Here is a 72089-nt window from a genome sequence, read left to right as displayed (position 1 = left end):
AAGATACTTTATATTGTTTGTGGCTATTTTGAAGGGTGTCATTTCCCTAACTTCATTCTCAGCCTGCTTATCCTTTGAGTATAGGAAGGCAACTGATTTGCTTGAGTTGACTTTTATAACCTGCCACTTTGCAGAAGTTGTTTGTCAGATGTAGGAGTTCTCTGGTGGAGTTTTTTGGGTCATTTAAGTATACTATCATGTCATCTGCAAATAGTGATAATTTGACTTCTTCCTTTCCAATTTGTATCCCTTTGACCTCCTTATGTTGTCTAATTGCTCTATCTAGGACCTCAAGTACTATATTGAAAAGATATGGAGAGAGAGGGCAACCTTGCCTAGTTCCTGATTTTAGTGGGATTGCTTCAAGTTTCTCTCCATTTAGTTTGATGTTGGCTACCAGTTTGCTGTATATTGATTTAATTATGTTTAGGTATGGGCCTTGAATTCCTTTTATTCCAAGACTTTTAGCATGAAAGGATGCTAAATTTTGTCAAACGCCTTTTCAGCATCTAATGAAATGATCATATGGTTTTTTTCATTGAGTTTGTTTATGTAGCGGATTGAATTGATGGATTTCCCTATATTGAATCATCCCTGCATCCCTGGGATGAAGCCCACTTGATCATGGTGGATGATCGTTTTGATGTGTTCATGGATTCAGTTGGCAAGAATTTTATTGAGTATTTTTGCATCGATATTCACAAGGGAAATTGGCCTGAAGTTCTCTTTCTTTGTTGGATCTTTGTGTGGTTTTGGTATCAGTGTAACTGTGGCTTCGTAGAACGAGTTGGATAGTGTTCCTTATGTTTCTATTTTGTGAATCAGTTTGAAGAGTATTGGTGTTAGGTCTTCTATGAAAGTCTGATAGAATTCTGCACTGAAGCCATCTGGTCCCGTGCTTTTTTTTTGGTTGGGAGACTTTCTATGACCCCTTTTATTTCTTTAGGGGTTATAAGACTGTTTAGATGATCTATTTGATCCTGATTTAATTTTGGTGTTTGGTATCTGTCTAGGAAATTGTCCATTTCCTCCAGATTCTCCAGTTGTGTTGAGTATAGGCTTTGGTAGTAAGATCTCATGATTTTTTGAATTTCCTCAGTTTCTGTTGTTATACCTCCCTTTTCATTTCTAATTTTGTTAATCTGGATACTGTCTCTGTGCCCTTTGGTTAGTCTGGCTAAGGGTTTATCTATCTTGTTGATTTTCTCAAAGAACCAGCTCCTGGTTTCGTTGATTCTTTGTATGGTTCTCTTAGTTTTAACTTGATTGATTTCAGCCCTGAGTTTGATGACTTCCCGCCTTCTACTCCTCCTGGGTGAATTCGCTTCTTTTTGCTCCAGGACTTTCAGGTGTGTCAATAAGCTGCTAGTGTATGCTCTCTCCATTTTCTTTTTTGAGGCACTCGGGGCTATGAGTTTTCCTCTTAGCACTGCTTTCATTGTGTCCCATAGATTTGGGTATGTTGTGTCTTCATTTTCATTAAATTCTAAAAAGTCTTTAATTTCTTTATTTCTTCCTTGACCAAGGTATAATTGAGTAGAGTATTGTTCAGTTTCCATGTGTATGTGGGCTTTCTGTTGTTTTTGTTGCTATTGAAGACCACTTTTACTCCATAGTGATCTGATAGGAGGAATGGAATTATTTCAATCTTCTTATATTTGTTGAGGTCTGTCTTGTGACCAATTATATGGTCGATTTTGGAAAAGGTACTATGAGGTGCTAAGAAAAAGGTATATTATTTTGCTTTAGGGTGAAATGTTCTATATATATCTGTTAACTCTAATTGGTGCAAAGCTTCAATTAGTTTCACTGTGTCCCTGTTCAGTTTCTGTTTTCCTGATCGGTCCATTGAGGAAAGTGCAGGGTTGAAGTCACCCACAATTATTGTGTTAGGTGCAATGTGTGCTTTGAGCTTTAGTAAAGTTTCTTTTATGAATGAGGGTGCCCTTGCATTTGGAGTATAGATGTTCAGGATTGAGAGTTCTTCTTGGTGTGTTTTTCCTTTGACCAGCAAGAAGTGTCCCTCAGTGTCTCTTTTGATGACTTTAGGTTGAAAGTCCAATTTTATCTGATATTAGAATGGCTATTCTGGCTTGTTTCCTGAGACCATTTGCCTGTAAAATTGTCTTCCAGCCTTTTACTCTAAGGTAGTGTTTGTCTTTGACACTGAGGTGTGTTTCCTGTAATCAGCAAAATGAAGGATCCTGTTTATGTATCCAGTCTGTTAGTCTATGTCTTTTTATTTGGGAATTGAGTCCATTGATGTTAAGAGATATTAAGGAATAGTGATTATTACTTCCTGTCATTTTTGATGTTATCTTTTATATTTGATTGGTTATCTTCTTTTGGGTTTGATTAAACCCATATTCATGGGCATCTCTGTCTTTAGATTAGGGAAGTTTTCTTTTTTTCTTCTTTAATAATTTTATTAAAGATATTTGCTGGCCCTTTAAGTTGTAAATCTTCGCTCTCATCTATGCCTATAATCCTTAGGTTTGGCCTTCTCAATGTGTCCTGGATCTCCTGGATGTTTTGGGTTACAAGCTTTTTGCATTTTGCATTTCCTTTGACCATTGAGTTCATGGTTTCTATGGTATCTTTGGCATCTGAGATTCTTTCTTCTATCTCTTGTATTCTGTTGTTGATATTTGCATCTATGGTCCCTGATTTCTTCCCAAGGTTTTCTATCTCCAAAATTGTCTCCCTTTGTGATTTCTTAGTTGTTTCTACTTCTGATTTTAGATCCTGGATGTTTTTGCTCAGTTCCTTCACTTGCTTGTTTGTGTTTTCCTGTAATTCTTTGAGAGATTTTTGTGTTTCTTCTTTCATGACTTCTGCCTGTTGATCAAATTTCTCCTGTACTTTTTTAGGTGATTTTTGCATTTCCTCCTTATTGGCTACTATCATTTGACCCATATTCTCCTGAATTTCTTTAAATGATTTTTGTGTTTCCCTTGTAAGGGCTTCTAACTTTTGATCATTTTTCTCCTGAATTTCCTTAAGAGATTTATTTATGTCCTTCATGTGTTCTTGTAACAGCAGCACGACCATGATGTGATTTTACATCCAAATCTTGCTTTTCTGGTGTGTTAGGGTATCCAGGTCTTGCTATTAACAGAGAATTTGGTTCAGATGCTGCCATATTGCTTTGATTTCTGTTAGTAATGTTCCTATGTTTGCTTTTTGCCATCTAGATCTCACTTGTGTTAGTTGGTCTTGTTGTCAATGCAGGACTCACCCTTGCAAGATTCCTCCCTGAAGCCAGCCTCCAGATGCACTGCTGGCCCTCTGCACTGCTTGGGGATGGGGTGCGTGGCCCAGGCTGCTTCTGATCTAGAGGTGGCGACCAGAAGGCTCCTGCCAGAGGCCTCCAGATGAATCCTCCACTCTGCCAGGTCAGATGGACTCACCTGAGCAAGCAGCCTCCCTGTGGTCGGCCTTCAGATGCACTGCTGGCCCTCTGCACTGCTTGGGGACAGGGCTCGTGACCCAAGCTGCTTCCGAGCCAGAGGTGGTGACCAGAAGGCTCCTGCCAGAGGCCTCCAAATGGATCCTCTGCTTTGCCGGGTCAGATAAACTCATATGAGCAAGGTGCCTCCCCGTGGCCGGCCTCTAGATACACCGCTGGCCCTTTGCACTGCTCGGGGATCCAGATGGTGATTTCTTATAGTTTAAGATGTGGAGGAAAAATGGCCAATATCAAATAAGAGAGTGTAAATTTAAAGTCACTTATGTTTCAGATAGAAGTCATGTTTTAGTTTATTGTCCTTTGTTTTGATATTTGAGGGATTAAAAATAACCCATGATTCTTCCCTTGCAATTTGCAGGACACTCACAGTACAGATCTCTTAAATGGAGAGAAACTCAAATAAATTTCATTAAAAAGACAGAATTGACCACTCTCTCCAGAGGTTTTCAATGTACTATTGGCAGTCTTAGCAAGAACAGTAAGACAACTATAGGAGACAGAGGGGAGAAAATAGGAATGGAAGAAGTCAGTTTCATTTATCTTTCTTTCTCTCTTATTTATTTATTTTTTATTTTTGAGCCAGTATTTCTCTGCATAGCCCTGGCTGTCCTGGAACTCACTCTGTAGACCAGGCTGGCCTCGAACTCAGAAATCCACCAGCTTCTGCCTCCCTAATGCTGGGATTATAGGCTTGTGCCACCACTGCCCAGCATTTCTATATGTATAGATAATTATGATTGCATATACAAGTGACCCTAAAAGTATCACCAGGGAACTCTTACAGCTGATAAACATTTTTAGCAAAGAAGAAGGGAACAAAACTAACACATAAAGATAAGTAGCCTATATATAAAAGAAAAATGGACTAAGATAAATATATTATGATTTTCCCTTTCCCAAAGCCTGTAAGTAACTTCTTATTTCGCTTCCAATCCAGTTCCACAATCTGTCTCTCATTAGAACAAAACACCAGACATCTAAATAACAATAATAAAAATAGTATAAAATAAAACCAAAAAAATTGGAAAGGACACAAACGCACGCACGCGCGCACACACACACACACACAGAGAGAGAGAGAGAGTAAATCAGAAGAAATACAAAGAAAACTCACATGAAGCACAAGTAAATGCAGACATACACATGCTCAAGAACAGCACCATAGGATTCCACAAAAAAAATCAAAACCAGAAGCCATAATACATATGCAAAGGACCTGTAAGGTTAAGAAAAATGCCCTGACAAAACATGAGACATACAAACTCAAAGATGTCATTGAGTTTTTCCCCCTTTATATTAATATATTCATTTTACATCCTGATCGCAGTCCCCATCCCTTCTCTCTTTCCAGGTCCATGCTCCAACTCCCCTTTTCCTAATCCATCCACCCCTTCTCTTCAAGAAAGTGGAAGTGCCACCACCCACCCCCATGGTACCCATTTTAGCATACTAGGTTGCCTCAGGACTAAGTGCATCCTTTCCCGCTATGCCAGACAAAGCAGTCCAGCCAGGGGAATGGAATTCAACAGAGTCTGAGTCAGAAATAGGCCCTGCTACAGTCTTAAGGGACCACTATAAAGACCCAAGCTACACATGTGTAGGGGGGCTAGGACTAGTCCTTGGATGCTCTTTGGTTGGTGGTACAGACTCTTTGAGCTTCCATGGCCCCAGGCTTTGTAGGTCTTCTTGAGATGACCCCACTGGTTCCCTCAATCCTTCTCCCTAGGCTTCCACCAGACTCCGTGAGCCCTGCCAAATGTTTGGCTGTGGGTCTCTACATCAGTTTCCATCAGCTGCTGGATGAAGTTTCTCATATAACAGATATGTTAGGTTCCTACCAGCAACCATAGCTGATTATCATTAATAGTGTCAATGGATTTCTTTGTTTGATATTTTTGTTTATTTTTGTTGTTGTTGATTTTGTTTACAGAGTGAGACTCTGCTGGGGGGAAACTAACTTTCCATTCACATTTTTATTTCTGGACTATGTTGGTATTCTGTGTAAGCTCCACCCAACACCTCCCTGGCAATAGCCAGGAATGCCTGCCCCATAGATCTGGCCCACTATAAAAGGGGCTACTTGCCCCTCCTCTCTCTCTTTGCTCTCTCTCTGCTCCCCCACATACTCTCACCTCTCTGCCCCTTAGGTTCTCCTCCCCCCCCCTCTACGTGGTCATGGCTGGCCTCCACTCCACTTCTCTCCTCTCTTCTCTCTCTCTCTCTCTCTCTCTCTCTCTCTCTCTCTCTCTCTCTCTCTGCCTTTCTGTACCACTAACTCCCATCCTATACCCTGAATAAACTCTATTCTGTACCATGCCTGTCTGTGTGTGGTAGTAGCTCAGGGAAAAGAAGTCCCTGGACAAGGGCCTGCCTGGGCACCCCCTTCCCACACACCACCGTGCCACACTCCCTTAACCCCCAATCCTCTCTTTTTAAGCCCCTTCATTTGGTTCCCCTTCATTGGTGCTGAAATCTGGAACAAGAAAACACCATGGGTATACTTGCTTAAGCTTTATCTTCATTTGGCCTTTCAGACTAGAGATGAGAACTCTGTCTGCTTCTCAGTAATGGGACCCCATTTGGTGCACCTGTGCAGGCCCTGTGCATCCTACCACAATCTCTGGGTGTTCACAAGTGCTTTAGTACTCCTATGTTTAGAAGGCCTCACTTCCTTAGTGACCTCCATCCCCTCTGGCTCTTATACTTTTTCATCTCCTCTAACTCTTACCTTCTTTTTGACTCCTCGTTTGTAGGATTTTTGGAGCTCTGCCAGGAAAAAAATTAATAGAGATACTCCATTTAGGAGTGAGTGCTTCTAAGGTTTTCATTCTCTGTACACTGTTCAGTTGTGAATCTCTCTCTGTCTTTGTTCCCATATATTGGATGTGGAAGCTTCTCTGAAGATGTTGAGCAAGGCACTTTTCTACAGATATTGCAAAATGCTCCAAGGAATAAATTTATACCTATATCTCCTTAGCCATACTGAGTTATCTACATCACTATATGTGTTGGTCCAAGGCAGTGTTTGTGAATGTTCATGTTCTCTGCATAAAAATCTTCACTTGAACCTAATAAATCTTTAAGAAAAAAATAAACAGATAATAAGGTATCCAAAAATAATTAACAAGAACAAAAACTTATGAATTATTGATTCCTGCAATTTCTGATTCTTGATTTTTGCTCCAGTATAGGGTACATGGGCTGATTTGGATGGAGGAAAGGAAATGTAGAAAAAGTGAAACTATATTTTAAGATCAAATTTTAAATAAATAATTAGAAAGTGAGGAAAAAGTGAAACCACGTAAGAGGCAGAGTTGCCTTCTGCCTCACTTGTTTATACTCTAACTAGCTTCTGTGTATGGGAACAATCCAGCCTGGAGAAAATGTAATGCTTTCATCTCACTTTTACAGATCAAGTGGGTGTTCAAAATAGTAATATTTTAAGTTTGTGGAAGTGATGTAACAAATATGTTTCAATGAAGAAGTGAGAAAGGATACAGAGGGAACTAAGGGAAGTAATATTATTTAAAATAAATTGAAAAAACATTTCATTTCTTTTTCGAAGTATGAGTCTGAGAAACTATAATGTAACATGTTGAAAAATAAATATAAGACATCCCATTGAAACTCAGGCTTTTTCTAGCTCCCTTTGGCCGTTAACTCTATCACCAAACCCTGAAATTATTAGGTTATAAATATTATATATTAGACAAGATTAGTCATCTATCTTTTGTGTTTGTATCAAATTTGGAGATATGTCTTATTGTTTTGTTTTTTTTTCAAATTGTTCAAGGAATTTCTTCATATAAATAGAAAAGTTATTCATAAGGACAATAAAGCGATTATTTGATCTGAGCTTTCTTTGGGGAGCAAAACGGATATGGGATTTAAAAAGCTGATGACCTGATTATTTAACTTCTATACACCCTATTTTTCTTTTTCTCACTTTATTAATTAGGATTTCAAAAGCATACTGGGTATGTTACCAGATCTCTTTGGAAAGCAGGTAACCAAGTTTGGAATAGATAAAGCCAGGGCTACGAATGGCCAGGGCTACGAATGGCCCAACACAGACCAGTGCTGACAACTTGACTCAGATAATGATTGCCAGACTATTGATTTACTGATTTATAGATTGGACTCTGAACTCCAGAACACTGCTTTCTAAAGCTGAGCCCCTAACCCACCAACTTTGGTAGAAATGGCTCCTGCTTAGCTTCTGCTTTCTGTTTTTCTCTAAGCTGGTGTCTCCAGCTGGAGCACCCAATGTAATAACTTAGGTCTTCTTTTTACATTCTAGATATAGGAAAATCAGAAGAGGAAGTGTTTTGCCACTTGGAAGAAAATGGTAGTAATGTTTAATGTTTATGGAATTCACAGGTGATTGCTTGTTCATCACAGAGTTACTATTAATAGAAAGTAAATTATATGTAAATGAACCACACAAATGCAAATACATAACAAGCATTGAGAAATGTATTCTTTTTTAAAAGAATTACACATGTTTTTTTGTTTGGGGTCTGCAACAAAGCTTTTGCTACTATGCAGATATTAGCCTAGAAGCTTGGAATACCCAGACACAATCCACATATCTAATGATGTCCAAGAAGAAGGAAGGAGTGGCCCCTGGTTCTGGAAAGGTTCAGTGTAGCAGTGTAGGGGAATACAGGACAGGAAGGTGGGAAGGGGTGGAAGTGGGAACAGGGGGAGGGAGGAGGACTTATGGGACTTTCAGGGAGGAGGGATCTAGGAAAGGGAAAATCATTTGAAATGTAAATAAAGAATATATTGAATAAAAAAAAGAAAAAGAAAAAAGGCAAACTATTTAATGTCAAAGAACACAACATTCCCAAAATTGTTTTATGTATTTGAAAGATCAATAACTTAAAAGAAAGTAACTTTATTACTAAAATGAAGACATTCAACATATCTAGGACAAAAGACAACAAAATACTTATAAACCAAATATTAGCTACTTACCCATATCATTTGGTAATAATAAGCCAATATGCTGACAACCAAAATTTATAAATGAATGCTCATGTAAATAAATCTAAAATATAAAGGTAGGAAATGGAATTGATTTGCTTATGTTGTAATTCAGACAATTAATAAAATAACAGGCTAGCACAAGTATTTCTGAAAATATGCAACTCAAAAGGAATCAAATGGAATTCACATGCCTCTGAAGATGGAAATAACAGGCCAATGTCTGAGCAGGTAAAAGGCCTGACGAAAAGTCATTTGTGGTTGTATCTTGAAAATCTAGACTGACCAACTTTTGTTCTTACAGGTAATCTAAGACTACATATACTATATACAACATCTGGATAGAAAAAATGTCCTGAATAACAGAAATAGGGACTGAAGAGTTGTTTTACTACGTTAAAATGAGGGATTATCATTCTTATGAAGCTTCTTACAAAAAGAAAAGAAATATATAAGATTTTAGTAATATGAAAACTAACAAGTATTATTATTGTGCTTGATCTGTTGAGCTAACACACATTTGAAGAAATTTTGCAAAGGTAGATTAGAATTATTACTAAAATGCAAATCTTATCAGATTCCAGTGCTATTTACCACCATGTGACAGACATCTGGCAGGATTTCATCCACCTCTGAGTTTCTGGCTATATCCATAGTTGTTCATGAACAAGTAAAATCATGAGAGCTTTAGAAGTGCTTAGGACCTACATCTTTTTTTTATTGATATATTTTTATTTACATTTCAAATGATTTCCCCTTTTCTGGGTCCCCACTCCCCGCAAATCCCATTAGCCCTCTTCTGTCCCCCTGTTCTTCCATCCACCCCTTCCCACTTCCCTGTTCTGGAATTCCAGGACCTACATCTTTAATTGCCACATAAATGACCAATTGTACAAACCCTATTGGTCACATCAGTTAAGAAAGTTGAATATGTTGTATACTTAATCCAATAAACCTATTCTTTAGAATTATACAGACAAAGCTTGGTAATTACAAGTGCATGTATCAAATGACTTAACAATAATTAACTGTTGAAGATATTTTATATAGGAAAAATGAGGGAATATATACTGACAAATTTTAATATAAATGAAAACTATAGTTCAGGAAAATATCAACTGTAAGACTATGCAAATTCATCTACTGATATCATATACATTTAAACCAAATGTATACTACTAGACAAAAATAATTTTAAAATAAAAATTGGAAAATAAATTATTGACTTAAATTTATAACCTGGTAGTGGACCTAGGACTATTAGTATTATGTTTGTGTTTTACTTTTTGTAATTTTGCCTCTGCAAAAGTGTTAGAAATATATTGAAGTTGTCAGTATGACTGCATGTTTATGTGTTAGAAAGTAAAAACTAGTGAATCTATATTACAAGGCTATTAAAATGTTTTATCAATTTGAAGAAACAACACATTTCATGCAAAACTGCAAAGAAATAAAACAATATACTTCCATAAGTACGTGATTTTATAACATAGTTTATGTATAGGAAAATAAAACAAAACATTCCTCTTCATTAGAGTTTGAAGAAAACCCAGTGACTAAAATCATTCATGGGTATAATTAAACAGTCATAAACAATGGGCCTAATGATTCCAACCAGAGAATTTTGTATTAAACAATAACTTCCTTGCAACACTCTTTAGGGTCGTATTTCTCAGACTGTAAATAACAGGGTTGAGAGTTGGAGGTAGTACTGTGTAAAAGATAGAGAATAAAAACTCTAAAGCAGTTGGAGAGTCTGAGGTTGGATTTAGATATGCAAAAGTTCCTGTAGAAAGAAACAACGAGACAACAAAGAGATGGGGAAGGCAAGTAGAGAAGACCTTGGATCTGCTTTCAGCAGAGGGCATCCTGAGAACTGTGGAGAATATGTGGACATAAGAGATGAAAATCCCAACAAAGCAGACAAAGGCCATTACAGCCACGAAATTAACCACTCCCATTATTGCAAGGTAATCATTAGAGCAGGAGAGCTTGAGCAACTGGGGGACATCACAGAAGAATTGGTGAATTATTCTGTCACCACAGAATCTGATAGAGAGTACACCTGTTGCAAATAAAGTTCCAGAGATGCTTCCACTTAACCACACAGCTCCCACAGCCCAAGTGCACTTTCTGGGACTCATGATGACCTCATAGTGCAGTGGAAGGCAGATGGCCACATAGCGGTCATAAGACATCACTGTAAGAATGGCCATCTCACTCCAGGCCAAAGCTGTGAAGAAAAAAACCTGAATCATGCACTGTCCATATGAAATATAGCCACTTCGTGCCAGTGAACTGTCAACATACTGGGGAACTGTGACAGAAAGAGATGAGAGGTCCAGAATGGAAAGGTGCTTCAGAAAGTAATACATTGGAGACTGGAGCTGTGGGTCCAGTGTTGTGATGGTGATAATGATGAAGTTCCCTGCTGAGCCAAATAGGTATGTCACCAAGAAGAGCAAAGCATGCAAGATCTGCAGGTCATGGTTGTCAGACAAACCCATGAGGAGAAATCCACTCACTGTAGTTATATTTTTCATAATTGTTTTGAAAACAAAATTTGTGATGGCAGCTGGAAAATAAAGCAGTATGTTAAATTTAGCAGAAAGACATTTAGGCAATAGTTATGTGTTCATTAATATTTATTTCAATAATTAGTCTCTACATACTATCTATCATCTACTATCTATACATTTTTCTATTTATCTATCTCTATCATCTATCTACACTTGTTGAGAAATTTAAGTGAGAACACATTTTTTTCCTCATCTCCATAGAACTCACACTATCCATTCATATACCTACAGGTGTAGATGTGATCCATCACTGGTCCTCTCCAGGAATGTGTTTTTGTTTGCCCCCTTTAAAAGCACTGTTTCACTGCCACAATTTAAACCCATTCCTTTTCTTTAAGTCCTCAATAGCCAGTCAGTGATGGAAGGACTGTGGAATGGGTTTTTAAACATAGATAGGACTGGTTATGTATAGCTCAAACAAGGTACCATGTTACCAGTTGAAATAGGCATTTTTAGAAAATATACCAGGAATTAAAATATGGTTTGCTTGTCCACTGGAAACAGCTAGTCTCTCTTAGAAAACAATAATGTCATTATAGCAAGAAAATATTAGTTATTGTTGAATGAAGTATAAAATGCTTTTGAATACTATGCAGGAGTTATTGAAATCAAAAGAAAAATGTTTGTGTAAAGGGAATGCTCACATGGTGCACTCAAATTAGATAACTTATTTCATTTATGGGGTATTTTGGGGACAAGCAGCTTCCATTTGAATTTAACTACTATCACTAGTACTTGCCTTCAGATGTAGCTACCAAAGAGTTCTTAGCTCTTACCAAAACAAAAGACAATTGCAAGGACAGATAGTGATTTCTTGAAATGGTTTAAGATGAGAGGAAAATGGCCAATATCCAATAAGATACTGCAAATTTAATGTCATTGGTGATTCCAATAGAACTCTTGCTTTAGTTTATGGTCCTTTTCTTATTTGAGGGATTGAAAATAACCCATCATTCTCTTCTTGCAAGTTGCACGTTGGTGTTCGGGAGATGATGAGCATAAAATGAATTATCACCTTTCTGCATGGTTTTCTTGTTGTTGTTGTTGTTGTTGTTGTTGTTGTTGTTGTTCCATTAGTGAACTCTAGGCAACAAAATAAAATCAAATTTCATCACATAGTTTCACATTTTCTTAAAATTGTGTGCTTACAAAAGCAATTGCAGAAGAAAATTTGAGAGCACTATTTTCAATCTTGAGGCATTTTTCATTTAATAGCATCTCTTGTAACAAGAAAAACTCAGTCCAGCATGCTCACACCTCTTTCTCAAAGAATGAACCTATATCCAAATACCTGACAGGATGTTGGAGTTTGATTGTAATTAAAGTGATCTTATAGCCAAACATGATATTAGAAACTAAGACCCTAGACCTGTGGCAGCATGAGGCTGAATTCAAACCAGTGTGTGCTCCACAGAAAGATCTACCACCTATGAGAAAATAAAACACTGTTAAATAAATTAGATAAATTTGTATTATCTGGTTCAGCTTTTATATTTGAAAGCCTCTTGTCTCCTACCCTGTGTACCTCAATCATAACTTGAATCATTCTAGAATATCCTCATACTGTTTGATTTCTTAAATACTTCATATATAGAATAGAGATCAGTGCAAATCAAAGATCTCCCAAATATTTCTCAGTTTTCATCCTTTCAAATTCTTTTCTTTGGTAGTATATTTCTTTGAGGTTGGTAAAATGATAAACATACCTATAATTACTGTTCATAATAAATTTTATATTGGTTCATTTAAATTAACAATTCTATCTGATAAATCAAACTCATTCATTTAATATTAATATTTTAGTCTGACAAATCAAATCAATACACTGTGAGTTGAGAAAGCTCAGTAATATTGACCATTCATAGAAATCAGTCAGGAGACATGTTTGAGTCCTTCCTAAAATAGGTGTTCATTGATCCACACCAATAGTTTCATCATTTGCAGTTATGCATTTAAACAGAAAAAAACATTACCTGTTAATAGCTTAAGTAACAATATTGACATCGAGTTATAATAATTTATACAAACCAAAAAACACACAGGGAGAGGGTAATAATCACATTGAACATGGCTATTTGGACTGTCTGTAATGTTGATATCTGAGAGCTGTTGAAGAAGTGCTTTAACTGTCTACAGATGTGTAACATGTGAAGAACATAACATGCTAACTTTTCTCATTCAGCAGTCTTCTCTCATTATGTTTATGTGAATTTTTTAAAATTGGTTTATTTTCAGTAAATTGCCCTTGCTTCCTTGTTATAGTGATAACCTTGCTTTTCCAAACTAAAGTTTTAAGGTTGTATTAGAATTTCCATTAAATACTTATCTTTCTTCATCCAAGTTCCAGAAACTCTCTCCAGGATGACTTGTGTATGTGGCTCTCCAAGCTGATCAAAAATTTCTCATATTTTTTGTGCATGATTGCAGACTTTTAAATCATATTACGTCCCTAGAGAACAATTGTGGTGAGCTGTATTCTTGCAGAGAAGGGATGGACTTGGAGGTGTGCTGTCTTTTGAAATGGAAATTTGGATTTAGACAAAGTTACTTCATTTACTTTACTTCAGTTACTCCCAGGTGACATGGAGTCACTACAGTTTCCACACAGCTGTTAAAGGATTTTGTGAGCTTGAGGTTTGGTTGTTCCATTTCAATGGCTTTTAGTCCTTATTAGACCTGTGAATCTCCCAGAGATCTGATTAGAGATCAGAACCCTTGGCACCACATTGAGTGTTTCTGATTTAGCCATTGAAGGAGGGGCAGAGGTTAGTATGAATACCATAGTAGAGGGCTACTGTGTAGTAAAACTGTGCATTTCTGACAGGCCAGAAATAATATATAAATTACAATAGGAAAATAACGTTGGAATTTATACATTTGTCCATCACTGTTTATTCTAACAGTTAATATCAAAGGATTTATAATTTATCAGTTAGATCCATGATAGAAATCTACATAAATATTTTTGTATGTGAGGTTTTGAGTATGTGTTAAGGAATCATCAGATGAGTACTGAGCCAGTGCACAGGTGCTGCTATAGAAAAATTGGCTCACTTCTTAAAAATTAATTATTCCTTTATACAGAACACAAAGCATTACTTTGTTTTGCTACAAATAAAATTTCGTGATTTCTTAAAAATTATCATAGAAATGCAATTATGTAATTTTGCCAAAACATTTCTGCACATTGGATGGGTTGCTTTGTGTAGAGATTTTGAAGCATCAGTTAGTTCTAGATAGATAATATCTATATGCTTTCCTGAAAACAATAGAATTGAGGGACAAAATGGATCCTAATATTGCTTTTTCTATTACTGTTGTTTTCCATTGCTAAAGAATAAGTCCAGCTGTACTACCAAGCTATATCTCTACGGGTATTTATATTGGTATTTCTATACTGATAAATGAACCAAGTATGTGATCTTCACTGTCATTCCAGACCTCCATTTCCAATTTTCCAATCTCATTTCCATTGTGCAGGAGTCAGCTTAAGAGACCTGTCTACCCTCTTTCCTTCCCCTGTGGACTCCACAGACACTTGGGGCAGACCCAGTTTTCCCCCACTCCTGTGGATTTTTCACCCCCACTCTCCTAGCCTATCCACATTCATTTTTATCACCTCATAACACGTGGAAAAACATTCTCTCTGGCAATCCACAGTGTCCTCACCTGGCAGGGACACAAAAAAACTCTGTATCAGGCAACCCACAGCTATCACATGCTCCTAAGATACAGTGAAGGCAGCAGGATCCAAGGAGTGGAAAACACACTCTACCAAAACAAGACAAGATATAAACACCTAGAATCACAATCACCACAAATCTAGTTTCTTAGATAACAGAATGAAAACATGATCAAACAGACAGCACCACATTTTCTCACCAGAACCCAGGAACCCTACCACCACAGGTCCTGAGAAATGGAATATAGTTAAATCATAATAAAGGCAATTTACAGGACACCCACAGTCAAGTTCAACTTAAATGGAGAAAAACTCAAAGAAATTTCACTAAAAAGACAAAACTGATCAATCTTTCCAGATATTTTCAATATAGTATTGGCAGTGTTATCAAGAACAGTAAGACAATTATAGGAGACTAAGGGGAGAAAATAGTAAGGGAAGATGTCCCTGGTCCTGGAAAGGCTTGATGCAGCAGTGTAGGGGAATACCAGGTCAGGGAAAGCAGGAGGGGGTTGATTGGGTAACAGGAGTAGGGGATAGGGCTTATGGGACTTTTGGGAAAGGGGGCACCAGGAAAGGGGAAATCATTTATAATGTAAATAAAGAATATATCTAATAAAAAGAAGAAGAAAAAAGAATGGAAGAAGTCAAAGTTTCTTTATTTTCAGATGATATAATGGCATATACAAGTGATCCTAAAAGTTTCACCAGGGAGCTCTTACAGCTGATAAACATTTTCCACAAAGAAGCAAGGAACAAAACTATCACATAAAGACTAGTAGTCTATATAAAAAAGAAAAATGCAATAAGACAAAATATAATATAATATTATGATATCCTCTTTCCGAATGCTTCCAAGTTCCATCTTATTTTGCCTACAATCCAGTTCCACAATTTTCTCTCATTGGACCATACTGCCAGACATCTAAATAATAATAATAAAATATAAAATAAAATAAAACCAAAAAATTAGAACAGGACAGATACACACGCACTCTCTCTCTCTCTCTTTCCCTCTCTTTCCCTCTCTTTCCCTCTCTTTCCCTCTCTTTCCCTCTCTTTCCTTCTCTCTCTCTCTCTCTCTCTCACACACACACACACACACACACACACACAGAGACACAGACATAGACACACACACACACATACACACACACACACACACACACACACACACACACACACACACACACAGAGTAAAGCAGAGAAATACAGCCAAGGAAAAATCATGTGAAATGCAAGTAAATGCAGGCATACACAGGTTCACTCACAGCACCCATGGATTCCACAAAAAAATCAAAACCAGAAGCCACAATACATATAAAAAGGTCCTGTAAGGTTAAGAAAAATGCCCTGACAAATCATGAGACATACAACCTCCAAAGATGACATTGTGGGCTTTTTTTTCTCTTTTACAATAAATATGTTCACTTTACATTCTGATCATGGTCCCCCTACCTCATTTCTTTCCAGTCCCATGCTCCAACTCCCTTCCTTATTCCATCCTCCCACTTTCTTTAGAAAAGTGGAAGCCTCCTATGATAAGCACTTTAGCATACCAGCTTAACTCAGGATTAAGTGCATTCTTTTCCGTTGAGGCCAGACAAGGCAACCCAGCTAGGGGAATGAAATCCAAAGACATCCAACAGAATCTGAGACAGAGATAGCACCAGCTCCAGTTGTTATGGGACTGGTATGAAGATCAAGCTACACATGTGTAGGGGGCTACGTCCAGTCTATGGATGTTCTTTGGTTGGTGGTAGAGACTCTTTGATCCTCAATAGGCCCAGGCTCTATAGATCTTCTTGAGGTGACCATGACTCTTCTGGGGCACTCAATCCTTTTCCTGAGTCTTCCACAAGACTCCCTCAGACCTACCAAATGTTTTGCTATAGTTTACATCAGTTTCCATCAGCTGCTGCTTGAAGTTTCTCAGATGACAGTTATGCTAGGCTCCTGCCTGCAAGCATAGCTGATTATCATTAAGTGTCAATGGGCTTGTTTGTTTGATATTTTATGGTTGTTTTTGTTATTGATTTTGTTTTTAGAGTGAGAAAACTGCTGGGGAAAACGAATTTACATTTGTATTTTTATTTCTGGGTTAGGGATAGGAACTGTGTCTACCTCTCTTCTCGGTGCTGGGACCCCCATCTGGTGCACCTGTGCAGGCCCTGTGCATCCTACCACAGTCTCTGGGTGTTCACAAGTGCTTTAGTACTCCTGTGTTTAGAAGGTCTCATTTCCTTAGTGCCCTCATCCTCTCTGGCTCTTATACTCTTTCATCCCCTCTAACTCTTACCTTATTTTTGTCTCCTCTTATGAAGGATTCTTTGAGCTCTGATGGAGAGAATTGATAAGAAATTCCCCATTTAGGAGTGAGTGCTTCTACGGTTTTCATTCTCTGTATACTGTCCAGTTGTGAATCTCTGTCTTTGTTCCCATTGCATGTGGAAGCTTCTCTGAAGATGCTGAGCAAGGCACTAGTCCTCAAATACTGCAGAATGCTCCAAGAAATAATCTTATTGCTATATCCCCTTTGCAGTACTGAGTTTTTATCTATATCACTAGTGCATCAAGTTTCGGGTTCTTGGGCATCCAACGGGGTCAGGGATGGGTTCCATCTTGTCCAATGTTTGGTTACTCTCACAAAGTAACCACTTATGTGCCACCATTTTATTAATGTATCTTACATATATTGCACTATTGTAGATAGAAAGGCTTGTGTCTGGGTTACCATTTACCTAACTTCTCTGGAAACTCTTCGGTGTACTTTTTAGTACCACAAACATCAAAACCATTAAATTAACCCGTTCCTGTTACTGAAAGACCCATTAGAGGATGAGAGATAAATTCTGTCTCCACTGTTGTCAGTTTTATTGGTTGCCTTCATACATGTATATATTTCAGGAAGCTTGTACTGTATTAAGTTTCCATCCCACTCCTCAGATGATGCAGACATTTATCTGTACTTTCTTGCATTTCCTGACTCAACTTCCTTTTCTCTTTTTCTGTGTGTTTGATATGCCTGTCATAGTTCTTACCATATATACCCATAACTATGTATTGTGTTTTCCATTCTTAGGTAGATACAACTCTTATTTGCTTACTCTATACCTAACTTCTATGGCTATGAAGACTGTAGCTAGATTATCAATGACTTAACCGGCAGCATCCAAATACAAGTGAATATATACCATACCAAATTTATTTCTTCCTCTTGTGTTTGATACTCTTGTCCCAGTGCCTGCCATATACATCTATAACTATCTATTGTATTTTCCATTCTTAGGTAGATAAACTCCCTAGTCCCTAACTGTATATGCCTAACTTCTATGCCTATGTAGACTGTAGCTGGAATATCAATGATTTAACAGGTAGCATCTAAATACAAGTGAATATATAGCATACCAATTATATTTGGGGGATCTGGATTACATTACTCAGAATGATTTTTCCTAAATCTTTTCATTTTATTGACTGAGAAATATTCTATTGTGTAAATGTACTGCATTGTCTTCATCCATTCATCCATTGACAATTATCAAGGCCATTTCAAATTTCTAGGTGTTATGAATAGAGTTTCAGTGAACATGTGTGTGCAACAATCTCTGTAGTAGGATTAAATTCCTTTGTGTATGCCCATGAGTTGTATAGTGGGATCCTGAGAAATATCTAGTTCCAACTTCCCAAGGAACACCCACAGTGATTTTTGTAGTAGCTGTAAAGTTTTACTCCTATAAAGGGGATGGATATCCCCTTTACTGTAAATCCTAGCCGGCATGAGATTTCAGGTCTGTTCCCTGTGCATATTTTGCCTTTGAATATATCCTACTTAGACACAGCAACAGATTAACAACTAATGATGAAACAGTAAATCACATGGAATTAAGTTATAAGTACCACATGCTTGTATTTGTAGACACTGTTAAAGAAAATAAAGTGTACTGGAAACAAGTATAGCAGAAATGCTATAATGGGTGCAATAATAAGATTGCCAGATGATTGACATAAAAGTACTTTATATGTTACTGATATTCAATTTAATCTTATGGTCAGGATGCACAATTTCATCTCTCACAAAAGGGTACAGCCTAAGTCTTGTGATATTTATGTAAGAAAAAGTACTGTGCACACTAATTCTCCTGAGCTCAGACTGTCATAAAAGGATCCTGCCCAAGTGTTTGCCCAAGGCAGTGTTTGTGCATGTTCATGTTCTCTGAAGGATAACCACTCAAAAGCAAAGCTTCAAGTAGGAAAAAATTAAGAAGAGAGGTATCCTCAAAGCAATAAATGAATAACACAAAAAACATACAATTAGAAATTATAAGGCAACTTTTATAACCAAGAAGGCAAGATACAGAATGCATAGGGAAAGAGGAAAAGAGCAACTGCAGAGACAGCAGAAGGCACAGGCAGACTTCTTACCATGGGACAGAACAGGTCCTTTCTTAATAGCAATGCAGGTTTAGTCTTATGAAAGAGTACAAATCCTTCTTACAGACTTGTGTTTAATTCATTTGTAAGTAAAATGGTAGAAGCTTTGTCCTCTCTATGCAATAATATGCTCATTTTTCATCCAGAATGAGTGAGTTATTTCTGCATTGATGCTTTGTCTTTTGCTCCAAATGCATATGTAAGTATGTGTCTGTTAAGAATGTAATTATGAGAATGAATGTAAGCTGGGCCTAGAATGTAGATTTAAGAAATTTGTATGCATGAATCTGTATATGAATTTATGTGCATTTAATTCATATTTGCTTGTGTAAAAGTTCTTTTCCTTCTGCAAGAGTGATTCTTTTCACCTGGTTCAATAGAAGTTTAACTGTTCCAAACTTCCCTCTAGCCTGACAAGCAAGAGGTATTTGGATACAAGGGAAAAGGCTCTAACAATTAATTCATTACTTAATTCCCACTGTTAAGCTACAGGCATTAATCACCTAAGCCAGTAGCTTTTAACTCTCAGAAAGAGCTAGAAAGTTTTTAAGACTTTTTAGAAGCTATCAACAAACATTGAGCATAGTTAGTGAGCTAGAACATCTGGAGACCATCAGTCTTTAAAGCTACACTTGAGTCTGTCTCTGTATCTCCTTTCAATACACTACAGCATGGGAGGTTCCTGGCATACTTTGACTCAATAAATCTATTCTTTAAAGTTATAAAGAATAAACTTGAATTGTTATTATTCTTTATAATAATATTGAAGATATTTATAAATGCAAGAGACAGTATATATAGATAAATTTTAATATGCATTGAAAACTACTTTAGGAAAAGTACAACTGTAATATCATGCATGTTTACCTAGTGATATCATATACATTTATACCAATATATATATTGATAGTTAAAATGAGTTTAAAATAAAAATTCAAAAATAAATGGTTGACTTAAAAATTATTAGTTGGTGAGTGAAAATGGGGTTAAGAGTATTACTTTCATTCATTTTATTATTGTAATATTGTCTCTTTAAAAGCATTATGAAAAATATACTGAGAATGTCAGTGTGTGTTTCTGTGTGTTTCTGTGTGGATGCATTAGCAGATAAGTGGTGAATCTATTACAAGGCTTTTAATATTTTTATTAATTTGAAGAAAAAACAGTTTTTGTATTAAAATGCAAAGAAATAAGACATTGTACTTCCTTAAGGATGAGTGTTATATAATGTAGTTTATCTATAGAAAAAAACCCCAAACATCGTCCTTCATTAACATTACAGTTTAAAGAAATCCTATCCTTTATATAAACGAACAGTCAGTAGCAACAAGGCAAAATGATTCTAACAGTGAATTTTGTACTCAACAGTAACTTCCCTACAACACTCTTTATGGTCTCATTTCTCAGACTATAAATAACAGGGTTGATTGTTGGAGGTAGTACTGTGTAAAAGATAGATAATAAGGACTCCAAAGCAGTTGGAGAGGCTGAGGTTGGGTTTAGATATGCAAAGGTTCCTGTAGAAGGAAACAATGAAACAACAAAAAGATGGGGCAGGCAAGTAAAGAAGACCTTAGACCTGCTTTCAGCAGAGGGCATCCTGAGAACTGTGGAAAGTATGTGGACATAGGAGATGACAATCCCAATAAAGCAGACAAAGGCCATTACAGACAAAAAATTGACCACTCCCATTGTTACAAGTTGATCATTAGAGCAGGAGAGCTTGAGCAACTGGGGGACATCACAGAATAATTGGTGAATTATTTTGGCCCTACAGAATCTGATAAAGGATATGATTGCTATATACAGGGTTCCTAGAATGCCAGTGCTTAGCCATACTCCTGTCAGAGCCCATGTACACTTTTTGGGACACATGATGACCTCATAGTGGAGTGGAAGGCAAACAGCCACATAACAATCATATGACATCACTGTGAGAATGGCCACCTCACCCCAGGCAAAAGCTTCAAAGAAAAAAATCTGCAGCATGCACTGTCCATATGAAATATAGCCACTTCCTGCCAGTAAACTGTCAACATACTGGAGAACTGTGACAGAGAGGGATGAGAGGTCCAGAATGGAAAGGTGCTTCAGAAAGTAATACATTGGAGAGTGGAGCTGTAGATGCAGTGATGTGATGGTGATAATTATGAAGTTACCTACTGAGCCGAATAGGTACGTCACCAAGAAGAACAAAGCATGCAAGATCTGCAGGTCATGCTTGTCAGAGAAACCCAGGAGGAGAAATCTATTCATTGTGGTTATATTTTCCATAATTATTTTGGTTACAGAAGTTGTCTTAGGAGCTGGAGAATAGAATAATATATTAAATGCAGTAGAAAGACCCTTAGGCATTATTTATCAAAATTTATTTTAATAATTGCTGTACATACTATATTATATTCTATCTAGATCTATTATCTCTGTATTTATCTATCATCTATCTATACTGTACTTGTTGATAAACATAAGTGAGAGCTCATTTTTCTCATCTCCATAGAGCTCACACTATCCACTCATAAAGCAGTAGTTACAGGTACATGTACATGTGGTCCATCACTGGTTCTCTCAAGGAATGTGGTTGTGTTTGCTCCATGAAAAAGCACTGTTCCACACCCACAGTTGAAACCCATTGATTTTCTTTAAGTCATCAATAAACACACAGTGATAGACTATGGATGAGAAGTTTTTGAACATAGAATTAAATACCATTGTGGCAAATGAAATGGGCATTTATAAGAAATATACCAGAAATTAAAATATGTTTAGGTGTCCACTAGAAACAGCTATTCTCTCTTAGTGAACAAAACTGTTACTGCAAGAGGTTATTGGTCATATCAAGTGTAAAAATGATAGTTTTACTGCTCTTAAATTATCATGTGGGTATTATTGAAATCAGGAACAAAAACACTTGTACAAGGCTAATATTCACATCCCACTCTCAATTTGCATACCCTACTTCATTTTAAGGAGTGTTTTAGAGCTCAAATTGTTTCCCTTTGAATTCTGTTTTTATTTCACTCCAGCCTGTACTACTAACTTCAGGTGTAGCCATCAAACAGTTATTAGCAATTATCATAAGCAAAGACAATTGCAAAGACAGATGGTGATTTGAGGTAGTTTAAGATGTGGAAGAAAATGGCCAGTATCCAACAAAAGACTGTAAATTTAAAGTCATTTATGTTTCAGATAGAAGCCGTGTTTTAGTTCATTGTCCTTTGTTTTGATATTTGAGGGATTAAAAATAATCCATCATTCTTCCCTTGCAAGATGAATGTTGGTGTTTGATGACAGATGAGAATTTAATGGTGTGTCAGCTTCCTGCATGTTTTTTTTTTCCACTAGTGAGTTTTGTGCAACGAATGAAAATATGCTCTGTTGGTCTTTTGAAGTTTTAGTGCTGTGAAATATTATCAGATACATTTTTTATCTACCTAAAAAATGTGTGTTTACAAATGTAATTACAGAATAAAATTTGAGGTCATCCTTTTCAGTCTTGAGGCATTTTACATTAAGTGACATCTCTCTTGTGACAGAACAAACTCACTCCACCTCCCTCACACCTCTTTTGTAAGAATGAACTTGATCCAAATAATCCCAAACATACATTCAATTATTTGATAGGACATTGTAATTTGATTGTAATTAAAGTGGTCCTAGAGCCAATCATGACATGATAATTTAAACCACTGTGATCTCCATGGGAAGATCCTCCATCTATAGGGGGAAAAATCACTGTTAAATGAACTAAATAACTTTTGTATCATCTGGTACAACTTTTGTGTTTGAAAGTCTTTTGTCTCCTACTCTATGTATCTCAGTAATAACTTGAATCTTTCTAGAATATCCTCTTACTGTTTGATTTCTTCAACACCTCATATACACAAAAGAAATCAGAACAAATCTCCCTTATGTTTCTCACAGTTTTCATCTTTTCGAATTCTTTGCTTTGATAGCGTCTTTCTTTGAGGTTGGTCAAATAATAAACATATTTATAATTATTGTTCATAATTTATTTTACATTGGTTCACTTAAATTAACATTTTAATCTGACAAACATAACTGGTTCATTTAATATTAATCTTTTAATCTGTTATGTGAATCCAGCACTAAGAGCTAAGAAATCTGAGTAATGCTGATCATTCCTACATATGAGACAGGAGACATATTTGACTCCTTCCTAAAACAGGACTCCCTTGATTTATACAGGTAGTTTTATCAGCTTGGAGTTAATAATATTTTAATAGTAAAATTTTAAGGGTTAGTAACTTAAATAGCAATATTGATGTTGAGTTGTAAAAATGTACACATCTCAAAACAGACACAGGTACAGAGTAACAATCACATTGAGCTTGTCTACCTTGTGCTGTCTCTGTTTTTGACATCTGAGAGCTTTGAAGAAGTGCTTTAACTGTTTACAGAAATGTCACATATGCAGAAATGTAACATGTTAACTTTTCTCATTCACTAGTCTTCTCACATGATCTCTTATTATGTTTACATGAATTTAGAAACCTGTTTATTTTCAGTAAGGCGTCCTTGCTTCCTTGTTATAATGATAATCTTGATTTTCCAAACTATTGCAAGGTTGTGATAGAATTTCCATAAAATACTTGTTTCCTCATCCATATTGGCCAAACTTACTCCAGGATGTCTTGTGTGTGTAGCTCTTCAAGCTGATCTGCAGTTTCTGACAGTTCTTGTTTGCAATTGCAAATTTTTAAACCTTATTATATCCCTAGAGAACAATTGTGGTGAGCTGTCTTCTTGAGGAAATGGGGTGGACTTAGAGGTGTACTTTCCTTTGAAATGGAAGTTTGGACTTAGACCAAGCTAGTTCATTTACTTTGACTCCATGTCACCTGGGACATAGAGTCACTAAAATTTCCAAACAGCTGTTGAAGGATTTTGTGAGCTTGAAGTTTGGTTGTCCCAGATCAGTTGTTTTTAGTCCTTATTAGACCTGTGTATCTTCCAGAGATCCGATTACAGCTCAGAATCCTGGGCACCACACTGTGTTTCTAATTTAGCCATTTGAGAAGGGGCAGCTGCTAGTCTGAGTACCATAGATAAAGGGCTACTATGTAGCAAAACTGTGCATTTCTGACAGGCCAAAATAATACACAATTTATAGTAGAAAAATAATGTAGGAATTTATACACTTGTCTGTCATTGTTTATTATAATAGTTAATATCAAATGATTTATAATTTATCAGTTATACTAACGGTGGAAATATATATACAGAAATATTTCTTCTACATGAAATTTTGTGTTTGTGTTAAGGAATCACCAGATACAGATGAATATTGAGTATAACCAGGGCACAGGTGCTGCTATAGAAAAATAGGTTCACTCCATAAAAATCACTTTCTTTTTCACAGAAAATGAAGCATTCATCTGTTTTGCTCCCAAAAACAATCCTCATGATTTCTTGAAAGTTATTGGGAGAAATGCAATTATAGGGTTTTGCAAAACCTTACTGCATATTTGATGGGTTGCATTGTGTAGAGCTTTGCCTAGTTTAAAGCATCAGTTAGTTGTAGATGGGTGATACCCAAATCCTTTCCTGAAAAAAATGGAGTTGAAGAACAAAATGGATTATGATATTGCTTTCTATTACAAATTTTCCATTTCTCTACTACCAAGCTCTATCTCTACAACTATCAATATTTAAATTTCATTTACTTGTTTTATGTGTAATATGCAGATGTTTTGTCAGCATGTATGTATAGCTGTGCTCTATATCTGTGCTTGACATCCATGGAGCCCAGAAAGTGTATCAGATATCCTGGAACTAGAGTTTTAGATACTTGGGAGACATCATGTGGATGATGGAAATCCAAATTGAGTCTTCTGGAAATACAATGCTCTTAAACATCAAACAGATACCCAGTCCCTGCTATTAATATTTTAAACAAACACTTGACTGTAATCAGGAACCAAAGTACCTTTATAAAAAAAAATAGGTCTAACTTTTAAATGTGTTGCCTACTTTAATCGGTCTGCCTCAGGATCTGAACAGCCTGGGACTCCGCACTCAGTCTCCAGGAAGTGCAAAAAGCCTGATGTGCACCCCGAGGCAGGCTGGGAGAACACAGCATGCTCCGGTGGGTCCAGCCCCACAGAGCTTAGGTTCAAGTCCTGAGACCTCTGGCAGGAGCCTTAAGATCTCTGCTTTGGGATCCAGAACAGCGTGGGCTACAACACCACATCTCCAGGCCCTGCAAGAGGCCAGAGGGGTACACAGGAGGCCAGTTGGGAGGAGTCAGGGTGCTCTGGTGAGTCCAGCAGGCCCCAGGCAGGAGCCTTCAGGTGTCTGCTTTGGGATCTGAACAGCCTGGGCCACAGCACTCGGTCTCCAGGAAGTGCAAGAAGCCTGGTATGCACCCAGAGGCAGGCTGGGAGGACACAGCATGCTCTGGAGGGTCCTGCCCCAAAGAGCTTAGGTTCCAGTCCTGAGGCCTCTGGCAGGAGCATTCAGATCTCTGCTTCGGGATCCAGAACAGCCTGGGCTACAACACCATGTCTCCAGGCCCTTCAAGAGGCCAGAGAGGCAGCCGGGAGGCCAGGTGGGAGGAGTCCGTGTGCTCTGGTGAGTCCAGCAGGCACTGGGCAGGAGCCTTCAGGTCTCTGCTTTGGGATCTGAACAGCTTGGGCCACAGCACCCTGTCTCCAGGCAGTGCAGGAGGTCAGCTGTGCACCAGAGGCCAGCTGGGAAGAGGCAGCATGCACTGGTGAGTCCAGCATTGACAACAAGACCAACTAACACCAGTGAGAACTAAATGGCAAAAGGCATACACAGGAACATCACTAACAGAAATCAAGGCAATATGGCAGCATCTGAACCCAATTCTCCTTTAACAGCATGTCCTGGATACCCCATCACACCAGAAAAACAATACTTGGATTTAAAAATCACTGGTCATGATGATGGTACAGGAACACATGAAGGACATACTTAAAGAAATTTAGGAGAAAATGGATCAAAAGTTAGAAGCCCTTACAAGGGAAACACAAAGATCATTGAAAGAAATTCAGGAGAATACAAAAGCCAATAAGGAGGAAACACAAAAATCACTTAAAGAAATAGAGGAGAAATTTGGTCAACAGGCTGAGGTCATGAAAGAGGAAACACAAAAATCTCTTAAAGAATTACAAGAAAACACAAACAAACAAGATAAAGAGCTAAGCAAAACCATTCAGGATCTAAAATCAGAAGTAGAAACAACTAACTCAAAGGGAGACAACTTTGAAGATAGAAAATCTTGGGAAGAAATCAAGGCACATAGATGCAAATATCAGCAACAGAATACAAGAGATAGATGAAAGAATCTCAGATGCTGAAGATACCATAGAAACCATGGACTCAACAGTTAAAGAAAATGCAAAATGCAAAAAGCTTGTAACCAAAAACATCCAGGAAATCCAGGACAGAATGAGAAGACCAAACCAAAGGATTATAGGCATTGGTGAGAGTGAGGATTTACAACTTAAAGGACCAGCAAATATCTTCAATAAAATTATGGAAGAAAATTTTCCTAACCTAAAGAGAGAGATGCCCATGAATATACAAGAAGCCTACAGAACTCCAAACAGACTGGACCAGAACAGAAATACCTCCAGTCACATAATATTCAAAACCCCAAATGTACTAAACAAAGAAAGAATATTAAAGACAGTAAGAGAAAAAGGCCAAGTAACATATAAAGGAAGACCTATCAGAATCACACCAGACTTCTTACCTGAGACAACGAAAGCTAGAAGATCCGGGGCAGAGCTCATGCAGACTCTAAGAGAACACAAATGCCAGCCAAAACTGTTGTAAGCAGCAAAACTCTCAATCACAATAGATGGAGAAACTAAGATATTCCATGACAAAACCAAGTTTACTCAATATCTTTCCACAAACCCAGTCCTACAAAGGCTAATAGGAGGAAAACACCAATACAAGGAGGGAAACTTCACCCTGGAAAAAGCAAGATAGTAACGTTCTTTCTTCAAACCCAAATGAAGATAACCAATCAAATTTTAAAAATAACATCAAAAATGACAGGAAGTAATAATTACTATTCCTTAATATCTCTTAACATCAATGGGCTCAATGCCCCAATAAAAAGACATAGACTAACCGACCGGATACGTAAACAGGACCCTACATTTTGCTGCATACAGGAAACACACCTCAGTGTGAAAGACAAACACTTCCTTAGAGTAAAAGGCTGGAAGACAATTTTACAGGCAAATGGTCTCAGGAAACAAGCTGGAGTAGCCATTCTAATATCAGATAAAATTGACTCTCAACACAACGTCATCAAAAGAGACTCTGAGGGACACTTCTTGGCGGTCAAAGGAAAAATACAACATGAAGAACTCTCAATCCTGAACATCTATGCTCCAAATGCAAGGGCACCCTCATTCATAAAAGAAACTTTACTAAAGCTCAAAGCACACATTGCACCTAACACAATAATTGTAGGTGACTTCAACACTGCACTTTCCTCAATGGACCGATCAGGAAAACAGAAACTGAACAGGGACACAGTGAAACTAATTGAAGCTTTGGACCAATTAGAGTTAACAGATATATATAGAACATTTCACCCTAAAGAAAAAGAATATACCTTTTTCTTAGCACCTCATGGTACCTTCTCCAAAATCGACCATATAATTGGTCGCAAGACAGACCTCAACAAATATAAGAAGATCGAACTAATCCCATGCCTCCTATCAGATCACTATGGAGTAAAAGTGGTCTTCAATAGCAACAAAAACAGAAATCTCACATACACATGGAAACTGAACAATACTCTACTCAATGATACCGTGGTCAAGGAAGAAATAAAGAAAGAAATTAAAGACTTTTTAGAATTTAATGAAAATGAAGACCCAACGAAATCTATAGAATACAATGAAAGCAGTGCTAAGAGGAAAACTCATAGCCCTGAGTGCCACCAAAAAGAAAATGGAGAGAGCATACACTAACAGCTTAACAACACACCTGAAAGCCCTGGAACAAAAAGAAGCTATTTCACGCAAGAGAAGTTGAAGGCAGGAAATCATCAAACTCAGAGCTGAAATCAATCAAGTAGAAACAAAGAGAACCATACAAAGAATCAACAAAACCAGGAGCTGGTTCTTTGAGAAAATCAGCAAGATAGATAAACCCTGAGCCAGACTAACCAAAGGGCACAGAGACAGTATCCAGATTAACAAACTTAGAAATGAAAAGGAAGATATAACAACAGAAACTGAGGAAATTAAAAAAAAAATCATTATATCCTACTACAAAAGCCTATACTCAACACAACTGGAGAATCTAGAGGAAATGGACAGTTTCCTAGACAGATATCTGACACCAAAACTAAATCAGGATCAAATAGATCAACTAAACAGTCCCATAACACCTGAAGAAATAAAAAGGGTCATAGAAAGTCTCCCAACCAAAAAAAGCACGGGACCAGATGGTTTCAGTGCAGAATTCTATCAGACCTTCATAGAAGACCTAACACCAATACTCTTCAAACTATTCCATAAAATAGAAACAGAAGGAACTCTACCCAACTCGTTTTATGAAGCCACAATTATGCTGATACCAAAACCACACAAAGATCCAACAAAGAAAGAGAATTTCATGCCAATTTCTCTTATGAATATTGATGCAAAAATACTTAATAAAATTCTTGGGAAGAGGAGGTGGCGCGGTGGCAGCAGTGCAGCAGTGGCTGGTCCAGCCGAAGGGCCATCAGCAGTGGAACCAAGGCGACACAGGGTCCAGTTAGGCCCTGCGCCCACTACCACTGACCTTCACTGGCCAGCCGGGCTGCAAGCAGTTGCGGATTTACAGTGCCTTTCACCGCACAGAAGCCACATCAGAACTCTGCCTCCCGCCAGTCACGAGAGACTCGCCTCCATCTTGGTTTCGGACTCCAGAGAGATCAGACAGACTGAGGTTCACAAACATAACCCGAGGCCAACATTGCGGGGGTCTAAGCCCAACAGGCGTTGGCCTGTACCCAGGCCCTGGGCTGTTCGGGGGGCCATCGGGTGCCAACCCAGCCAGGAGGTTTTTTTGCCCACGCAGGTGCGCGCGCCGCCATTTTGCCTACAGGATGCCAGAGAGCTCTAGCAGGCAAAGCCGGTAACAGGCATAGCCTGAGGCTAACAAAGTGGGGGTCTAGGCCCCAACAGGCCCTGGACTGACCCCAGGAACTGGGCGGCTTGGTGGACCATCTGTGTGTCAACCCGCCCAGGAGGTTGTTAGCCCAGCAGACTCTCCCGGCACTTTCAGGGAGCAGGAGCGCACATGGCCGCCATCCTGGCCACCTGACAGACCCAATTAACAGTCATAGACCGAGGGGAACTTTGCTCAGACCTTGGCCTCCCAGGCTTTTACCTGGACCCAGGGCCTGAGCAGCCAGGCTAGCCTTGTGTGCACCAACCCGGTTGGGAGATCGGCTGCCCAGCAGAGTGATCAGCATGCGGAAAAGGTCCCGGCAGCATACACCATCAGCACTCCCTGAAAGTGCAAACGGGCTCCATCTGGTTCACAGACACAATCTGTGGCAAAGCACACTAGAGCTGCAAGGGCACCCAAGAGGAAGACAGCACATCAGCAATCAGCTACAGGGGAAACCCAGCCATATAGTGTTGCAGTAATAGCCCCAGAGCCCTTCAGGAGGCCCAAACACCAGCCAGGGACAAGACCAACTAACTCCAGAGAACAAGATGGGAAAGGGCAAACGCAGGAACACTACTAACAGAAATCTAGGCAATATGGCAGCATTTGAACCAAACTCTCCAACATCAGCAAGTCCTGGTTATGCCAACACACCAGAGAAACAAGATTTGGATTTAAAATCACTGATCATGATGCTGCTAGAAGAACACAAAAAGGACATAAATGAATCTCTTAAAGAAATACAGGGGAACATGAATAAGCTAGAAACCCGTATAATGGAAACAGAAAAATCACTTAAAGAAATGCAAGAGAATAAGGCTCAAGAGATAGAAGCCAATAAAGAAGAAATGCAAAAAAAAAAAAAAAAAAAAAAAAAAAAAAAAAAAAAAAAAAAAAAAAAAAAAAAAAACCTTAAAGAAATGCAGGAGAACTTGAGTCAAGAGGCAGAAGTCATGAAATAGGAAACACAAAAATCTCTTAAAGAATTACAAGAAAACACAAACAAACAAATGATGGAATTGAGCAAAACCATCCTGGATCTAAAAACAGAAGTAGAAACAACTAAGAAATCACAAAGGGAGACAACTTTGGAGATAGAAAACCTTGAGAAGAAATCAGGGGCCATAGATGCAAATATAAACAACAGGATACAAGAGATGGAAGAAAGAATTTCAGACGCCGAAGATACCATAGAAACCATTGACTCAACAGTCAAAGAAAATGCAAAATGCAAAAAGCTTGTATCCCAGAACATCCAGGAAGTCCAGGATACAATGAGAAGACCAAACCTAAGGATTATAGATATAGATGAGAGTGAAGATTTACAACTGAATGGGCCAGCAAATATCTTTAACAAAATTATGGAAGAAAACTTTCCCACCTTAAAGAGAGAGACACCTATGAATATACAAGAAACCTACAGAACTCCAAACAGACTGGACCTGAGCAGAAATACCTCTCGCCACATAATAATTAAAACCCCAAATGCACTAAACAAAGAAAGAATATTAAAGGCAGTAAGAGAAAAAGGCCAAGTAACATATAAAGGAAGACCTATCAGAATCACACCAGACTTCTCACCAGAGACCATGAAAGCTAGAAGATCCTGGGCCGATCTCATGCAGACTCTAAGAGAACACAAATGTCAGCCAAGACTACTATACCCAGCAAAACTCTCAATCACAATAGATGGAGAAACCAAGACATTCCATGACAAAACCAGATTTACACAATATCTTTCCACAAACCCAGCTCTACAAAGAATAATAGGAGGAAAATGCCAATAAAAGGAGGGAAACTACACCCTGGAAAAAGTAAGTTAGTAACCTTCCTTCATCAAACCCAAAAGAAGATAATCACTCAAATATAAAAATAACATCAAAAATAACAGGAAGTAATAATCTCTATTTCTTAATATCTCTTAACATCAATGGACACAATTTCCCAATAAAAAGACATAGACTAACAGATTGGATAAGGAAACAGGACCCTACATTTTTCTGCATACAGGAAACATACCTTAATGTCAAAGACAAAAACTACCTTAGAGTAAAAGGCTGGAAGAAAATTTTACAAGCCAATGGTCTCGGGAAATGAGCCAGAGTAGCCATTCTAATATCAGATAAAATTGACTTTCAACCTAAAGTCATCAAAAGAGACTCTGAGGGACACTTCTTGCTGGTCAAAGGCAAAATCCACCAAGAAGAACTTTCAAATCTGAACATTTATGCTCCAAATACAAGGGCACCCTCATTTGTAAAAGAAACTTTACTAAAGCTCAAAGCACACATTGCACCTAACACAATAATTGTGGGGGACTTCAGCACTCCACTCTCCTCAATGGATCGATCAGGAAAACAGAAATGAAACAGGGACACAGTAAAACTAATTGAAGCTTTGGAACAATTGGATTTGACTGATATTTATAGAACATTTCACCCTAAAGCAAAAGAATATACCTTTTTCTCAGCACCTCATGGTACCTTCTCCAAAATCAACCATATAATTGGTCACAAGACAGACCTCAACGAATACAAGAAGATCGAACTAATCCCATGCCTCCTATCAGATCACTATGGTGTAAGAGTGATTTTCAATAGCAACAAAAGCAACAGAAAGCCCACATACACATGGAGACTGAACAATACTCTACTCAATGACACCATGGCCAAAGAAAGAAATCAGAGACTTTTTAGAATTTAATGAAAATGAAGGCACAACATACCCAAATCTTTGGGACACAATGAAAGCAGTGCTAAGAGGAAAACTCATATCCCTGAGTGCCTCCAAAAAGAAAATGGAGAGAGCATATACTAGCAGCTTAATGACACACCTGAAAGCCCTGGAACAAAAAGACGCTATTTCACCCAGGAGGAGTAGAAGACAGGAAATCCTCAAACTCAGGGCTGAAATCAATCAAGTGGAAACAAAGAGAACTATACAAAGAATCAATGAGTCCAGGAGCTGGTTCTTTGAGAAAATCAACAAGATAGATAAACCCTTAGCCAGACTGACCAAAGGGCACAGAGAAAGTATCCAAATTAACAAAATTAGAAATGAAAAGTGAGATATTACAACAGAAACTGAGGAAATCCAAAAAAGGATCAGATCCTACTACAAAAGCCTATACTCAACACAATTGGCGAATCTGGAGGAAATGAACAATTTCCTAGACAGATACCAAATACCAAAATTAAATCAGGACCAAATAGATCATCTAAACAGTCCCATAACCCCTAAAGAAATAGAAGGAGTCATAGAAAGTCTTCCAACCAAAAAAAGCACAGGACCAGATGGTTTCAGTGCAGAATTCTATCAGACCTTCAAAGAAGACCTAACACCAATACTCTTCAAACTATTCCATGAAATAGAAACAGAAGGAACCCTACCCAATTCCTTCTACGAAGCCACAATTACGCTGATACCAAAACCACACAAAGATCCAACAAAGAAAGAAAAGTTCAGACCAACCTCCCTTAGGAGCATCGATGCAAATATACTCAATAAAATTCTTGCCAACCGAATCCAAGAACACATCAAAATGATCATCCACCATAATCAAGTAGGCTTTATCCCAGGGATGCAGGGTTGATTCAATATACGGAAATCCATCAATGCAATCCACTACATAAACAAACTCAAAGAAAAAAACCACATGGTCATTTCATTGGATGCTGAAAAAGCATTTGAAAAAATTCAGCATCCTTTCATGCTTAAAGTCTTGGAAAAAACAGGAATTCAAGGCTCATACCTAAACATCATTAAAGCAATATACAGCAAACCGGTAACCAGCATCAAACTAAATGGAGAGAAACTTGAAGCAATCCCACTAAAATCAGTGACTAGACAGGGCTGCCCCCTTTCTCCTTATCTTTTCAATATTGTACTTGAAGTACTAGCTCAGGCAATTCGACAACATAAGGAGGTCAAAGGGATACAAATTGGAAAGGAAGAAGTCAAACTATCATTATTTGCAGATGACATGATAGTCTACCTAGGTGATCCAAAAAACCTACAGCTGATAAACAACTTCAGCAAAGTGGCAGGTTATAAAATCAACTCAAGCAAATCAGTGGCCTTCCTATACTCAAAGGATAAGCAGGCTGAGAAAGAAATTAGGGAAATGACCCCCTTCACAATAGCCACAAACAGTATAAAGTATCTTGGGGTGACTCTTACCAAACATGTGAAAGATCTATATGACAAGAACTTCAAGACCCTGAAGAAGGAAATGGAAGAAGACCTCAAAAATATGGGAAAACCTCCCATGCTCATGGATCAGCAGGATCAATATAGTTTAAAAAGGCCATTTTGCCAAAAGCAATATACAGATTCAATGCAATACCCATCAAAACCCCAACTCAATTCTTCACAGAGTTAGAAAGAGCAATTATCAAATTCATCTGGAACAACAAAAAACCCAGGATAGCTAAAACTATTCTCAGCAACAAAAGAAATTCTGGGGGAATCAATATTCCTGACCTCAAGTAATACTACAGAGCAATAGTGTTAAAAACTGCATGGTATTGGTACAGTGACAGGTAGGCAGATCAATGGAACAGGATTAAAGATCCAGAAATGAATCCACACACCTATGGCCACCTGATCCTCAACCAAGGGGCTGGAAACATCCAATGGAAAAAAGATAACCTTTTCAACAAATGGTGCTGGTTCAACTGGAGGTCAGCATACAGAAGAATGCGAATTGATTCATCCTTGTTTCCTTGTACTAAGCTCAAATCCAAATGGATCAAGGACCTCCACATAAAGCCAGATACTCTTAAGCTAATAGAAAAGAAGCTAATAGAAAAGAAACTTTCTCCCTGTACATTGGTACAGGGAGAAAGTTTCTGAACAGAACACCAATAGCATATGCTCTAAGATCAAGAATTGACAAATGGGACCTCATAAAATTACAAAGTTTTTCTAAGGCAAAGGACACCATCAAAAGGACAAATCAGCAACCAACAAATTGGGAAAAGATCTTCACCAATCCTACATCAGATAGAGGGCTAATATCCAATATATATAAAGAACTCAAGAAGTTAGATTCCAGAAAACCAAACAACCCTATTAAAAAATGGGGTACAGAGTTAAACAAAGAATTCTCACCTGAAGAACTTCGGATGGCGGAGAAACATCTTAAAAAATGCTCAACTTCATTAGTCATTAGGGAAATGCAAATCAAAACAACACTGAGATTTCACCTTACACCAGTCAGAATGGCTAAGATTAAAAATTTAGGGTACAGCAGGTGTTGGCGAGGATGTGGAGATAGAGGAACACTCCTCCACTGCTGGCGGGGTTGCAAATTGGTACAACCACTCTGGAAATCAGTCTGGGGTTCCTCCGAAAACTGGGCACCTCACTTGCAGAAGATCCTGCTATACCACTCCTGGGCATATACCCAAAAGATTCCCCAGCATGTAATAAGGATACATGTTGTACTATGTTCATAGCAGCCCTATTTATAATTGCCAGAAGTTGGAAAGAACTCAGGTATCCCTCAACAGAAGAGTGGATGCAAAAAATGTGGTATATATACACAATGGAGTACTATTCAGCCATTAGAAACAATGAATTTATGAAATTCTTAGGCAAATGGATGGAGCTGGAGAACATCATACTAAGTGAGGTAACCCAGACTCAAAAGATGAATCATGGTATGCCCTCACTAATAAGTGGATATTAACCTAGAAAACTGGAATACCCAAAATATAATCCACACATCAAATGAGGTACAAGAAGAACGGAGGAGTGGCCCCTTGTTCGGGAAAGACTCAGTGAAGCAGTATAGAACAAAATCAGAACAGGGAAGTGGGAAGGGTTGTGTGGGAAAACGGGGAGGGAAGGGGACTGATGGGACTTTCAGGGAGTGGGGGTACAGAAAAGGGGAAATCATTTGAAATGTAAATAAATATATCAATAAATTAAAAAAAATTCTTGCCAACCGAATCCAAGAACACATCAAAACAATCATCCACCATGATCAAGTAGGCTTCATCCCAGTGATGCAGGGATGGTTAAATATAAGGAAATCCATCAATGCAATCCACTACATAAACAAACTCAAAGAAAAAAACCATGTGATCATCTCATTAGATGCATTAAAACCATTTGACAAAATTCAGCATCCTTTCATGCTAAAAGTCTTAGAAAGAACAGGAATTGAAGGCTGATACCTAAACATCTTTAAAGCAATATACAGCAAACCGTTAGCCAACATCAAACTAAACAGAGAGAAACTTGAAACAATCCCACTAAAATCAGGGACCAGACAATGCTGTCCTCTCTCTCCATATCTTTTCAATATAGTACTTGAAGTTCTAGGTAGAGCAATTAGACAACACAAGGAGGTCAAGGGGATACAAATTGGAAAGGAAGAAGTCAAATTATCACTATTTGCAGATGACATGATAGTCTACTTAAGTGACCCGAAAACCTCCACCAGAGAACACCTACAGTTGATAAGCAACTTCAGCAAAGTGACTGGTTATAAAATCAATTCAAGCAAATCAGCTGCCTTCCTATACTCAAAGGATAAGCAGGCTGAGAAAGAAGTTAGGGAAATGACACCCTTCACAATAGCCACAAATATAAAGTATCTTGGTGCGACTCTAACCAAACAAGTGAAAGATCTATATGACAAGAACTTCAGGTCTCTGAAGAAGGAAATCGAAGAAAACCTCAGAAAATGGAAAAATCTGCCATGCTCGTGGATTGGCAGGATTAATATATTTAAAATGGCCATCTTGCCAAAAGCAATCTACAGATTCAACATAATCCCCATCAAAATCCCAATTCAGTTCTTCACATAGTTAGAAAAAGGAATTCTCAAATTCTTCTGGAATAACAAAAAACCCAGGATAGCTAAAACTATTCTCAACAACAAAAGAAATTCTGGGGGAATTAGTATCCCTGACTTCAAGCAATACTACAGAGCAATAGTGTTAAAAACTGCATGGTATTGGCACAGTGACAGACAAGTGGACCAGTGGAATAGAATTGAAGAACCAGAAATGAATCCATACACCTATGGTCACTTGATCTTCGACAAAGGCCCCGAAAACATCCAGTGGAGAAAAGATAGCCTTTTCAACAAATGGTGCTGGATCAATTGGAGGTCAGCATGCAGAAGAATGTGAATTGATCCATTCTTATCTCCAGGTACTAAACTTCACTCCAAGTGGATCAAGGACCTCCATGTAAAACCAGACACCCTGAAACTAATAGAAAAGAAACTGGGGAAAACCCTTGAGGACATGGGCACAGGGGAACAGTTCCTGAACAGAACACTAATAGCTTATGCTCTAAGATCAAGAATTGACAAATGGGACCTCATAAAATTACAAAGTTTCTGTAAGGCAAAGGACACTGTTAAAAGGACAAAACGGCAACCATCAAATTGGGAAAGAATATTCACCAACCCTACATCTGATAGAGGGCTAATATCCAATACATACAAAGAACTCAAGAAGTAGACCCCAGGGAACCAAAAACCCTATTAAAAATGGGGCACAGAACTAAACAAAGAATTTTCACCTGAAGAAATTCGGATGGCGGAGAGGCACCTTAAGAAGTGCTCAATATCCTTAATCATTAGGGCAATGCAGATCAAAACAACCCTGAGATTTCACCTTTTACCAGTCAGAATGGCTAAGATCAAAAACTCAGTAGAGGCACCTTAAGAAGTGCTCAACATCGAAACTAACATATTCCATGACAAAACCAAGTTTACCCAATAACTATCCACAAACCCAGCCCTACAAAGGATAATAGGAGGAAAACACCAATACAAGGAGGGAAAATTCACCGTGGAAAAAGCAAGATAGTAACCTTTCATCAAACCCAAAAGAAGTTAATCAATCACATTTAAAAAATAACGTCAAAAATGACAGGAAGTAACCAGCACTATTCCTAATATCTCTTAACATCAATGGACTCAATGCCCCAATAAAAAGACATAGACTAACCTACTGGACACCTAAACAGGACTCTACATATTTCTGCATACAGGAAACACACCTCAGGGTCAAAGACAAACTATACCTTAGAGTAAAAGGCTGGAAGACAATTTTACAAGCAAATGGTCTCAGGAAACAAGCTGGAGTAGCCTTTTTAATATCAGATAAAATTTACTTTCAACCCAAAGTCATCAAAAGAGACTCTGAGGGACACTTCTTGCTGGTCAAAGGAAAAATACAACAAGAAGAACTCTCAATCCTGAACATCTACGCTCTAAATGCAAGGGCACCCTCTTTCATAAAAGAAACTTTATTAAAGCTCAAAGCACACATTGCACCTAACACAATAATTGTTGGTGACTTCAACACTGCACTTTCCTCAATGGACCGATCAGGAAAACAGAAACTAAACAGGGACACAATGAAACTAATTGAAGCTTTGGACGAATTAGATTTAACAGATATATATATAGAACATTCTATACTAAAGAAAAAGAATATACCTTTTTCTCAGCACCTCATGGTACCTTCTCCAAAATCGACCATATAATTGGTCACAAGACAGACCTCAACAAATATAAGAAGATCGAACTAATCCCATGCTTCCTATCAGATCACTATGGAGTAAAAGTGGTCTTCAATAGCAACAAAAATAATAGAAAACCCACATACATGTGGAAACGGAACAATATTCTACTCAATGATACCTTGGTCAAGGAAGAAATAAAGAAAGAAATTAAAGACTTTTTAGAACACAATGAAAATGAAGTCACAACATACCCAAATCTATGGGACACAATGAAAGCAGTGCTAAGAGGAAAACTCATAGCCCTGACTGCCTCCAAAAAGAAAATGGAGAGAGCATACAGCTTAATGACACACCTGAAAACCCTGGAACAAAAAGAAGCAAATTCACCCAGGAGGAGTAGAAGGCAGGAAATCATCAACCTCAGGGCTGAAATCAATCAAGTAGAAACAAAGAGAACCATACAAAGAATCAACAAAACCAGGAGCTGGTTCTTTGAGAAAATCAACAAGATAGATAAACCCTTAGCCAGACTAACCAAAGGGCACAGAGACAGTATCCAAATTAACAAACTTAGAAATGAAAAGGGAGATATAACAACAGAAACTGAGGAAATTCAAAAAAAAATCATTATATCCTACTACAAAAGCCTATACTCAACACAACTGGAGAATCTGGAGGAAATGGACAGTTTCCTAGACAGATATCTGACACCAAAACTAAATCAGGATCAAATAGATCAACTAAACAGTCCCATAACACCTGAAGAAATAAAAAGGGTCATAGAAAGTCTCCCAACCAAAAAAAGCACTGGACCAGATGGTTTCAGTGCAGAGTTCTATCAGACCATCATAGAAGACCTAACACCAATACTCTTCAAACTATTCCACAAAATAGAAACAGAAGAAACTCTACCCAACTCGTTTTATGAAGCCACAATTACGCTGATACCAAAACCACACAAAAATCCAACAAAGAAAGAGAACTTTAGGCCAATTTCTCTTAGGAATATTGATGCAAATATACTTAATAAAATTCTTGCCAACCGAATGCAAGAACACATCAAAACGATCATCCACCATGATCAAGTAGGTTTCATCCCAGGGATGCAGGGATGGTTCAATATAAGGAAATCCATCAATGCTATCCACTACATAAACAAACTCAAAGAAAAAAAAAACATATGATCATCTCATTAGATGCAGAAAAAGCATTGCGACAAAATCCAGCATCCTTTTATGCTAAAAGTATTGGAAAGAACAGGAATTCAAGGACCATACCTAAACATAATTAAAGCAATATACAGTAAACCGGTAGCCAACATCAAACTAAATGGAGAGAAACTTGAAGCAATCCCACTAAAATCAGGGACTAGACAAGGCTGTCCTCTCTCTCCATATCTTTTCAATATAGTACTTGAAGTTCTAGCTAGAGCAATTAGACAACACAAGGAGGTCAAGGGGATACAAATTGGAAAGGAAGAAGTCAAATTATAACTATTTGCAGATGACATGATATTCTACTTAAGTGACCCGAAAACCTCCACCAGAGAACTCCTACAGCTGATAAACAACTTCAGCAAAGTGACTGGTTATAAAAGCAACTCAAGCAAATCAGTTGCCTTCCTATACTCAAAGAATAACCAAGCTGAGAAAGAAGTTAGGGGAATGACACCCTTCAAAATAGCCACAAACAATATAAAGTATCTTGGTGTGACTCTAACCAAACAAGTGAAAGAACTATATGACAAGAACTTTAGGTCTCTGAAGAAGGAAATTGAAGAAGACCTCAGAAAATAGAAAAATCTGCCATGCTCGTGGATTGGCAGGATTAATATAGTTAAAATGGCCATCTTGCCAAAAGCGATCTACAGATTCAATGCAATCCCCATCAAAATCCCAACTCAGTTCTTCACAGAGTTAGAAAAAGCAATTCTCATATTCATCTGGAATAACAAGAAACCCAGGATAGCTAAAACTATTCTCAACAACAAAAGAAATTCTGGGGGAATCAGTATCACTGACTTCAAGCAATACTACAGAGCAATAGTATTAAAAACTGCATGGTATTGGCAAAGTGACAGACAAGTGGATCAATGGAATAGAATTGAAGATCCAGAAATGAATCCACACACTTTTGGTCACTTGATCTTCGGCAAAGGAGCAAAAAACATCCAGTGGAAAAAAGATAGCCTTTTCAACAAATGGTGCTGGATTAATTGGAGGTCAGCATGCAGAAGAATGTGAATTGATCCATTCTTATCTCCATGTACTAAACTTCACTCCAAGTGGATCAAGGACCTCCATGTAAAACCAGACATACTGAAACTAATAGAAAAGAAACTGGGGAAGATCCTTGAGGACATGGGCACAGGGAAAAGTTCCTGAACAGATCACCTATAGCTTATGCTTTAAGATCAAGAATTGACAAATGGGACCTCATAAAATTACAAAGTTTCCGTAAGGCAAAGGACACTGTTAAAAGGACAAAATGGCAACCATCAAATTGGGAAAGGATATTCACCAACCCCACATCTGATAGAGGGCTAATATCCAATATATACAAAGAACTCAAGAAGTTAGACCCCAGGGATCCAAATAACCCTATTACAAATGGGGTACAGATCTTAACAAAGAATTTTCACCTGAAGAAATTTGGATGGCGGAGAGGCACCTTAAGAAGTGCTCAACATCCTTAATCATTAGGGCAATGCAGATCAAAACAACCTTGAGATTTCACCTTACACCAGTCAGAATGGCTAAGGTCAAAAACTCAGGAAACAGCAGGTGTTGATGAGGATGCTGAGAAAGAGGAACACTCCTCCACTGCTGGTGGAGCTGTAAGATGGTACAACCACTGTGGAAATCAGTCTGGAGGTTCCTCAGAAAACTGGACATGAGACTTCCAGAGGACCCTGCTATACCTCTCCTGGGTACATACCCAAAGGATTCCGCAGCATGCAATAAAGACAAATGCTCCATTATATTCATAGCAGCCTTATTTATAAAAGCCAGAAGCTGAAAAGAACCCAGATGCCCCTCAAAGGAGGAGTGGATACAGAAAATGTGGTATATTTACACAATGGAATACTACTCAGCAATTAGAAACAATGAATTCACAAAATTTTTAGGCAAATGGTTTGATCTGGACAATATCCTCCTAAGTGAGGTAACCCAATCACAATAGAATACACATGGAATGCAATCTCTGATAAGTGGATATTAATTAGCCCAGAAGCCCTGAATACCCAAGGCACAAATTGCATAACAAATGACTCCCATGAAGAAGTATGGAGAGGGTCCTGATCCTGGAAAGGATTGATGTAGCATGGGAAGGGAATATAAAGACAGAGAAAAAGGAGGGAGGTGATTGGAGAATGGATGGAGAGAAGAAGGTTTATGGGACATATAGGGAGGGGGGATCCGGGAAAGGGGAAATCATTTGGAATGTAAACAAAGAATATAAAAAATAAAAATATTTAAAAAAATGATAAATAAACAGACAATAAAAGAAAAATAAGAAGTGCTTAACATCATTAGTCATTAGGGAAATGCAAATCAAAACAACCCTGAGATTTCACCTTACACCAGTCAGAATGGTAAGGTCCAAAACCCAAGAAACAGCAGGTGTTGGTGAGGATGTGAAGAAAGAGGAGCACTCCTCCACTGCTGGCGGGGCTGTAAGATGGTATTACCACTTTGGAAATCAGTCTGGCGGTTCCTCAGAAAACTGGACATGACACTTCTGGAGGACCCTGCTATACCTCTCCTAGGCATATACCCAAAGGATTCCGCGGCATGCAATAAAGACACATGCTCCATTATGTTCATAGCAGCCTTATTTATAATAGCCAGAAGCTGGAAAGAACCCAGAAGTCCCTCAAAAGAGGAATGGATACAGAAAATGTGGTATATTTACACAATGGAATACTACTCAGCAATTAGAAACAATGAATTCACAAAATTTTTAGGCAAATGGTTTGATCTGGACAATATCCTCCTAAGTGAGGTAACCCAGTCACAAAAGAACACACATGGAATGCAATCTCTGATAAGTGGATATTAATTAGCCCAGAAGCCCTGAATACCCAAGGCACAAATAGCATAACAAATGACTCCCATGAAGAAGTATGGAGAGGGTCCTGATCCTGGAAAGGATTGATCTAGGGTTGGAGGGGAATATAAGAACAGAGAAAGAAGAGGGAGGTGATTGGAGAATGGGTGGAGAGAAGAAGGTTTATGGGACATATGGGGAGGGGGAATCTGGAAAAGGGGAAATCATTTGGAATGTAAACAAAGAATATAGAAAATAAAAATATTAAAAAATCGTTGCCTAATTTTGTATTAGGGTGTGTCTTTGGTATTTATCAACTAGCATTTTAACTTCTTTTTTCTAAATGTTCCTGTCATTTGTTTTCAACTGAAGCCACCAGATAGCTACTGTTTACTTACCCCCAGGAAAGACTCTTTTGGGTAGAGAGACAGTGTTTACACAGAGGAAGATTTAATATGGAGGAAATATTCACTTGTCTAGTACAGAGTTTGAGAAGAGACTCCAACTATATCCCAGATAAGAGTGACTTCAAAGTTTAGGGTTTGATTTTCACTGAAGGAAAATAAGCAAGCATTCATCAATGTGCATGACATAGCACAGGGGGCTGGGGCTCTGAAAACCCACAAGATTATTAGTGTGTGTGTGTGTGTGTGTGTGTGTGTGTGTGTGTGTGTGTGTGAGTGTGAAAGAGAGAGAGAGAGAGAGAGAGAGAGAGAGAGAGAGAGAGAGAGAGAGAGAGAGAGAGAGAAAATCATTTTTCTAGAAATGATTTCTGTGAGAGTCTCCAACATTTAGGCCAGTGCCCTGTCCCTCTCCTATGTCACTCTCTCACATCTCTTTTGCAAAAAAAAAAAACAAACTAAATCCTATCTCCTGACAGGTTTTAGGGATTTTTTTTTAACAAGAAAATTTGCTTGCAAGACCAAGCAATTCCATTGCTCAGGAGGCTGTAGCAAGAGAATTGTCAGTTAACATTGTAATGGGCAGCAAACCCACTGTCTAATGGGGAAAAGCCTATTAATAAATAAGCTGTTTTGACCTTCTGTTTTCATGGACACATTTGAAAGCGACCTTGTCTCGTATTCTTTGTGTTGGAATAATAATTTGATCTTTCTAAAATACTTTAAATTTATTAGTTCCTTTAAAAGCTTATGCCATGTGAAAGAAAGCAGAAATCAGAGCCTTCAATCAAGTTTGGCACATAATCTATTTTGCTTTTAGTTTCTTTTGTCCTTGAAGTTGATAAAATGATAAGCCGAATGATTATTTGTAGTAAGTTTTTTACATTGATTGTTTTAAAATTTTATCGTACTTTATCAAATTAAATCGTTTTCAATATACTAACTGCCTAAAATTTGAATAATTAACTCTACATATATTTTTGTCACACAGAGCTCTGCAAGAGCTCTCAAGGAAAGTTCTATCATCTTGTAGTTAATCAATTCAATCTCTATTTTAATAGGAAAATACAACAACTCAGAACCATAAGTAAGAACTGAGATTTGAGATCCAACTTGTAGCCTTTATTATTCACACCAGTTATATCTTTAGCCCATAAATATTTACAATAGTCATGAAGGAAAAGGCCATGATCTCATGATTACATCAAACACTTACCCATCTCTGTGTTTCTCTCTCTTACTGACAAGAAAGTGATTGAAGTGAGTCAGTATTTCAAAAACTAAGAATTTGGTGGCAGAGATAGAAGGACCCTTGCTGAATTTGCTGAAAATTTACCTTGACTACAGGGACCTGCACTTCTTCCCTTTGGTCAGAAGAGGGGAGGAGAGGACTGGAAATACTACTCCACCACCTATTCACTGTCTCAGCAGTCCTCAGCGTTCTCCAGCACTACTGTTTGTTAGATGCTCATTAATTCATTCATTCATTCATTCATTTACTGAACAGTTTTCCTTCTGAATTTTGCTGGTACCTCCCTTGGGAGGATTTATTTCCCTTAATAATCTATGTGAATTTATTTAATGTAAAACCTTAAGTAATGTTATAAAATCCTATGTTATTCTAAGGATGTACCTATCCAAATTGGGCTTCCATAGAAGGTTTCTTGTTAAGACCACTCTAGCCAGTCAGTGGTTGACCACTCCTTTAATCCCAGCACTTGGGAGGTAGAGGCAGGCAGATTTCTGAGTTTGAGGCCAACCTGGTCTACAGAGTGAGTTCCAGGTCAGCCAGGGCCACACAGAGAAACCGTGTCTTGAAAACCCAAAAATATAACAAATAATTTAAAAAAAAAAAAAAAAGACCGCTCTGAGTTACTTTCGTAGCTTGTGCTAGGGGGAACTATGAATAATCCTTCTTGTCCCTTAACTTCTCAGGGTCAAAAGAGATTAAGGATCCTGAGGGCAGGGAACTAGATTTGCAGACTCCCAGATGGCTACAGGCCCTTCTCCTTGGGGAATGTGCTGATGGAAAAACCACATCTATGTGCTGAAATACCAGACATGCTGTGCCAACTGTGCAGTAAAGTCATGACTGCTAAGGCCTGGTTAATTTTTGTCCACTTGACACAGACTAGAATCATCTCGGAAGATGGTATCTCAACTGAAGAATTGTTTTTATCAGATTTTTCTGTAGGAAAACACTTGGGACATTTGTTGATTAATGATTGATATGAGACTGCCTAACTAGGGTGGGCCATACCATCCCTGGACAAGTAGTCTTGGATTGTATAAAAAGTCCAGCTTAGCAAACTGTGGAAAGCAAGCCAATAAACAACATTTCTCTATTATATCCTTTCTAGTTCCTGCCTTGAGTCTCTCCTTAGGCTTCTGTCATTGATTGGCTAGAACTTGTAAGCTAAATAAATGTTTCGCCAAAATCCATAAGTTGGTTTTAGTATTATTTCATCAAGATAAGAAAAACAAAACAAAAAAAACAACAAAAAATGAACTAATACATGGGGTAACTGACAACCTTCTGATTGAGGTTGAGTCATATAGCATAGGAAGGAATTTCATGCCAGGTACTATAGTCAAACTATGCCCATCGTTTTGGAGGTCATAGATAATCTGCTAATGTTTTTAATAAATGGCCACGATGTTAAATTGCTTTCTAAACATATTTTGTTCATACCTATAAACCTCGGCTGCTCTAAACTTTCTTCTAAGGAGGATTTTTGTTTTGTTATTGTTTGTATTTTTTGCAGTGGGCAGCAGGAGGTGGAGAGAAATGTATAACTTTTGAAAGTGCTGAGAAGAGACTGAGTCATAAATAGGACATATATATTGACCCCACCTCAGGCTTAGAGGAACATTAGGGGATAGGAAACAGGAGAACCATAAGAATCAGAAGACAGGGAAGGATGCCATGACATGCTGTCTTCTAGACATGATATGGCCACTGTACTTGTAAAACCACAGTAACTATGATTATTACACTATGAACTCAGCCAAAAACTTACCATAGATAGAGAATGTGTGCTTCTCTCCATCTCCATCTCCAAGATGGCCTTTGCTTTGTGGCCATCTGCCAGCCCCTGCCTACACAGTTGTCAGGCATTCTCAGCTGTGCCAATAGCTGGTAGCAGTAGCCTAGATAATAGGTTTCAGCAACTCCTTGATGCAGACAGTGTTCTTTCTTATCTCGTTGTGGCCAATACCAGGTAGAGGATTTCTTCTGTGAGGTACCTGCTGTGCTTCAGTTATCATGCTTTGACATCTGGGCCAATGGCGAAGAGATATATGCTGCAGTGGTTATCATAAAAATTATCCCCCTTGGGCTAATTCTTTTCTCTTACATCAACATTGTCAGAGCAGTCACAAGGATACAATCATTTGACGGTTAAAAGAAGGCATTTAACACAAGTGGGTCTCATCTTCTGGTGGTCATCATGTTCTATGGCTCTGCCATCAGTGGATATGCATGCATGGCACCCAAGAGCAGCACAGCCGAACTGAAGGGCAAGCTCTTCTGTGGTCTCATAACCCCAATGAAAAACCCTCGTATTTATACCTTGAAGAACCAGGAAGTCAAGGCAGCAGTGAAGAAGGTTCTTGTAACAGAACAAGAGCAAGGGTGGAACTTGGTTTAGGTGAAAGCAGATCTTACCACATTCCAGTCCTTGGTTCCATAGCAGTATTACCTACAGCCCTCTTTCCTCCCACCAGAAAAACAGAGCCTGATTGTGGCCACTTGTTATTCATAAGCTTGTCCCTTCATCTCCCACAGCTGTCTAGTTGTTCTAGCTATAACTTCAAGTACTATACTGAATAGGTATGGAAATAGTGGATGTACTTGTCTTGATTCTGACTTCAGTAGAACTGTTTTGAGATTTACATTGGTGTCAGCTATGAGCTTGGGACATATTGCCTTTATTATGTTGAAGTATGTCCTTTGTATCCCTAATGTATCCAGGACTTTTATTATGAAAGGATACTGGATTTTTGTCAAAGAGCTTTTCTTCATCTAATGTGATGATTCTATGGGTTTTATATTTTATCTGTTTATATACTGGATTTTATATATGTTGAACCATGTCTGCATCTCTGGGATAAAGACATCTTGAATTATTTCTCAAGAATTAGTTCTTTGAGAAAACCAACAAGACTGATAAACTTTTAGCCAAATTAACAAAAAAATGTAGAGTGAAGATCCTAATTAATACAATTAGATACAAAAATGGAAACATTACAAAAAACATCAAGGAAATTCAAAGAATCACTTGAGAACTAATTCATATTATATATGTTGAACCATGTCTGCATCTCTGGGATAAAGACATCTTGATCACAGTGAATAATTCTAATGTGTTTTTTAATTGAGTTTATAACTATTTTACTGAGAACTTTTGCATCCATTCATAAGGAATAGATATTGGTCTGTAATGTCCTCATTTTGAGGAGTCTGTGTAGATTTAGCAGTAGTGTAATAGTGAGTTAAAAAAAGAATTAGGAAATGTTTCTTCCATTTCCATTTTTTGTGCAATAATTTAAGGAATATTGGCATTAGTTTTTGGAAGGTCTGATAAAATTCTGTTCTGAATTAATTTACCCTGACACAAACACACACACATGAACACCCACAGGAGGTTGTTAATTACTGTTTCTATTACAGTAGGAATTATAGGTATTTAAAATTGTTTACTTTATCTTGATTTAACTTTGATAGATCACATATATCAAAAAATCCATCCATTTATTTTAGATTATCAAGTTTGGTGGAATGCAGATTATCTTTATTTAACATTGGTAGATCACCTAAAAACACCTATCCATTTATTTTAGGTTTTCAAGTTTGGTGGAATGCAAATTTTTAACATATGTTTTTATGATTCTTTGAATTTCCTTGATGTTTTTTGTAATGTTTCCATTTTTGTATCTAATTGTATTAATTAGGATCTTCACTCTACATTTTTTGTTAATTTGGCTAAACGTTTATCAGTCTTGTTGGTTTTCTCAAAGAACTAATTCTTGTTTCATTCAATTCTTATATTGATTTCTGTTTTGTTTTTATTTCAGAGATTCCATCCCTGCGTTTCCTTGTTTACTCATGTTTACTTTTTGGGTATTAATATTTTTCTAGAGATTTAAAGCATGTCATAAACCTATCAACAAGCAATTTCTCCAGGGTTTTTTGGTTATTTTATTTGTTTGTCTGTTTTATGCAGGTACCTAGTGCTATGAACTGGTTTCTGCCACCCACAAGACTTGATTTCAAATTCTAGAATCTGATTCTTCAGCTGCCTTTCCACTCAACTTGCTTTCTAACCATTTGTCTCTAATCTCTCTGGGATCTGGCCTGCTAATGCTACCATGTGGGCATGGAGAGGAATTTTAGTCCATCAACATGACTACTCTGGCTAGAGATCACATCCAAAGACCTATGTCTGTGTGATCCAGTTGGAATACAGACACATCATTAGTACACACCTTTACTCTCAGACAATGATGTCTAATTAACAGACAGCCAAAGTGATAACCTATAGAAAATTTTGACAGAATAAGTCAAAAATAGGAACCATCCAACTCTGCGTACAGACAGGAAAGAGGCTACTTAAGAGCAGTGAGAGAGAGAGAAAGGTAGTAGTGGTGTGGTGTATGTGTGTTTGGCGGTACTACTGGGAGAGTTTCACAGAGACAGGTTGCAGAGAGAATAAGCTAGACACAGAATGAGCCAGAGAATGAAAATGAGACAGAAGATTAGAACATAATGATAAAGTTAGTATGAAGCCAAGCACAGCAATGCAATCAGAAGGTGAGAGAATCTGGATTGAATCAGTCACCTTGGAAGATTAGATTCTATGGAGGCAAGAGGCTTTCAGGCCTAGCCATAGGGATAGTGAGAACAGAAAATGAAATGCTCTGGTCTCAGCCTAAGCAATGTTTCAGACAGCTCGGGTGCATCACTCATCTTAGCTCATTTTCTGAGGAAATAAAAGTATAATTTGTATCTTTTATTTTATTTTACACTTCAAGCTAAGAGTCAATCATAAAGGGAAGCTATAGCAGGAACTCAGAGGTAAAACCTATAGACAGGAACTGAAATAGACCCCAGAAGCATGTTGCTAGATGGCTTCCTTCTAGGCTCATATTCAGGTATATTTCTTATAAAACACAGGCTCATCTGCCTAGAATGGTACCAAGTATGTGCTCTTGGTTCTCCTCCATAAATTAAAACCAAGAAAATTTCCCACAAATCTGCCCATGGGTCACTATGACGGAGGCAATTTCTCTATTTGGGTTCCTTCTTCTCAAGTTTCTCTAGTTTGCTTAAAACTGACAAAAACTAAATAGAACTAATAAAATTTAGGACAGAAATTATGTCTTAACTAATGAAAAGTATGTCAAAATTATTTTAATGTTTATTCTGATCACCATGCCATAGCACTAGGAAACAATAACAGGAGAATCTTTGTAATATTAACTAACACACAGAATTCAAGCAGCATATTCCTCCAACTACCCATTGGTCAATGAAAAAAAACTACAATGAATGAGGAGAGTTAATATATATTAATACATGTGCAAAATAGTCTAAAAAATTTAATTAATAAAAACAATCCTTATTGTCCAAAATAACAACAATAAAGAGAAAATCAGAATGTTGCAAAACCTTAGGGTTCCATCAAAAAATAGATCTTAGAAATTGATTATACCAAATGCCGTCAAGGGACTGCAGATGCTGCCTTAGCACTTAAGTGTGCATATTGCTTTCGCACACAACCTGAGTTTTATTCCCATTGTTCTCAGTGCACAGACTGGACAATTCCAGTTCTAGGGAGACCAATAGCTCTTCTGGCTTCTGTACACATGTGCACATAGACACAAAAATGCATTAGTAAAGTAAAATAAATACTTTAAATGAATACATCAAAAACTGGAGAAACAATCACAAAGACACTATGAATGTCAAATATTCATGGGTGAGCCCTCAATTTTGGTCTGCTGATTTATTTATCTTGCTTTCTGAATACTGAATACTTCACAGTATCTCAATTCCTAGATCTTTGTAGAAATTTTAAATCAGAAGTGAAAAATGCTTTAATTTTGTTTGATATGTGCTTATGTATTAGAATCTTGGAACTGTTAACAGTGTTGATTTTGTAACAATATCGGGCATCTTGGGATCAGAAGGAAATACTCAATATTAGGTAAACTCTATTGTAAATGTATGTGAAAATACCAGCACATTAGCAATCTCACTATAAACAAGACAGTGCTAAAATTAACACAAAGAAATCAGTAGCCTTCCTATGCTTAAAGGATAAACAGGCTGAGAAAGAAACAATATAAAGTATCTTGGTGTGACTCTAACCAAACAAGTGAAAGATCTGTATGACAAGAACTTCAAGTATCTGAAGAAAGAAATCGAAGAAGATCTCAGAATACGGAAAGATCTCCCATGCTCATGCATTCGCAAGATTAATATAGTAAAAATGGCCATCTTGCCAAAAGCAATAAACAGATTCAATGCAATCCCCATCAAAATTCCAACCCAATTCTTAATAGAGTTAGAAAGAGGAATTCTCAAATTTGTCTGGAATAACAAAACACCCAGCATAGTGAAAACTATTCTCAACAGTAAAAGAACTTCTGGGGGAATCAGTATCCCAGACCTCAAGCAGTACTACAGAGCAATAGTGTTCAAAACTACATGGTATTGAAACAGCGACAGGCAGATAGATCAATGGAATAGAATTGAAGTCCGAGAAATGAACCCACACACCTATGGTCACTTGATCTTTGACAAAGGAGCTAAAACCATGCAGTGGAAAATATGCCTTTTCAACAAATGGTGCTGGTTCAATTGGCTGTTAGCATGCAGAAGAATGCAAATATATCCATTCTTATCTCCTTGTACTAACCTCAAGTCCATGTAGATGAAGGACCTCCACATAAAACCAGACACACTGGAACTAACAGAAAAGAAACAGGGGAAGAGCCTTGAGCATATAGGCACAGGGAAAAATTTCATGAACAGAATACCAAAAGCTTATATTCTAAGATCAAGAATTGACAAATGGGACCTCATAAAGTTACAAAGTTTCTGTAAGACAAAGGACACTGTCAATAGGACAAAATGGCAACCAAATTGGGAAAAGATCTTTACCAACCCTACATCCAACAGAGGGCGAATATTCAATATATACAAAGAACTAAAGAAGTTAGAATCCAGAGAGCCAAATAACCCTATTAAAAATGGACTACACAGCTAAACACAGAATTTTCACCTTTAGGGGCTGAGAAGCCCCTAAAGAAATGTTCAACATCCTTAGTAATCAGGAAAATGCAAATCAAAACAACCCTGAGATTTCACCTCACACAAGTCATAATGGCTAAGATTAAAAACTCAGGAGAAAATAGGTGCTGGTGAGGATGTGGAGAAAGAGGAACACTCCTCCACTGCTGGTAGGGTTGCAAGGTGGTATAACTGCTCTGGAAATCAGTCTGGCAGTTCCTCAGAAAACTGGGCATGATACTACCAGAGGACCCCACTATACCACTCCTGGGCATATACTCAGAGAATTCCCCACCATGTAATAAGGACGCATGATCCACTATGTTCATAGCAGCCCCATTTATAATAGCCAGAAGCTGGAAAGAACACAAATGTCCCTCAACAGAGGAGTGGATACAGAAAGTGTGGTATATTTACACTATGGAATACTACTACTCAGCTACTAAAAACAATGAGTTCATGAAATGCTTAGGCAAGTGATTGGAACTGGAGAATGTCATCCTGAGTGAAGTGACCCAATCACAAAAGAACACACATGGTATGCACTCACTGATAAGTGGATATTAGCCCAGAAACTCGGAATACCCAAAAAACAATTCACATATCAAATGATGCCCAAGAAGAAGGAAGGAGAGGCCCCTGGTCCTGGAAAGAATCAGTGCAGCAGTGTAGGGGAATACCAGATCAGGGAAGCAGGAAGGGGTTGATTGGGGAACAGGGGGAGAAAAGAGGGCTTATGAGACTTTGGGGGAGGGGAGATCCAGAAAAGGGGAAATTATTTGAAATATAAATAAAGAATATAATGAATAAAAAAAACCCCACAAATGTTTCCAAAAGATACTAGAACACGGACCACCCCCTCTCTGTTGCCCAAATCAGCTCAATAGTACCTCTTTTACTGAAGCCAAACAGACCTCTCATGAGAATAAAACTCAAACCAAATATCATTGTAGCAAAGATAAGCAACAACAACAACAACAAAAAATCACCTACCACATAATAGTAGGGACTGAGTACAGCAGAATAGTAGGACAATTTAAACACTGCGTGATTTTTCTTAGAAGGCAATAGGTGTATAATATCAGTAACAATTATTATAAATGATGAAAAATTCATTTCAACCGGGCATGGTGGCACATGCCTGTAATCCCAGCACTTGGGAGGCAGAGGCAGGCGGATTTCTGAGTTCAAGGCCAGCCTGGTTTACAAAGTGAGTTCCAGAACAGCCAGGACCACACAGAGAAACCCTGTCTTGAAAAACCAAAAAAACTCCCAAAAAATTCATTTCATAAAATCCAAAATATTTTCATGATTTTTTAAAAAAACAAATGATAATTTAGTAATAGAAATAACCAGCATCTACAACAAACCCACAATTTGATGAAACACATTGTTATGTGACTGAAAACTTTAGTCAGCTATCACTAAGAAGATAAGAATATAATATTCATCACCTTATCTCAAAACTCAGAGTACCTATGCATAAAAAAGGGTTGTGGTTTATATGACCTATTCTCTAGGAGACTGTATGTTGGATCCTTGTCATCAGTGTGGCAATTTTGACTCAGTAGAAAGATGATTAGCTTATTGTGATACTCCCTTGTAGATAGAATGATTCAGATGTTCTATGATAAAACTCTCAGGAGAAAGAGTTGTGGCAAAATTCAGCTCCTCTGCACAGAGCTATTGTCCTATCCATAAGAACTCTCAGGAGGGCAATGAGAAGCCTCCTGAAACTCACCAGTGAGAAGAGATTGTGAGTCTCCTGGGGAGAGTAAGAGAAAAAGGACTCAGAAGACACAAGAATTTTAGTATAATATGTATATAGCTCATTGTTTTCCAGGAAAGGAAACAGTGCATATAATGGCAATAGTAAAGTAAGTAAGTAAGTGTGTGTGTGTGTCTGTATGTGTGTGTGTGTGTATGTGTGTGTGTGTGTGAGAGAGAGAGAGAAAGAGAGAGAGAGAGAGAGAGAGAGAGAGAGAGAGAGAGAGAGAGAGAGAGAGGTTATTGGACACTTCCTTAAAGAACATGCTGCTCTCTCCTGAGATACACAATCTTCTTGAGATCAGGCATGGTTTCTGCCTGTAACCAAAGCTTTTCAGTGCAATGTAGAAAAGAAGATGGAGATGGTCTGTGTCTCCTATTTGTTGTAAGGAGAGGATGACCGGAAACCCAGGAGTGGCTACTCAGAAGTAAAAACCACCTTATTATTTCTTCACATACTGTTATTTGAGGTAGGTACCACAGTTAATTAATCAAGAATAGGCCTAGAAAAAGTGAATTGACATATATAAAAGGACATCAGATACTCAAAACATTTTTCCATTCTTAATATTGTAATTAATTAATTCTTTGTTGGCTATTATAGTTTAAACAGACTCCAGCACCCCTCTCAGAAAACTGCTGTGTGTTGTGTTAATCACTTATTTCATGGTAAATTAGAATTCACTTATTAATGTAATACTCATGGTATACAGGGGTACATTGTAATCTAGTCAAGTTCCCCCACAGATTCTATTGTGTTGAGCAAAAGTGTCACTATACCACATAAATGTTACTAGGTGAGTGAATGAAAGGAAACTGGGAAGTCAGGGGTGAGCCTCTGAGTAACGTTTTCCTAAGTAATCTGCACAAGCTGTATATGCTGTTATAGAATTTTAGAAGTAGTCACCATATATTAGTAAAGATGAATAGTTCCGGGGAGTTTGTATATACAGACACTGCAGTGTTTCAGAAACATTTCTAACAGTGTGTGGTGGCCTTAAAAGATCAGATAAGGCACTGAGCCCACCAAAGAACCTTTCCAACCTTTTGACACCAGGAGAAAACTGAGGGTTTTTTCCACCGTACCATTCACAAAACAGAGAGCTATATACAGTGGGGTCTAGGCTGTGTGAGGTATCATGCAAAGCCAAGGCAGTAAGATTTCAAGGTCCTCTCACGTCATGGATCATCTCTTGCATATATACAGTTGCCCAAAAAACAAAAACAAACAAACAATAAAAAAAAACACAGCTTGAGATATGAACCTTCAGAATCTTACCAGTGCTTTGTGCACACTTAGCTGAAGGTGTATGTATGAAATAGAGCTGACTATTGGTAGGAAACCAGTTCAAACAATTCAACTAGAAAGATGGGGAGGACATGCAAGATTTACAAACAAATAATGAACCCAAAATTACATCAAGAAAATGCAAGAGACAAGAAGCAGAAGGTATCCATACATCACAGTGTTCTGGCACTTGTTTCTCACGAATCTTGATACTCTTTCTGAGCAAATCATTATTATTACACAAATTGAAATGAAAAGATAACATTCTGTGTCTCAAGCTGAGTTTCTGGAAATTAAACTGAGAGAGGCAAGACCACACTCTCAAACTAGAGAACAACCTATAAAAATACAGAAACTACTAATGAAAGACAAGGTGGTTAAAAATATTTTACATTAAAAATAGCTAATTCTGTGTTCGCTTTTTGGTGGGCATTGTTTATTTTGGGCTTTGTTTTGTTTTGATTTAATATATTACAGTGGACTATATAAGAATAAAATGCATCACAACAGAATTATCAGCATTTCAGCAATTTATTACAAGATCAGATTCCATTTAGAAGTCATAGTTGTCAGAGCTTTAAATTAGTCCTGTGTTTTCTATACTTATATCTTTAGAACTTCTTCCTGAATGGGTAAATATCTAATCTAATAAATCCAATAAGCTATTATACACAATTATATCCCAAGGATAGAAAATTATGTATATTTTTGATTGTTTTCGATTATCTCCAATTAAAAAATAATCTTGTGATCAATCAATGAATAGGAACAAAGATTATAGATTATGGTGTGAAACTCCCCAAATTAGAGTGTACACAAAAGTAAACCTAAAGTTGCTGTGGGTAGACATAGAAACATGTTCATGCCTTATGTAGCTGATACGCCGTCAGCACCTGATCAATTTAAGTGATTTGGGAAATTAACTTCTTTCTCACTGTAGCAACCTCATGGGGAACAGGTTTTCTTCTTAGCCCCTTTTATAAGTGACCAAATGGAGAAGTAGAGTGTGAACAAATGCTGTTACCTTGCATTGTTGTTAATACTAACATTTAAACTCATACACAATCTCCACAGAATGATCACTTGCTCTACTCTATTGTGCTTCTCTATAGGCAAGAACATACCTTAGAATACCTAAGGGGACAGAAAAAGCTAAACTTCTCATTACAAGAAAACTTAGGGACTGGTAAAGATGGCAAACATAGTGATAAGAACACTGAAGTCCATACTCAGTCTCTGTATAAGGCTACACTGTGAAAGAAATGAGAAGTAGTCACCATCAGAGTGCTGAAGGCTAGTTTAGCAGTTATAGAGTGAAAAGCATAGAGTGCAACTGTAGGCAGAAGAGATGGATGATATTCAGAAATCAGACAAGACTGTGCTGGAACTGAAGAGTTTTCCATGTATGCAATCAAGCACGCACACAATAGCTCCCCTGTGAAAAAATGAGCAAAGAGGAATGAAGTATATAGATACTATGTGTACATGTAAGGCCTGTTGAGATGGAAACTTAGGAAGAAGTTTCTATCAAGCCAGGCACCATGACTTGTTCTTAGAATTCTGGCATTCAAGAGACTGAGGTGGGGAATTTATGAATTGGAGGTTAGCCTGGACTACATAGCAAAACACCGCCTCTTCTATTTTTTTCCTTTACTTAACTCAGTGGTCTGATTCATAGAATATCATTAACAATATTAAGAAAACAGAAATTTAATGTGTAAACAGTGATTCCCTCACTAAGAAAACACTCTATAAAGAGACTGGAACTGTTAAGTTACAAAAATCAGCTTCCATGTTGAGGTTTGTTACATGAAGAGCTACAAATGTGTTTGGTAGACCCTACTTCTCTCTCTTATCTCAGCTAGTGTATCATAAGAAGCATCTCTGATGACCTCATTAATGCCCAGACATCAGGATGTGACTTGCCCTTAATTCTATGCATTATAGTAACCATGTATTTATTGAATTGTCATTTGATTTTACTTACCGTTCAAAAATAAGAGTCTTAGTTGAGGAAATGATACCTTTACTTCCTGAATCTGAATACTAGCAAGAGCAATCACAGAGTAATCTGGGGCCAATACACACAGAAAATGGTTGAAGACACTGTATCTATGGGAGCAGGAAAGCACAGAGAACAGCTCTTCTCGGTAACACTGATAATTAATGAGAATGGGTAAAAAATAGAGCTACAATTAATGTTGCTATTCTTATTTGATTGATAGCTTACTCCAAATGTGTAGCTGAACTCAGACTCATGGTAAGCCTTCTGCCTTGGCTTCACTAGTGCTGGGACTACAGTGTACATCATTCTCTGTTAATTTTTGTACACATCAGAAAATCACCTGATATAAACAAAGTATGAGCAATGAAAACCTGAGAGGATGAATCATTGAGGTACTAAGCTTTGATTTTCTGACTGCCTAGAAAGATTCTGTCTCTGATGTAACCGAAGCTCTTAAAATCTTAAAAGGTTTAATTTCCCTCATAGGCAAGAATGGTTCTAATGACTTTCTGCTCTGTCTTACAGGAGATGAGTGTCAACTGCTCTCTGTGGCAAGAGAACAGCTTGTCTGTAAAACGCTTTGCATTTGCCAAGTTCTCTGAGGTTCCTGGAGAATGTTTCCTCCTGTTCACCCTCATCCTCCTCATGTTCTCAGTATCACTGACAGGAAATGCACTCATAGCCCTTGCCATCTGTACCAGTCCAGCCCTACACACCCCCATGTACTTCTTTCTGGCCAACTTGTCTCTCCTAGAAATTGGCTACACTTGCTCTGTCATACCCAAGATGCTGCAGAGCCTTGTGAGTGAGGCCCGAGAAATTTCTCGGGAGGGATGTGCCACACAGATGTTTTTCTTCACATTCTTTGGTATAACTGAGTGTTGCCTATTGGCAGCCATGGCCTTTGACCGCTGCATGGCTATATGTGCCCCACTACACTTTGCAACCCAAATGAGTCCTGGTGTATGTGCCCATTTGGCAATAGTTTCATGGGGAATGGGATGTATTGTAGGGTTGGGACAGACCAATTTTATTTTCTCCTTGAACTTCTGTGGACCCTGTGAGATAGATCACTTCTTCTGTGACCTTCCACCTGTCCTAGTGCTTGCCTGTGGAGATACATCCCAAAATGAAGCTGCAATCTTTGTGGCAGCAGTCCTCTGCATATCTAGCCCATTTTTGCTGATCATTTATTCCTATGTCAGAATTCTGGTTGCAGTGCTGGTGATGCCTTCCCCTGAGGGGCGCCATAAAGCTCTCTCCACCTGTTCCTCCCACCTACTTGTAGTAACACTCTTCTATGGATCAGGATCTATTACTTACTTGAGGCCCAAGTCTAGCTACTTACCAGTACTGGATAAACTCTTGGCCCTCTTCTACACAGCAGTGACATCCATGCTGAACCCTATCATCTATAGCTTAAGGAACAAGGAAATAAAGGCAGCCTTGAAAAGAGCTCTGGGCCTGAAGATAGCTCTGGCAATAAATAGGTAACAAAACCTTGCAAAGCTGCAGCTAATAAGAACATGCAACGAGCCAGATTAAACAAGTAAAAACTGGTACATTCTTCTATCTTCCTTATGTCAAGTCTCTTTGTAATTTTGAAGGTATCTCTCAACTAAGCTCTATCTTCTAATGCTAATTATGAAATTAAATCAAATACTAAGGAATTCAAGTAAAGAATACAATACTGTAGAGTGATTTTCCATTATGTTTAAGTCTAGGATATCAATCTAAACAGCCAAGTTATTTTTCAGAGGTCATGCAAATTCAAGGCCTGGTGTCCCTATGATTATGGACCTTTATTAAGACATATCGCATATCACTCTTTATTCCATAGTAACTGTATAAAGGGTCTTATTTTAGTAATATTTGTATTTTTATTAAATAATGCCACATACCCAACTCTCTGAATTCTTTTGTGATATATATATATATATATATATATATATATATATATATATATATATATATATAAAATATACAAATACTACAATACCCTGACCTACTCAGATTTGACATGATGTGCTTTAAAATATTAAATATAGCATAAGAAATATTTTCAAGAGTTTCTATGGCAGTTTTTCAGACTTTTAAACTTTCTTCTTCTTATTATTTTACATATTCACTTTACATCCCACTCATTGACCCCCTCCCACAATTCTTCCCCCAATCCCACCTCCCTTCTTCTCTAAGTTGGTTAGGTCCTCCCAGGGAATCCCCAGCCCTGGCACTTCAAGTCTCTGTGAGGCTAGGCAAATCTCCCACTGAGGTCAGAAAAGGCAGCAGAGCTATAAAAATACATCCCACCTGCAGGCAACAGCTTTTGGGATAGTCCCTGCTCCTGTTGTTCAGGATCCACATGAATACCAAGCAACACATCAGTTCCTTATGTGCAGGGAGGCCTAGGTCCAGCCCATCAATGTTCGTTGGTTGGTGGTTCAGTCTCTGAGAGTATCAAGGGTCCAGGTTAGATGACACTGTTGGTCTTCCTGTGGAGTTCCTATGCCCTTGCATGCTGCAATCCTTGTTCCTGTTTTTCCACAAGAGTCTCCAAGCTCCATCCACTGTTTGTCTGTGGGTGTCTGTATGTGTCTGAGTCAGGTGCTGGGTAGAACCTCTCAAAAGACAGCCATGCTAGACTTCTGTCTGCAAGCATAGCAGAGTATCATGAATAGTGTCAGGGATTGGTGTTTGCCAATGTGATGAGTCTCCAATTGGTCTAGTTATTGGTTGGCCATTCACTCAGTCTCTGCTATATCCCCCATGCTAGCATTTCTTGAAGACAGGATAAATTTTGGTCACAATTAATATGGGTGTGTTGCTGTCCCTATGGCTCCACTGGGGTTTCTGCCTGGCTACAGGAGGTGTCCCATATCTTCAATATGGTGAATCATAGTTCAGGACACCCCCCTCAATTCTGGGAGTACCTTCCTTTTCCCAGGTCTTGTCTATTCCTGGAGAGACCTCCTACCTTTCCACTCCTGTCAGTTGCAGATTTCCATTCATTCTCCCAGATATCTGGTCATCCCTCCTCTCTCTCCCTACACCTGATTCCCCAATTCACCACTGTATCCCTCTCTCACCGAGTTTTTTCCTCAATCTTCCTCTTATGACCTTTTTATTCCCCCTTCTAAGTGAGTGTCAAGCATCCTTTCCTGTGCCTTTCTTCTTGTTTACCTTCTGTACCTGGCTTTGTTGCTTGTGTTCTTTCATGGACCTTTAGCCATCTGGATGCCTTGGGTCCTGGATGTTCCTGTTGTAGTAGGTACTAGGAGGGGGGGGGGGGATTAACCTCGATGGTCCTGGTATAGCATGCCTCTGATGGGTATCCTTGGACTTTATCATTCCAGATCTACAGGTCTGTAAGATTCAGTATCTGTAGGTTTGTATGGTTCAGGAGCTGCAGATCTGATGAAATTATGCAGAGAATTGGCAAGAGAAAGGAGGTCTACCTGGGTTATCTGTCTGCTGAAGGCAGCTTGGCATGCTCAGAGGACTCAACAAGCAGGGAAGATGGGTGGGGAAAGGAAGCTAACTTCTATTCTTCAGTGGGTCTGATGAAGGTAGTGGGGGAGGTGGCAAAAGAATGGAGGTCCTCCTGGGATAGTGAGAGATGCCAATTCAATGTTTTTAGACCCCTAAGCAACTAGCCCAGCACAGAGTAACTTGTTTTACTGCTTTCAGCTTGGGAAAGATAGCCGACCCTGTGACAGGCCCAATGTTTAACTATACAATGCCCCAAGGATATTTGCTCCAGATAATCTCTAACCTTCCTTAAGGCATAAACTATTGCCTGACTTCCTCATTCTGTAGTTTCCCCAGTTCCTTGTATGATTTGTCCTCCACCCCTTGCCTTGGGATTTTTCCTCTTTAAATACCTCTGACTTCAGTTGCATGGGGTCTCACAGTCCTCTACCTCTGCGCGTGTATGACTGTGGACCCCAGAGCCTCTGGAATAAAAATCCTCTTGCTTATTGCATGGAGACCATTTCTCGTGAGTGATATGGGTGAGGCATGGGGTGCTGGGGCACCCTCGGGTTTTTTTTTTTTTTTTTTTTTCTGGTCTTACAATAGAAGCTGCTCAGGACAGCTCAGCTTGATATGGAGGACTCATATAGCCTCTATTAGTTTTGAAAATAGTGTTTAAAATATTAATATTCAAGAACCCATGGGCAACTCAGGCCAGGGAAACAGGTAGGTTAGATGCAGATTATTGTCAGGGATGTAGAAGCCAACCTTGTAAAGAAAAAATGGATTGGAGAGAGGAGCACCACAGGCTCCTACAATTCCTCAGAGGCCTGATCTGATGTACAGAGCATTAGATCTAATATGGCCCCTGGAATACCAGTGAGAAAGTAGAAAGGAACCAAGGCCTGAGTAGTGGCTGTTCCTCTTGTCTTCATGAAAGTCTTAACAGGCGATGATGTTCCTCCAACTCCCCTTTATTACTCTGATTTTTTTGGGTGACCTCATCAGGCAGGGATTTCATTGGGGGACACCTAACTCAAAAAGATCATGTAGACCTCCAATCTTCCCTTTCCCAACTCATTCCACCCAGCCTCCAACATCATCAGGAATTCTCTGGGATCCTGTAGGTTACTCCTGCCTGGGAAGAAGATACTTTAATTGTGGATCTTCAAGGCTCCTTCCTTTCCATGAAATCCAATTCCCCTGTCTCACTCCTATCTCTGTAGCAGATCACCTCCATTCTGACCCCATCTCCAGCACACCATACAGATGATCTTCTTAACCTTCCTCCATACTCACTCTCTTATCCCAGACCCAACTTCATCTGGATTTTTCTGGAAAATATGCCAACCTATACTGGCTGTGAAGCAAATAGGCCAGTGAAGCAAGTAGGTGAGGTTCAGATGTTCACACTCTCTCCTCTTCTCCATAGCCAATCACCTATCTCATTCCCAGCTCTGTAGCAGACTACCTGTTTTGGCCTTTGTACAGAGCCATAATGGGGTATCATGCCACATGGTAGGAACTTGACATTGGCAAGGACAAGGGCTTCGGGCAGGAATCTTACATTAGGGCATAATAGGGAAGTAGGTTACAGCAGGAATTTTTATCCTAGGGCAGAATGCTCAGAGTGAACTTGACATTGGTCAAGGTGAACTTCTTCTCCCAGTCTTTGTTGAGCAGGGATTTCTGTGCTATTCAGGGTGAAGTGCTCAGAGTGAAGGTGAAGTTCATTGTTCCTCCAGGTCAATGAATTCCTGAATTAAGCATGCGACCCACCCAGCTGCCTGAGCAGTGGAGCCAAGAACTTCCCTGAAACTCAGCCCAGAGTCTGGAGGGAGGCTTTTTTCCCAAGCTATATATTGACTGACATTTATTAAAGTTTCGGACTCAATTGGTAAACTATCATCCTGGCCCTCATTCTTTTTGCCCCTTCCCCATCCATCCCTCAGCTTCTCTTCCAGGAACCAGTTCACAGTAGCTGAAGGCAGCAACATAATGCAACATCCTGTCATACTCTGTCCCTTTTCCTAGGGGACTGAGTTTATCCTAGGGGAATAGCATGCTTCTTTCCTTCTTGTGGGCCCTCCCCCCACCCACCCAGCCCATCCCCATTCCTAAGAGTCAGCTCCAAAAAGCAAGAAACATATTTTACCTGGAACATGTAGTAGCCACATATATCAGGATCACAGAAGAATTTCAATGCTTTCAGCAAAATTTCAGAACACAAAAATAACATCAAAAAAAAAAAAAAAACCAATAACCTATTTATATACTAATGAAAAATAGAGTGAAAGAGAAGCCAGGAAAACAATGCCACGCACAATCACCCCTAAAAAAATGTGGAAATAAACCTAATCAACAAAATAAAAATCCTGTACAATAAAAACATTTAAGGCTCTAAAGTAAGAAATTAAATTAAAATAAAGAAGACAGTAGAAGGTGGAATGCTTTCAATGCTCGTGGAATCAAAGAACCAATATTGTGAAAATAGCCCCCTTACAAAAGCAATCTATAAATCCAATGCAACTATAATCAAAATCCCAATGTCATTGCTCATAGACAGAAAAAAATCCAAAAGTTTTTATAGAGATACAAAAGACTGAGTTTAGCCAAAGCAATCCCTTTAAAAAACCAAAATATCATCGTAACCCATTTCATATTACACCACAGAACTATAGTAATAAAAGCAACATGATACTGGCACAAAACCAGACAGATAAAAATGGAATAGAACTGAAGACTCAGCTATAAGCCCATGGTTATAGCCACTTGATTAATTTACAAAGATGCAAAGTATATGTGCACTGAAAAGACAGCATCTTTAACAAATGGTATTGGAGAAACTGAACTTTATACTGCAAAAAAAAAAAAAAGTGGAATTCAATCCTTATCTTTTATGCTGCACAAAACATAGTTTCAGAAGGGCAAAGACCTCAACCAGATACCCTGATACTACTAGAAGAGAAAGTAGGGCATATGGTACAGATGAAGACTTTCTGAATAAGACTCTGTAGGGCCATTGCTGATGGTAACATCCTGTTCTCCAGTTGGTTCTTGATCTGTCAGTAAAGAAAGCCAGGAGACAAATGCTAAGGACAATTGCTGGGCAGAAGGTGGTCCCTGGAGTAAAATGAAGATGCAAGGAAAGAGAGACAGAGTTTCACCAGGCTTCTGATGAGGAAGGGTTAAGGAGTCATGTGAGATGTCAAAATGGAATGATCACATAGGCTACTCCTATAGATGGTGGTCAGGGGCCAAATGGTACTGGCCACTAAATTTTAGGGCAGGTGGGAGGTGTAGAGCTAAGAGTAATAACAAGGACATGTTTTTCCAGGTGGGAGATAGTAGTGTCCAGCAATTATACCAAAATGGTAAGTTGAAAATGAATTTCTGTGTGTGTCTTTTATCCATGGATTCAAGGGAAGCTGAGTGGACTCCATTAACAAATACACATTGACAAGGTTGCACAGGAATCTTTAAATTAAATTATAGGGTCCATGCAATTCCCATCAAAATCTCCACAGACTTTTTGTTCTTTTTTGATTTTTGGAGATAAGAGTTTCTCTGTATAGTCTTGGCTGTCCTGGAACTCGATCTGTAGATTAGGCCTGCCTTTACCTCACAGAAGTCCACCTCCTTCTGTCTGCCCATTGCTGGAATTAAAGGTGTCCATTACCATGTTCATCATAATATGATTAGTATAACATCTTACATAGGTGAGGCTGGCCTTGAACTCCTGATTTAATGTTTTATCTTTGGCTCTCCAAATTCTAAGATTAAAGGTGTGCACAACCACCTCTGAGTTGGCTTATGATCTTGCTTTTAAGTTAATGAAATTGGGTGGTGGGGCAGGGATAAAGACAGAGAGACAGAGAGACAGAGACAGAGAGACAGAGACAGAGAGACAGACAGACAGAGAGAGAGGGGGGTGGGGAGAGGGAGAGGGAGAGGGACAGACAGATAGACAGAGACAGAGAGACAGAGAGAGAGAATACGAATTATTTGCAACTAAATATGGGTGCCTAGAGTCCAGAAGCAACAGATTTCCTAGAGGTGAATATGGGTACTAGAGAAGAATGCAGACCTTCTGCAGCTTGCCCTCCTGAGCCTTTTCTCAAGCTCCCTAGCTTATGATTTTTATGAATAGATTTGTAGGATTGTTCACCATAAATAAGGTTTTACAAAACAAAAAACTCCAGTAGTATAGGAAATGAGACAGACAATCAATCAACAAATTTAACTAATTGTACTTTTCATCCTATTGGCCAGAATTAGTTATGGATGCACCTCGATACAAGAGACGCCAAAATATGTTCTCAAACTAAATGGAGTTATTACACTTTATGTGTTAGTTCTTATTCTGTCATTGTAAGAAGCAAGGATCTATGAAGGAGAAAAAAATAACTTTATTGTTTAACCTCCCCTGTAAAACTAATGGAAATCCCCTTGGCTACATATCTCATTCTCAGAATAATAACTGCTAATATCTAAGTTAAAATTAATTTAAAGCAATTATGTTTTATTTCAGAAAACTATATACAAAAATATATAAACTCTCTCTAATGCTGAGATAGCATGTATGTGGGCTGTTGTAGATGGTACTGTGCTTAGTCACTGCAGATCCTGATGACAAAGAGCATATCCCACTCAAGAGACTCAATTATTCTCCCTATCATTCCTATTTTACATAATTAAAACCTTAGCTATTCAGCTATTGGTCTTTCTTTGTAATAAGCATTCAGTGCCTTACTCATATCTTCTACATTAACACAACTTTTATCTCTTTTTTTATTGGACCTACTTTTGATAAAAATAATTAGAGACATAGTCAATATCACATATGACTAGGAAGGTGTCAAATTTATTAATCTAAATAATTTATAATAAGCAGAACAAATATTAGTTTCATCAAAAGAATATGGCATGAAGCCTAATTATTTAGTTTTCCTGACCATTTTAGATAACGCTTGGAAAATTGAAAACTTTAATAATTTATATTAATATTGTCCAATGGCCAAATAATAAATTATAATACCACATTTCATTTCATAACACAGGATGAGCAGAGCATACAGGAGCACTTATTATTAAATGACATCATTCATTACATTTATTTCTGATTTGTTCACCAGTTAGATTTACTTCTTTTCCATCCAATTTAGCATTTGTCTGCAAACTCCAACAGGGATGTCCAGTTTGACTCTCAAGAGGAGATTCAGGCTGCCTTCTGACACTCTTCAGTAAGAAAAAACTGCAAAGTCTCCTGGGGAGAGTGAGAGAATCAGATCTCTGAACACAGCGAATAGCAGTAAAATATATTCATAAACATTGTTTTCAAGAATGTGGAAATCTCAAATATATCATTGTGTGAATACTATAACTTGTATATGTCTATCTCTATCTATCTATCTATCTATCTATCTATCTATCTATCTTCTATCTATCATCTATCTGTCATCTATCAACTATCATCATCATCTATTTACCTACCTATCACCTATCTATTTATTTACTTTCCTGTATCTATCATCTTTCATCTCCTGTGAGTGTGTGTGTGTGTGGGTGTGGGTGTGTGTGTGTGTGTGGGTGTGTGTGTGTGTGTATGATGCTGAATTATTGCCTCAAAGGACATAGTGTTCTCTCCTGGGATACACAAACCTCCTGACCTCAGATGTGATTCTTTACTATAACAAAGGTTTTTTTAATGCACAGACTTAAAAATGATAATGAGAACGTGGTAAGGAGAGGGCACAGAGAAAGCCCGAAGTTGGCTAACCAGAAGCAAAAGGAGTAATTCTTCTCACATCTTGTGCTGAGATTGAAGGTATGTGCCACAGCTAGGTTGTCAATACTGGACTTAGAGAAAGTGAACTAAAGTGTAAAAATGAACAATTGATACTCAAAACACTTTTGAATTCTTGCTGTTATTTTATTTAACATCTCCATCTCAGAGGAATGTAATGGTCAACTCAGAATCATAGCTTCTTTGTCAGAAAAGAGCCTAAGTCCATGGGAAATCAGCACATCACAATGCTGATATGTGGAAACCCTCATTACACAGTGCACCTCAATCTACTTAAGTAATCCAACAATTTCTATTGTGTTGACCTAACATGTTATTTACTTGGTGACAAATGGTTCTGTGATGAGTAATTGTGGGAAAACTGGAAAGGTAGAGGTGAGCCTCCTGATAATCTTTTCCTAACAATCTACACAAACCATGTATACTATTATAGAATTTTAGAAATAGTGACTACATGGTGGTGATGATGAGTATTTCCTGAGAATTTTTGCACACAAACACTGCTGTGTTTCAGAAACAGAATTAACAGTGTATCATACTTTCCTTAGCTCACTGAAGAAAAAAATTGGGGGAGAGAGAGAGAGAGAGAGACAGAGAGAGACAGAGAGAGAGAGAGAGAGAGAGAGAGAGAGAGAGAGAGAGAGAGAGAAGGAACCAAGTCCACCAACGAATATTTCTAATTTTTTAAAGACTACCAGAGTTTATGGGATCTTTATAACACTGAAGATCTATATATTAAACAAAACTCACAAATGATAAAGAAAATTGCCAGGAGCCAAACTGATCTTACTTTATGTTTAGAGTCCATTTTAAAGATAGGCTTAGGTTTTGACTTCTCCTCAGCTACAGACCTTGGAGAGATCGGGTGGTCAATGGTCACTGTGCCCTCCCAGAAGAAGAAAACATCTTACAGCTGCCAGAGATTCCCCTTGGCAGAATGCCTGGGTTACATGGAAAATCCCACTTGCCTTACTTCTTCCCTGCTTGTATAAGTTGCCTGAGAAAATACAGTTTTGGGGGTCCTTGAACAAGTTGGTCTTGGCCTTCTTCTTCGCGTCTCCTGTCTCTATTTCTCTGCCCTCTCTTCTAGGGTCCCCTGTCAAAACCCCCCGCAGGCCGGGGCAGAAAATATTACGTTACAACTGTATGTGAATGGTTTCATTCTGTTACTAGATTGGTCACTCCAGAGGATAGTCACATAATGTTCCTAACTGTCTGCACAAGATGCTTCTCAGGGCAAGCACTTTTGCACTTTAATGAACATATTACTATGTATTCACATTGGGCTTCAAAGTATTTACAGTTTTAAGCTGAAACAGCTCAAATTGACTAATCTAAAATTTTACTTGAAGATTACTTTAAAATTAGAGACAGAGGCTTATCTGTTGCAGCCTATTCTGATACTTCCATCTTTCTGAAGAGCCTTGAGATCTGTATGTGGACTTGTGTGTATGTATATACAGTACATGAGACTGCATTCTCCTTTCATTGGTCATTATGAAAATAGAACTTTCTAGCATGAATTTCAAACAGATTTCTACTACATTAATCTCTGCATCCTGAGGATGACCTCAACAGCTGATGGAGACCTAAAAGCAATTGAAAATGTAGTCAAATTTTGGCACTTTCAATATAATTTCAAATAACAAGGAGAGAAATTTTTACTGATTTGTAATTTTTGACTCCATTTTGTGTGATTTAGTATTTCTAATATCTCAACAGAATAGCATTTGTATTAGATAATAGTTTTAAAGTATTTTGAGACCTTCTGATGCTCCAATTTTTTATTTGACTCTGAACTTTGGAAGGTATGAAATATACTTATGACAGGCTGTATTTTTCTACCTGTCCTATAAGTATGAAAAGTATAAAATGAACAAGCATGGACAGACTGTAGGTTGCCAGTATTCACTGTCATCATTCTTCCACAAGGAATGCTTCCATTTCCTCAGACTCATGGGACCTCATCACTATGCAGATGTTTGCATTGGGCTGCTGCAGTCTAAGTTACCAGTTAAACCCTAGTCAGACATACCTGTGGGTACATTTCTCTCTTGGCTTCTAAATCTATGTCACTGAGGAAACTGTGGTTCCTTGAAGATGTGAAAATATACAACAGGTATAAATATACCTGAAAATTTAAGTGACAAATGAGAGTCTATAAACTCCAAAAAAAATATATTACTTAGGAGTCAGGACCCAATAAGAAAATATTGAGTTAAAAAAATGGTAAGTACAAAGTAAGACCCTGTCTCAAGAAAGAAAGAGAAAGAGGAGGAAGGAGGGCAGGGGATGGGAGGGGAGGGGATTAGAGAGAGGAAGGGAGGACAGAGGAGGAAAGAGGAGAGGAAGAGAGGAGAGGAGAAGAGAAGAGAGGAGAAGAGAGGAGAGGAGAGGAGAGAAGGGGAGGGTAGGAAAGGGAAGGGGAGGGGAGAGAAGGGGAGGGTAGGAAAGGGAAGGGAAGGGGAGAGGAGGGAAGGGAAGGGAAGGGAAGGGAAGGGAAGGGAAGGGAAGGGAAGGGAAGGGAAGGGAAGGGAAGGGAAGGGAAGAGAAGAGAAGAGAAGAGAAGAGAAGAGAAGAGAAGAGAAGAGAAGAGAAGAGAAGAGAAGAGAAGAGAAGAGAAGAGAAGAGAAGAGAGAACATGGTTAAAGAGAGCAAGTGATAACAGAAATAAAGAAACAAAAATAAATTTGAAAGGACCTTTTCATATTAGCATTGACAATTGACTAAAGGGAAACTAATGGACAACTGACGACCCATTTACCTTTTTTTTTTTTTTTTTTTTTTTTTTTGTTAGCACAATATCACTCTGCAATCTAGGCTATCATTTAACTCACAATGACTTTCTGCCTCAGCCAAACAACTCTTGAGAGTAAAGGATATACCACCTTTCCCTGCTAATATTTTGTCATGTAATAGTTGACAACTAAGTATAAATTGTAAAAAAAAAAATCAACTAATAGTATGAATAGGGAAAAGATTTGATTTTAAAAAAATCTTTGAGGGTAAGTGTTGATTTCTGAATTTTAAAAAATTAATTTTTCAGCTAACAAATTTCTAATTTGCAAGAGGCTCTAGAATTAATAAAATTATATGCTATATAAATGGTTCAGTGATTAGTGTACTTGTTCAGGTGCAAGGAGTAAAGTTTGGACCCAGTATACCCGTGAAAGACTGGGCAATCTAACATTTAGATATAATTCCAACACTAAGAGTATGAAAGGTAAAACTTTCATACTTCTGTGGGTTCTGTGAACCCACAGAACTTCTTCATAGTTCTGTGAACTTCTGTGGACCCTGTTTCAACAATTAAGGTGGAGACTAACAAAGAAAAATACTTGAAATTGGTATCTTTGGTATCTGAACATTACAGGCACATGACATGTACGCCCATATATCTATTACACACACACACACACACACACACACACAAGAGGGAGGTAGACTGGGGGAGAGAGAGATAGAGGCTGAATAAATTCTCTCATGTACAAGAATGCTTGTAATGGTTTGCTGTCCTTTCTTTCAGGAGATGAGTATCAACTGCTCTCTGTGGCAAGAGAACAGTTTGTCTGTCAAACGCTTTGCATTTGCCAAGTTCTCTGAGGTTCCTGGAGAATGTTTCCTCCTGTTCACCCTCATCCTCCTCATGTTCTCAGTATCACTGACAGGAAATACACTCATAGCCCTTGCCATCTGTACCAGTTCAGCCCTGCACACCCCCATGTACTTCTTTCTGGCCAACTTGTCTCTCCTGGAAATTGGCTACACTTGCTCTGTCATACCCAAGATGCTGCAGAGCCTTGTGAGTGAGGCCCGAGAGATCTCTCGGGAGGGATGTGCCACACAGATGTTTTTCTTCATATTCTTTGGTATAACTGAGTGCTGCCTATTGGCAGCTATGGCCTTTGACCGTTACATGGCCATATGTGCCCCACTACACTATGCAACTCGAATGAATCGTGGTGTATGTGCCCATTTGGCAATAGTTTCATGGGGAATGGGATGTATTGTAGGGTTGGGACAGACCAATTTTATTTTCTCCTTGAACTTCTGTGGACCCTGTGAGATAGACCACTTCTTCTGTGACCTTCCACCTCTCCTGGCACTTGCTTGTGGAGATACATCCCAAAATGAAGCTGCAATCTTTGTGGCAGCAGTTCTCTGCATATTTAGTCCATTTTTGCTGATCATATCTTCCTATGTCAGAATTCTGGTTGCAGTGCTGCTGATGCCTTCACCTGAGGGGCGCCATAAAGCTCTCTCCACTTGTTCCTCCCACCTACTTGTAGTCACACTCTTCTATGGCTCAACATCTGCTACCTATTTGAGGCCCAAATCTAGCCACTCACCAGAAATTGATAAACTCTTGGCCCTCTTCTACACAGCAGTGACATCCATGCTGAACCCCATCATCTATAGCTTAAGGAACAAGGAAGTTAAGGGAGCACTGAGAAGAACTCTGGGACTGAAGAAAGTTCTGACAATAAGTAAGTAACTGAGGATCCTGAAACCTCATTGGAAATGGTGCACAGTCTGTCAAAGTAAGCAAGCAAGTGCTCTTCCTGGCTGTATTATAAGAATCTTTAATAACCATCACTTTGATTTTAGAGTATTCTCTTTACTTAACACTATTTTTAATTGTAAATAATGGAAAAGTATACTTGCTACTAAATAACTTTAGTAAGTTAGTCCATTACTTAAATATATTTGTCTGGGAAGTGTTTAAAGTATGTGCTACTATCTCAAGAACCTTGAAAATTCTCTGTACACGCTCTCAGTCATTGTCCATATGTCCCTGATATACCTGTTACCCCTGAACTCTACAAAAGTTCTCAAAACATGGTACTTAATGCAATAATAGCTTTGTGAAGCAGGGTATTTCCTCTCATAAAAGTCTTTAGATACTTCAGACCTAATTATATAAACATGTAATATAGAATTAAATAGTTCTTTTGTGTGTTCTGTTTACAGAACATGGAAACATTTCAACAATGCAAACTGTCAACTTTGAACCTATATGCTACAAACCATTAAAGAAAAACTATGAGAAATAATTGTCAGCATTTTAAGATGTAAATTAATTTAAAGCAATTAATAGTTGTATTACAGGAGAAGAAATAAAGTATACAAAATTTAATTGGTATATTTTCAAGATTTTCTAAAATGTATGCATGTGCAGATGAATCGACATACATTTGGAGATAGTCTGACAAATTTCTTCTAAGTGATCTCAGCTTGTTATGCTACAATTCCATATTCCTCAGCGCATATAAACCCATTGCATTGGACTAGAACAGCTAAGTAGTTCTCAGGGCAGTGAATTGTTAGCCTCTGCTCTGTGTATCCTTAGGCCAGTCCACACTCCAGGGGTTGGGTACCAGGTTTTTGAAACAGAAGTAGTTTCTCCTCCCCTCTAGGAATTTAAGTGGGATTACAAGTGATGAAAGACTAATGTAAAAGTTCAGCTAGTGTCAGACAATTGGATTCTGGATGTCATTCTATAAGAAAAGAACCCAGAGTTCCTTGGAGAAGAGTCATTTCAAAGATGAAACAACAAACCATCTAAATCATGAAGCACATGCAAAATGCTGAAAAGACACAGGAGCCAACATGGAAGAGCTTTCAATGGCCAAAGTTGAAGCAATTAGAACACTAAAACAATTAATGGTAGAAGTTATAATAATACACAAAATAAAATAATTATCTTGAGTCTCTATGCATATAATGAAACAAAAATAAAATTCCAATTAAATGTGCAGAACGCTTGAAAGAAATAAAAAAAAATTACCATTACAGTAAAACTGCAGTACTGATTTATCCAAACAGAAGGACAATATTTATATACTCCTTAGACTCATTGTTCTGTGCCTACTTACATGCAGTAAGGACCATTACAGCCAAAGTGTTAGGGAAAATTCACTGACATGGTGAAAACAGTGCCTAATGTTTTGAAGAGACACAGAATATTTCCATAGTCTATAAGTATTTCTTCTATGACTTCTACTACTTTAAAAGGAAATACAAAAGGAAAATACATTAAAATATTTTTAATTAGCCCCAGAGCTCCCAGGGACTTAATCACCAACCAAAGTGTACACATGGAGGGACCCATGGCTCCAGGCACATGTGTAGCAGAGGACAGCCTTGTCAGACATCAATGAGAGGAGAGGCCCTTGAAACTGTGAAGGCTTGTTGTCCCAGTGTAGAAGAATGCAGAGACAGGAAAGTGGGAGTGGGTGGGTTAGTGAGCAGGGGCAGGGGATATAGGACGGGGGAAAAGAGGATAACATTTGAAATGTGAATAAAGAAAGTGTCTAATTTAAAAAAAGGCTCAGGAGACAAAGGTACAAAGGGCTCCAGAATAGGTAATTCATTGATATAACCTTTGATACTTAAAGATGAGAAACATTATAAATATCTTTTTGGCTTTAAAAAATATTTTTAATTACAAAACTAAAATAGTTTAAAATAATTTCATTGCTCCTTAACCATGTGGTTAAGATGCCATGCATTCCCCTAATTCTGAACTGAGATAAGCAAAGCAGGAAACACTTTTTGGTATTTGTGCCAAGTACATACAACCTCAACCTAAAAGAGAGAAATCACTAGACAATTGCAAATTCAGAGACATTCCATCAAAACAAATAATTATTTATCTTCAAAGGTATAGTCACAGAAGATAAAAATACTAATGAACAATCATAAACTAAAATAAATGAAGATATATAATAACTAAATGTCAACTGGATTTCTGGATTGGATACTGACATATAAGATGTACAATACTAAAAACATTTCTGTAAGATTAGGCCAACATATCATGGGACTTGTAATATTGTCCTTTTTCCAATTTTCTGATTTTGATAATTAGTCATTAAATTATAGAATATAAAATTCAGGAATTGGGTTGAGATGTAAAAGATTAGTACTGCTTCATATAAATTAAATCTGGCTTTCCTGTTCAGTTTGATTTCTGCTTTTTTATTAGTTTTATTCATTTATTTTTGTTCTTAATTTATTTATATCCCAAATGTTGTTCCCCATCCCTTTTCCCCAATATAGAGAATTCTCCCACATATCCCCATCCCTTCTCCTGATTTCTTCTGTTCAAAAAGACAAAAACAATTTAGTGAAATGGCATCCTCAGGTAATTATAAGGCATGATTAGTCCCTGAATAGA

At 38.1% G+C, this 72089-nt stretch overlaps 4 protein-coding genes across 6 annotated transcripts; 2 read left to right on the top strand and 2 right to left on the bottom strand.

The window, feature by feature from the left end:
• Positions 1-10059: 10059 nt before the first annotated feature.
• Positions 10060-11001, bottom strand: LOC127669842 (olfactory receptor 14J1-like). The gene has a single exon (XM_052164059.1). The coding sequence runs from the start codon at positions 10999-11001 to the stop codon at positions 10060-10062; it is 942 nt and encodes a 313-aa protein (XP_052020019.1).
• A 9469-nt stretch (positions 11002-20470) lies between these two features.
• On the bottom strand, positions 20471-21508 carry LOC127669251 (olfactory receptor 14J1-like). Its single transcript, XM_052163106.1, has one exon. The coding sequence runs from the start codon at positions 21506-21508 to the stop codon at positions 20471-20473; it is 1038 nt and encodes a 345-aa protein (XP_052019066.1).
• A 34652-nt stretch (positions 21509-56160) lies between these two features.
• On the top strand, positions 56161-57126 carry LOC127669857 (olfactory receptor 10C1-like). Of its 2 annotated transcripts, XM_052164076.1 has the most exons (2): positions 56161-56492; positions 56925-57126. In XM_052164076.1, the coding sequence occupies exons 1-2, from the start codon at positions 56161-56163 to the stop codon at positions 57124-57126; spliced, it is 534 nt and encodes a 177-aa protein (XP_052020036.1). The 2 variants fall into 2 exon arrangements, with proteins under 2 accessions (XP_052020036.1, XP_052020035.1); XM_052164075.1 differs by having other exon boundaries at positions 56161-57126.
• Positions 57127-68411: 11285 nt separating this feature from the next.
• LOC127669787 (olfactory receptor 10C1-like) lies at positions 68412-69404 on the top strand. Of its 2 annotated transcripts, XM_052164002.1 has the most exons (2): positions 68439-68778; positions 69199-69404. In XM_052164002.1, exons 1-2 carry the CDS (start codon positions 68439-68441, stop codon positions 69402-69404), a joined length of 546 nt encoding a protein of 181 aa, XP_052019962.1. The 2 variants fall into 2 exon arrangements, with proteins under 2 accessions (XP_052019961.1, XP_052019962.1); XM_052164001.1 differs by having other exon boundaries at positions 68412-69404.
• Positions 69405-72089: the final 2685 nt, after the last annotated feature.

The sequence above is a fragment of the Apodemus sylvaticus genome, chromosome 19 (assembly GCF_947179515.1).
Source record: "Apodemus sylvaticus chromosome 19, mApoSyl1.1, whole genome shotgun sequence".
NCBI classification, from domain to species: domain Eukaryota; kingdom Metazoa; phylum Chordata; class Mammalia; order Rodentia; family Muridae; genus Apodemus; species Apodemus sylvaticus.
This window is presented reverse-complemented; position numbering and strand designations above follow the sequence as displayed.

Excerpts from the sequence above, each read along its gene's own strand:
- LOC127669842 (XM_052164059.1), bottom strand. The coding sequence starts at position 11,001 with ATGAAAAATATAACTACAGTGAGTGGATTTCTCCTCATGGGTTTGTCT.
- LOC127669251 (XM_052163106.1), bottom strand. The coding sequence starts at position 21,508 with ATGCCTAAGGGTCTTTCTACTGCATTTAATATATTATTCTATTCTCCA.
- LOC127669857 (XM_052164075.1), top strand. The coding sequence starts at position 56,161 with ATGAGTGTCAACTGCTCTCTGTGGCAAGAGAACAGCTTGTCTGTAAAA.
- LOC127669787 (XM_052164001.1), top strand. The coding sequence starts at position 68,412 with ATGGTTTGCTGTCCTTTCTTTCAGGAGATGAGTATCAACTGCTCTCTG.